Source organism: Chenopodium quinoa, unplaced genomic scaffold, assembly GCF_001683475.1.
Source record: "Chenopodium quinoa cultivar QQ74 unplaced genomic scaffold, ASM168347v1, whole genome shotgun sequence".
Classification (NCBI taxonomy): Eukaryota; Viridiplantae; Streptophyta; class Magnoliopsida; order Caryophyllales; family Amaranthaceae; genus Chenopodium; species Chenopodium quinoa.
Genome location: NW_018744497.1, coordinates 388,319 through 460,407, shown reverse-complemented (window position 1 = coordinate 460,407; position 72,089 = coordinate 388,319). Strand labels below are relative to the sequence as shown.

Genomic DNA, 72,089 nt, shown 5'->3' with positions numbered 1-72,089 from the left:
AGCTTGACAGTCGCCTCGTTCCACATCTGGCGCCTGGTCAGATGTTTCGCTAAGGAGTACCCTTTGGGAGGAGCCGTCTGAGTTTGATATTCTAGCAGTCTTTTTTGTTCTGGCCATCACGTTCTGCATAGACACAGATTCAGTCGGACTTTGTATAAAGGGCAAAGATGGGTCCAGAAAAGGGCAGGCGGCACTCCTAGTCCTAGATTCAGCCGTCCCCGGTGACCGGCTGATCACTAACTTAGGGCGTGTCGTGTGCTTCCATGGTGCCATTTCAAAAAATAAAAAGAAAATTAAGAGTAAGAGAACTGAGTTACCTGAATGGATGACAGTTGATGAAGTCCTGGAAGTTCGGGTCAGTCGGCTTGTCAGAACAGGCGGTAGGCAGAAAAAGTCCGAAAATGTCAGAGCAAGTTCAGGGGTCCGAATGTTCTCGCAAAAATTCTCAAATGTGAAAATGACCGAAGTCAGCACTTCCTTTTATAGGCAAAATGAGAAGGCGAAGGGTCGCTTCCGAATTCAAATTTGGGCGGGAGAATCTCCCGGCCGTCTGCAAGGTGACACCTGTAACGGGCCGTCGCCTGTCACCGTGCGACGCCTGTCACAGGCGACACGTGACCAGTCGCGTGCCACCTGTGAGGGGCAAATGATTAGGGGATTTTTATCCACCAAGCACCGTTTGACAAGTGGACCAACCAGGTTCCGCCACGCGTCCTCCACGGACCACTTAAGACACGCCACGTGTCCACCCATGCCAAATGGGACAACCGGCCATCAAGGCCCATTTCAGTCTAGAAGCCCGATCGGCCCTAGGTTTACCTTAAACCTAGAGAGTTGCACGCTTCCCAAGGCTATAAATACTTGATTAATCCTCATTAATCAAGGGACCGAATACATTACGGAACACACTAATAACCGGCTGATCTCGCTAGCAAAGCAGATTACCTACATTAAATACTCTCACCTAGAGAGACCTTATTACTTTAATTTCTGTATTAATTACTCCTTAATCAGGTACTAACTTGACCGTTGGAGGCGGAGCTCTCAGGAGTCTCCGTTATTTTGCAGGTACAGGCGTCCGGTTCCAGTCTCGGAATTGTAACTCTCCCGCAGGACATCAGAAAACCCCGAAACAATATGTATATGTATGTATATATACATATGTATGTATATATACATATATATATATATATATACATATATATATATATACATATATACATATATATATATATATACATATATATATATATATATGTATGTGTATAATTAAGTTTTCAAATAATTTTGGTGCCAAAATTCAAATATCATTTTGGCTCCAAAATTCAAATAGTATAATAAATTACTAAAATACCCTTTTGTGAAAATAATAATTCATTAATTAATTAGAAAAAACGTTTCAAAAATACAGGGTATTACAGCCTACCCCCCGTAAAAGAAGTTTCGTCCCGAAACTTAGCCAAAAGAGATACGCAAATCGTTTTAAATTATTGGTTCATGCACATCCTAACTCGACTCACGACACCAACTAACTCAAGAAAGACTCATAAACACTAAAAAAATGACTCAAAACGTAAACGCGTGAAACTCTATTGCCTATACCCTCCTTAAAAGGAGTTACGCCCCCGTAACTCGACCACTAACCTTAGTCAAACAGTTCTGGGTAACGTTTCCTTATATCATCCTCAGCTTCCCATGTAGCCTCCTCAAGTTTTCTGGTTCGGCCATAACATTTTCACAATTCTCACATCCTTGTTCCTTGTGCTTCTCACTTTAGAACCAGAAACTTTACTGGTCTTTCCTCATATGTCAAATTCTCATCCATCTCAATGGTATCCGATTGCAACACATGTGTCACATCAGGTATATACTTTCGAATTTGACTCACATGGAACACATTGTGAACCCTTTCCCGCTCATTGGGCAAACCCAACTTATATGCCACTTTTCCCATTTTCTGAATGATCTCATATGTCCCTATGTACTTTGGGCTCAGTTTTTCCTTCTTCTCAAACCTCATCACTCCTTTCATAGGTGAAATTTTAACAACACTTTCTCTCCCACTGCATATTCCTCCATTCTTTTCAAATCAGCATAGCTTTTTTGTCGATCTTGGGCTGCCTTTATCTTCTCTTGGATCAACTTCACTTGTTTCACCATATCTTCAATCATCTCAGGCCTAAGTACCATTGTCTTACTTATATCATTCCAACAAATTGGGCTTCTACACTTCCAACCATACAAAGCTTCAAATGATGTCATTCCAATGCTTTCATGATAGTTGTTGTTGTAAGAAAACTGTATCAAATCCAAGTGGTCTTCCCAAGACCCTTGATACTCCATCACATATGCTCTTAACATATCCTCCAATGTTTGAATGGTCTTTCAGTCTGACCATTCGTCGCAGGGTGAAATGTTGTGCTCAATAACAACTTCGTTCCCATCGCCTTTTGTAAACTTTGCCAAAAGTTAGACAGGAATCTTGAATCTCTATCTAAAATGATATACGTGGGTACCCCATGGTACTTCACCACAAACTTCACATAAGCTCTACCTAACTGATCCATAGTCCAAGTACTTCTCATGGGTATAAATGCTGCTGACTTTGTCAACCTGTCTACTATTACCTAAATAATGTCATTCCCTGCCTTGTTCTTAGGCAATGATCCAAATAAATCCATAGAAATCGAATCCCACTTCCACTTTGGTAATTCCAAGGATTGGACCTTTCCTTGAGGCTTACGATGCTCAATCTTCACTTTCTGACATGTCAAACACTTGGCCACAAATTCAGCTACTTCTCTTTTCATATTGGGCCACCAAAAAGTCTTCTTCATGTCCTTATACAATTTATCCCCTCCATGATGCATTGAATAAAGAGATTTATGGGCTTCTTCCATCAATCTCTTCTTTAAATCTCCACGACTCTGTGGTACACACCACCTTCCCTTAAAACGATTACTCCCTTCATCACCAATGGTGAAGTCCAACACCTGACCTTCATCGATATTTTTCTTTATCGTCTTTTAATTCTCATCTTTTAGCTGACTTTCCCTTATCTCATCATAAATGGATGGTTGAATCACCAGAGCATTCAACATCCTAGTCACTTCTCCATGTTCCATCACTTCCAAATTCAACTTCTAAAATTCCACACACAACTAGTCAGGTACTACCATTACATTCGTTGAATGTGCAGACTTCCTACTCAAAGCATCTGCCACCACATTAGCTTTTCCTTCATGATATTGAATATCCAACGTATAGTCACTTAGAAACTCCAACCATCTTCTCTGCATGATGTTGAATCCTAACATGCTGGAAGTCGTTAAGAAGGAGGTTATGAAATTACTTGATGCAGGTATTATCTATCCAGTTTCTGACTCAAAGTGGGTAAGTCTTGTACAGTTAGTTCCTAAAAAGGGGGGGATGACAGTGAATAAAAATAAGAAAAATGAATTGATTCCCACTAGAACTGTAACAGGGTGGCATATGTGCATTGATTATCATAGATTAAATATTTCCACTAAAAAAGATCACTTCCCTCTCCCTTTTATTAATCAAATGTTAGAAAGGTTAACTAATCATAAATTTTTCTGTTATTTGGATGGGTATTCTGGATTTTTCCAAATTCAAATTCACCCAGAAGATCAAGAGAAAACAACATTTACATGCCCTTATAGTATTTTTGCATATCGTAGAATGCCCTTTGGATTATGTAATGCCTTTGCTACGTTTCAATGTTGTATGATGAGCATTTTTTTTTAAATTCATAATTCTATCATTGAAGTCTTTATGGATGATTAAAGCAACTAGGCTTGAAATCACATAATTAGTGGGAGAGAGTAGGTGAGGACCACCAAAGGGGGGGACCAAATCTCCTTGCTCCCCAAGCCAAACACCAACCCCTTAGTCTCCTCCCTTGACTGGCTGACCATGCCATATGGGTAGTTGGCAGCCTGCCTTGGTTGCAAAGGCTGCAAGCTGACGCTTAGCACCAAGGCTAGGCAGCCCAGCCAGCCAGCACGCATCACATGCGCAGCCACCCAGCACGCATGCATGCGATGATGTGATGCTGCTGCTTGGTGCTGCTACGCAAGCACGCACAGCCCAGCCAGCTTGCACGTTGCTGCAATGCTGCTTCTTGGTGCTGCTCGCTAGCAAGCACACATGCACAGCCCATAGCATAAGCACGCATAGCATGCTGCTCTGCGAGTGCTATGCGTTGCATGCTTGTGATAGCAAGGTCCAGTAAGCACTTGCGTGCTACTGGCCTTGCGATGCTTGCGGCAGTGCTGCTGTGTGCGAGGTGAAAGGAATGGTGTCTTTCCAACAAGTGTATTATTCTGATAGAGGGTTCAGAATTATTACAGAGCTAATTCTTCAGTAAGGTCAAGTGATCGAAATGCCTAGGTAGAGCCCGCTTTCGATCAGTAATATTAAGGTATAACTAATATTACAGCTTAATCTTAACTGAACCCTTCGGGTCGAACCCAATCGAACAACCGATCCAAGACGACGAATTAATCCGAAGGATTCAATGAATCTTCGGATTTTTACGAACACAGACGTCGGATATCGAGCCTAGGGCGTCGAAACCGAGCAACGCAAAATCACAAGCAACAAGTACGAGCATAGCCGTAGCATCACATTGGCCTAGCCATGTGAGTGCTAGGCTAGTCCATCGCATGCTAGGTGTGCTAGGTGCTTGCGCATTTGCTAGCAAGCCATGCGCCCTAGCATCGCCCATCGCAGCCCCTCGCACAGCACAGCACCATCGCAGTGCTAGGCACTAGCGTGTGTGCGTGTGTGTGTGCCTTCGCACAACACAGCACCATCGCAGTGCTGGGCACTTGCGTGTGTGCGTGTGTGTATGCCTAGGCCTATCGCCACGCACCAGCCATCTAGCATATGTGCTGTGCGCATATGGGAGTGCCGAGGCCGCAGCTTACGAGGCAATGCCCAGCATGCGTGGCTCGCTAGCAGCACGCATGCTAGCTGTGCGTGTGTGTGTGCGTTGGCTAAGCAGCAGCACCACGCTAGCAGCGCCCAACGCCCTGCAGCCCAGCAGCATGCTAGGGCCAGTGCATGCCGGCACTGCTTGTTGGCACAACAAGCTAGCTGGCTGCCCAGCCTGCTAGGCGCCAACTGGCAGCCTTGGCAGCCAAGGCAAGCTACCAGCCCAGCTGTCTAAGGTGTGGCGGTTTGAGGGTTTGGGGAACAAAAGCCTCAAGGCTTCCCTTGGGGAGAAAGGCAATGGTCCCCCCAAGGGACATGGTCCTCACCTAACTCTCTCTCTCTCCCTTGACACTTGTTGCATGGTGATTGCTTTTGATTAATTATTTAATTTAGAATTAAATAAATTAATGCATTTGCACATGATCCCTCATTGATCGTGAAAATGGGATTCAAGTCCCCATTCCCTATAAATACCCCTTGAGTGGGGTTTTGAAAATACACACTTGAGTGGAGCTATAAAGGCATCTCCATTGTTGAGAATACCTTAAGTTTGTAAAACTCCAAAGTTTATATTTTGTTCGGGTCCCGACTAACCTTCGGGACTAAGGACGATCGGGTCGGGTTCGAGGGTTGAAGTAAGAGCTCTTTTAGCAAGCGAAGCACGCGTCTAGGGTATAATTCTTTATCCCTTCTTCTTTTAATTATATATTAATTATCTTTTGCATGCTTTAATTGCTTTAGTTATCGGGGCGGGCCTTGGAGGGTTTCTTTCCGCGTAGAGTGGGTCTCTACGAAACCCTACAGCGGTATCGGAGCTGCGCTCCTTTTAATTATTGCAATTATTTATTAATTAAGGTGTTTTAAAGTAGATTTTAATTCTGGTTTTGCTTTTCTAATTGGATTAGAAGCTCGTTTTAAAATAGTTTTAAAACTCGTATTTTTCTCTTTTTGGCTGTCGAACCTAGATTTGGCTCAAAAATAGTGTTTTTTGGGTGGAATCGACGTTCTGAATCAGTTTCAACCCTTTCTAAGAACTGTCCAGAAGCCAAATTCGAACCAGAAACCCATTTTTTTTAGGGTTTTTTCGTTTTTAACGAAAATTTAAAATCTTTTATGCCTTGATTAATGCAAGCATGTCAAGGATAGATTAAATGCATTATTGCATCCCTAATCTACTGCAATTTAAATATTTTTTAAGCATGATTATGGAGTTATAATATGTGCTTAAGTTGATATGTTCTTTTTCACATAAACTTGTTTTTCACAATTATGCAAATAAATTGCATTAATGTGTGAATACTTGTTGTGAATGTGTAATTTTAAGTTCCTAGTATGTTAAAAATCCAATCTTTAAATGTTTAAATGATTGGAACTTTAACCCTAAATTCCATGTTGAACTAATTTTGGATTTTTCATATTTGGTTGATTAAAATCCTTGGAGTTCAAATTCTTGTGAGTAAATGTTGATTGACCTTCATATTGGAAGATGTAATCTTGTTATTTTACACAAGTATAAAAGTTGAAAAATTTTATCATTGGATGATTAATTTGTTTTTCCAACTCCCTATTTGTCAAATCCATTATTAATTTGCATATTGGTTAAATTAATTATGGACATAGCTCTTTCAATTTTAAGCATCAAGAAAGACATAAAATGTTCCATGGTGATTTTGGAAATTTAGGCTTGTGCACAATTAAAATTGAATTTAATTAAGTTGGACTTATTTTATTTTCATTTTTGCCCTAAATTAATTCTAAAAATAAATTTAGATTAATTTTATGTCGCACGTAAATCGGGATTAAAATCCCGAGAAAATGCACGCAAATCGAGGCAAAAACCCCAAGCGCCACCAAGGCTAGCCGGGCTACCCAGCAGCCCACATGTGGCTGCCTGTGGTGCGCACAGGGGGTGAGCATCGAGCATGCGCTGCTGTGTGGCAAGGGATGCTAGGGGCTGATGCGTGAGCAGTGGCCTAGGCCGCTGGAGTGCTTGGGCACGCTACTGGGCAGAATGGCAGCAAGCCCCAGCCAGCCCGCCACATGCTGGCAGGCGCCAGCATGCGCAACATGCAAGGCAGACTGCTAGTGCTAGCAGCGTGGCACGCTACTCTAGGCGTTGCATGCTAGCACCATGCACCATGCACATGCCATGGGCTTCCTAGCAGCCATGGTGCACAGCCCGCTAGGATATGAGTGGGCGGTTTTGGCTTAAATTTGAGCTATGTATTTTGCAAAAATTTTGCCGTTTTAAAATATTTATGTAATTATTTTAACAAGGTTAGACCTCGATTTTTCTGGATCTTGCAAAATTTTTGATTTTGACAAATTTGGGTTAATCAGCTTAATTAATTGGATTAATTAAGTTGGATGCGGAATTTAGTGGGAGCTTAGCTAATTACGTGAACAAATTGCACCTTAGTAATACATAATTTTATTAAACAACTTTGACTAGTTTTAATTAGGCGCGGTAATCGGATAAACCACCTAAGTTAGTTACTAGTTTTGCGTGTTTACTTGATTTATCTCGTAAAATGCATGGGCCATTCACAAATAGTGAATGGGTGAATGAAAGATTGCTTCAAAATAGGTTATTGAGAAAAATGGCAACTAGTGGGACCCGACTAGGATAGAAAATACGGACTGTGTTCTGTTATGTATTTTTGTAAATCTAAATACGGTCTGCGTACCGTTAAGTATTTTTGTACTTTAGATTTATTTTAGTTGTAGTTGCTAGTAATTTTATTTTAGCCAAGATGTCTCAAGACGGCGTTTCGATGAGGACGAGCCAAGATGAAGGCCCTTAAAGATTTGAAGATTTCAAGGGGTCATGCTAGTTGTCAAATGCATCAAATTTATATATATATATATATATATATATATATATATATATATATATATATATATATATATATATATATATATTTGCTGTTATATATATATTTGAATGTTAGATGCATGTCTAGGATTTCAAATGTTGCGATGATTAGTTAAGTTCACTTAAATCAACAAACATAGAAACCCTAGGTCCCTTAAAATATTGAGCTAAAATTTGTCGTTCCAAGAACAACACTTACCGAACTAATGCGCATATGTGATGGGCTACGCCAAAGCAAGGCATCACTAATTCCCTTAGAACGTAAGGTATACTAGGTATACAAGTTGTCTTGGTTAAGCTCAACGATATCAGTAAGGAGTCCTTAGATGTCGTGGCAAAAGAGATAAAATGTCAAGAATGCATTATATGCGACGTTTTATCAAACCGAGAGTAGCTTAGAGCTATTAGCAATTGGATTGCTTACCTTAAGATATTTAATGTTAAGACAAGACAAAGCATGCTTAACCATTTCTTGATCTTTAGAATCTCAGAATCATTTTATTCTCGCCAAAAAGGGACAATATTATTTATACGTGGATAAAATGCTCAATAAGATTGAAAAGTTGCATGAACGCTTTTAAATTTCAAACTTATTGATTATATGAATGGTTTTTCATTTCAAATTCTTTCAATTGTAGAAAAATGTCTGTAAGTAACTTAAACAACAACCCATTCTCTTTACGCTCGATTCTCGACAAGGAGAAGTTGAGCAGGCCAAATTTTCTTGATTGGCAAAGAAATTTGCGTATTGTTCTCACGCAAGAGCAAAAGGAATACGTCCTTGATGAGGAAATGCCCGACGCTCCCAATGAGGAGGTCACCCAGGCTGCCCTTAACCGATGGAAAAGTGCCAATCGGGATGTCAAATGCATCATGTTGGCCACTATGTCTCCGGACCGTCAAAAGACCTTCTTTGAAAAGGAGATGACTTTTGAGATCATTTCTTAGCTTCAGAATATGTTTCAAGAGCAGGCCCGAACTGAAAGGTTCGAAACCCACAGGCAAATCCTTGAGAGCAAGCTTAAGAAAGGAGAGTCGGTAAGCCCGCATGTTCTTAAAATGATTGGATTATTTGAGAACATGGAAAGGCTAGATGATGGGCATTCAACCGAGATGGCAATTGACATCATTCTCCACTCGCTGCATAAAGGATATGATCAGTTCAAAATGAACTATAATATGCACAGCATGGAGAAAACTCTCACCGAGCTTCATGGTATGTTGAAGCAAGCCGAGCAAACCCTCAAGGATGAGGGAAAGCATGATATGCTCATGGTGAGAAAGGGAAAGCCATTTAAGTGCTTGGGAAAGAAGAAGAGCTTTAAAGGGAAAGAAAAATGTTCCGCCTAAGTCAAACACTTCCAAGGGCAGAAAGGACAAAAAGGTAGCCTATTCCAAATTCGACTCCAAATGTTTCTACTGCAAGAAGAAGGGACATTGGAAACGGGACTGCCTCAAATTCAAGGAAGATAAGAAGAACGGCACCGTTGCTTCTTCATCAGGTTTTTTTGTTGTAGACTTAAACTTTGCTAGCAAAACATCATGGGTATTAGATACCGGATGTAGCTCACACCTTTGTTCCAATGCTCAGGGACTAAGGATAAATAGGAGGCTAGATAAGGGAGGGATCGAGCTTCGGGTCGGCAATGGAGTAAGGATGTCTGCCGTCTCCGTTGGAACTCTCAGTTTGTCTTTGCCCTCTGGGCTTATTTTAGAACTTGATAATTGTTATCATGTTCCTAGAGTTACCAAAAACATTATTTCAATTTCGGCGTTGGACGCCAAAGGTTTTGAATTTCGAATTAAGAACAATAGTTGTTCATTTTATTTCGATAATATTTTATATGGTAAGGCATATTCAGAAAATGGTCTTTATGTGCTTTCTCTTGAAATACAAGTTTATAACATTGATGATACCGCCAAAAGGGCTTAGACCATCGAGTCGAATCAAACCTACTTGTAGCATTGTCGTCTTGGCCATATTAACGCCAAATGCATCAAGAAACTTCTACAAGAAGGTGTTCTTGACTCATTCAACTTGGAGTTGTTTGAAAATTGCGAAGTATGTCTATTAGGCAAGATGATAAAACAGTCGTTCTCCAAGTTAAGAAAAAGGGCTAGTGACTTATTAGGTCTAATACACACGGATGTATGTGGACCTATGAGTACACCCGCAAGACAAGGTTACCGATATTTCACCACTTTCACTGACGATTTTAGTAGATATGGCTATGTCTACCTAATGTCGAATAAATCTGAATCTTTTGAGAAATTCAAAGAATTTTAGAAAGAAGTTGAGAATCAACTTGGCAAGAAAATTAAAGCACTTCGATCGGATCGAGGTGGCGAATATTTGAGCCATGAATTCGACGATCACTTGAAAGAAAATGGTATTCTTTCATAATTAACACCTCTCGGAACTCCTCAATGGAACGAAGTGTCCGAACAGAGAAATCAAACCTTGTTAGACATGGTTCGATCAATGATGGGTCTTAGTGAACTTCCTATATCTTTCTGGGGACATGCGCTACTAACCGCGGCACTAACACTAAACTGAGCTCCGTCAAAAGCTATTGAAAAGATTCCATATGAATTATGGACTAAGAAACCTCCTAGGTTGTCTTTTCTCAAGATTTGGGGATGCGAAGCATATGTCAAACGATTAATTTCGAACAAACTTCACCCCACATCAGACAAGTGTTTCTTTGTGGGATACCCAAAAGAAACCAAAGGGTATTACTTCTACAATAAATCCGAGAACAAAGTGTTTTTTGCTCGTAATGGCGTCTTTTTGGAGAAGGAACACCTTCCAAAATGACAAGTGGGAGGAAAATCGAACTCGACGAAGTTCGAGAGGACGAGCAACAATGTCAACCTGATAAAACTAACAATCTAAGTGCTTTAGAAGCAGCTGAGAAGATTGGTCAGAATCAAACAAACAATGTAAATTCTCAACCCATTACCCTTTGTAGGTCGCAACGGCCAAGATCTCAACCAGACAGATACCTTGGTATTGTCTTAACCGATGATCAGGACATCCTAGTTATGGATGAAGATGAGCTAGCGACATACAAACAAGCTATGACGAGCCTCGACTCTGCTAAATGGCAAGAAGCCATGAAATCCGAGATGGACTCCATGTTTGAAAATCAAGTCTGGGACTTGTTGAATTTGCCCGAGGGTTACACACCCATTGGTTGCAAATTGATCTTCAAACTGAAGACAGACAAAGATGGAAATGTATCAATATATAAAGCTAGACTGGTGGCAAAAGAATATAGACAAATCCACGGGATTGACTTTGTTGAAACTTTTTCACCTGTTGCAATGCTAAAGTCTGTCCAGATTATCCTAGCGATTGCTGCATATTACGATTATGAAATATGGCATATGGATGTCAAAACCGCCTTCCTGAATGGGATTTTGGAAGAAACTGTGTATATGACACAGCCATAAGGTTTTGTTGATCCAAGCAACGTTGGAAAGGTATGCAAGCTTAAGAAGTCCATTTATGGACTGAAGCAGGCAAGCAGAACTTGGAATCTGCGATTTGATGAAGCCATCAGCAAGTTTGGTTTTATCAAGAATCCAGATGAGTCTTGTGTCTACAAGAAGGTCAGTGGGAGTGACATCGCATTCCTAGTCCTATATGCCGATGACATACTTCTCATTGGAAATAGCACAAAATTACTAAAGTCCGTAAAGGGCTGGTTGGGAAAGTGTTTTTCAATGAAGGACTTAGGAGAGGCACAGCACATATTGGGCATCAAGATTTATAGGGATAGATCTAAGAGGATGATTGGATTGAGCCAGAGTACTTACATGATAAATTACTGGCACAATTCAACATGGAGAATGCTAAAAGAGGGCACCTACCCATGTCCCATGGCGTAACTCTTAGTAAGAAACAGTGTCCACAGACACCTGTTGAGCAAGAGAGAATGGATCAGATTCCATATGCTTCGCTAATTGGGTCGATCATGTATGTCATGATGTGTACCAGGCCAGATGTATCGTATGCTTTAAGTGCTATGAGCCGATACCAATCAAACCCAAGAGAGGCGCATTGGACTACGGCCAAGAATATCCTGAAGTACCTAAAAAGGAACAAGGATAAATTCCTGGTTTATGGTGGCCACAAAGACCTGGTTGTTGAAGGTTACACCGACGCTAGCTTCCAGACTGACAGAGACGACTTCAAGTCACAGTCAGGGTACATATTTTGCCTAAATGGAGGAGCTTTTAGTTGGAAGAGTGCTAAGCAAAGCACCACTACAGATTCTACAACTGAAGCCGAATACTTGGCAGCTTCAGAAGCCGCTAAGGAGGCTGTTTGGATTTGCAAGTTCATTAGTGAACTTAGTGTTGTACCCTCCATCAAGGGTCCGATAAATCTCTACTGTGACAACAATGGAGCTATCGCTCAGGCTAGAGAGCCAAGAGAGCACCAGAAGGTCAAACATGTCCAAAGGCGATTTCATATGATAAGGGAATGGAAATCCGAAGGTGAAATCAGAATTTGTAAGATCGGAACGGATGATAATGTGGCTGATCCTTTGACTAAACCTCTGCCTTAAGTGAAACACAACAAGCACGTTGAGGAAATGGGAATCAAGCACGTTGGAGATTGGCTTTGAAATTCCCTGTACATGTGTTTTAATTAAACTAGATGTCTTAATGTAAAACACTATGTAGAAACAATTAATTTGGAGTAATTAATTTTTCGTGCAAAATTATTATTCACTCCATTGCTATTTAATTGTGGTTTAGAATTAAATAATGAGTCCATTCGATTTATAGAAATATTCAAAACAGGGTATCAAGACCATGTCTTGGATAAAGAAACACATGTTAAGTGAACATTGAATATTTAAATCGAAAATTATCCCTAATCAAGGTCCTTTAACTGATGAACGATTGATGACCACCAGAGATTAGTGTGTAGTATGATTTACAGCACCGTTTCTTGTGCTGCAAGGACGTAATGGTCATAAATCATTTGCACAGGTGCTAGTTTAGAACTACACTGGATAGAACTATGAGAGTACTTTAAGAGATTCAAAATTGTCATAAGTACATTTCTCATTATAGCTATCGGAACCTGTTTCCTCAACCATGAGTATTATGAAGTTTTCTTGTTTGAGTACTAGTCTCTTTGATGTTGCATAACGTCTGCCGTAACTGAGGATCATAACGGGAACACTCGGGAGATTAGGTCCTCTTAGTAAGAGAAACTTATAGTACAAGACTGGGAATGTCCCCCTGTTAACAATAGGGAACATGTCTTTGTTGTTTACAAGGCCGCTCGAAGAGCGAGACTATGAAAATGTATGGTCGTGCTCAGATGGATTTTAGAAATCAGCTGCTTATTGACAATCGAACTCGGAGATCAAGAAACAGTTCTGAACATAATAAGGATGACGATGAATCTTACCTTATAGTTCACGAAAAGACATTAAGCGACATAGGAAACGGGCTATACACTGTATGCACACTTGTCCCGAAGGACAAGTGGGAGATTGAAAGGAATGGTGTCCTTCCAACAAGTGTATTATTCTAATAGAGGGTTCAGAATTATTATAGACCTAATTCTTCAGTAAGGTCAAGTGATTGGAATGCCTAGGTGGAGGCCGCTTTCGATCAGTAATATTAAGATATAACTAATATTACAGCTTAATCTTAACTGAACCCTTCGGGTCGAATCCAATCGAACAACCGATCCGAGACAATGAATTTATCCAAAGGATTCAATGAGTCGTCGGAGTTTTACGAACATAGACGTCGGATATCGAGCCTAGGGCGTCGAAACCGAGCGTCGCAAAATCACAAGCAACAAGTACGAGCATAGCCGTAGCATCACATTGGCCTAGCCATGTGAGTGCTAGGCTAGGCTACTCCATCGCATGCTAGGTGTGCTAGGTGCTTGCGCATGTGCTAGTAAGCCATGCGCCCTAGCATCGCCCATCGCAGCCCCTCGCACAGCACAGCACCATCGCAGTGCTAGGCACTAGCGTGTGTGCATGCGTGTATGCCTTCGCACAGCACAGCACCATCGCAGTGCTGGGCACTTGCGTGTGTGCGTGTGTGTATGCCTACGCCTATCGCTACGCACCAGCCATCTAGCATATGTGATGTTCGCAAATGGGATTGTCGAGGCCAGCAGCTTGCGAGGCAATGCACAGCATGCGTGGCTCGCTAGCAGCACGCATGCTGGCTGTACGTGTGTGTGTGCGTTGGAAAGGCAGCAGCGCCTAGTGCCTAGCAGCCCAGCAGCATGCTAGGGCCAGTGCGTGCTAGGCCAGTGCGTGCTGGCACTGTTTGCTGGCACAACAAGCTGGCTGGCTGCCCAGCCTTGGTGCTAGGCGCCAGCTAGCAGCCTTGGCAGCCAAGGCAGGCTGCCAGCCCAGTTGTCTAAGGTGTGGCGGTTTGAGGGTGTGTGGACCAAAAGCCTCAAGGCTTCCCTTGGGGAGCAAGGCAATGGTCCCCCCAAGGGACATGGTCCTCACCTAACTCTCTTTCTCTCCCTTGACACTTGTTGCATGGTGATTCCTTTTGATTAATTATTTAATTTAGAATTAAATAAATTAATGCATTTGCACATGATCCCACATTGATCATGAAAATGGGATTCAAGTCCCCATTCCCTATAAATACCCCTTGAGTGGGATTTTGAAAATACACACTTGAGTGGAGCTATAAAGGCGTCTCCATTGTTGAGAATACCTTAAGTTTGTAAAACTCCAAAGTTTATATTTTGTTCGGTCCCGACTAACCTTCGGGACTTAGGACGATCGGGTCGGGTTCGAGGGTACGAACCGTCGGGGGCCTTGCATTTGCGAGGTTGAAGTAAGAGCTCTTTTAGCGAGCAAAGCACGCATCTAGGGTATAATTATTTATCCCTTCTTCTTTTAATTATGTATTAATTATCTTTTACATGCTTTAATTGCTTTAGTTATCGGGGCGGGTCTTAGGGGGTTTCTTTCCGCGTAGAGTGGGTCTCTACGAAACCCTACACGAGGCACTAGCATGCTAGCACGCTTAGTGCGCCAACAATGTTGGCCATGCCACACCAGCTAGCTAGCCAGCACTGCTAGCAAGCTCGGCATGGTATGGTAACAACAACAACAACAACAACAACAACAACAACAACAACAACAACAACAACAACAACAACAGTAGTAGTAGTAGTAGTATTAGTAGTAGTAGTAGCAGCAGCAGCAACAACAACAACAACAACAACAACAACAACAACAATAATAATAATAATAACAATAATAATAATAATAATAATAATAATAATAATAATAATAATAATAATAATAATAATAATAATAATAATAATAATAATAATAATAATAATGCTAAAATTTGCTCTGCTCTGCCTTGCTTTGCTCTACTCATCCAAAATCTGCTCTGCTCGCCTGAAATATGTTCTGCTATGCTCTGTCCTGCTTTGCTCTACCCAGAAGCTCAAAAGAATAGGGCCTTAGAGAATTTTTCGGACTTATATGGGCCACTACGAACATTAGATACGGAGCGCACTCGTATGACCATATTTCGTAGCCCAAGATTGCGTTAGAGTGATCAAACAGGTGATTTGGGCTCGGCGAAGAAGAAGAAACCGAGGAAATGGACCGAAGTTATAAAGACCCAAAGAGGAAAAGCTCGGATTGGACAAAAAAAAAGGGCCCAATCAAGGAGTCCAAGATGCCACCCGGTGAACTCGCCTGACCGAGAAAGTGTGTGCCCTCGCCCTGAGCCGCGCCCGGCCAGGCGAGGAAGAGAGTTAAAGGATTCTGGAGGCTTGCCCGGCCGGGCGATCAGGAACCCTGCCGGGCGCGTGTTTCTGATAGTAATTAGAAAGCTTCTTACTTAGTTTTATCTTAGGATTTTCTTTGTTTAGTATAAGTACGCTTTTTGTTAAGCGAGTTAGGAACGTCTTTCATTAGTTAAAAATTCCAGATTTTAGAATTTAAGCTTACTTAACAATTTGTTCTCTCAACATTCTTTAGTTATGCAATTCATTACTTCCGTTTACTTTGGAAACGATTTTCTTCCCTTTTATTTCTAGTAATTTTATTGCTTTGATTAATTATGTCTTGTTTAATTGTTTTGCTTAGTTTAGATTTCATTATGTGTGAGTAGTTTATTTCTAGGGTTCTTAAGGATCCATAAATAATATGAAGGGATGATTTATTATTATTGTTGATTATTAATGCTTAGACTAATTTCCTATTGATTGATTTAATGCTATGCAATTAGATTAGGCCTGGTTTAATTGTATGAGTTATGCAATATTGATTCGAGATTCGACAGATAAGAATTGATGTTTAGGCTTAGTTTCAATAGGCAAGTTAATTAATAATTTAGATTATAATAATTTATCAGGATTAAGAGAACATTGTTTCCCTATGGATTCGACCCTACGTCCCTATCTATTTTAGTTAGTGGTTTTAGGAATTACTTTTGATTAGGTGATACGACTTTATCCTGTCACTTGCCTTGCTCATTAGCTCTACCGGTTGCCTCCATCTTGTGTAGCACAAAGTTCCCCACTTTCAAGGGTCGTTTGTGTACTCGCTTGTTAAAGGCTCTTGTCATTCTCAGACAGTAGATTTCGTGACATAAGGCGGAATTGCCCAAGCGTTCTGGTAGGAAGTCTAATGACAGCCGCATGGGTTTCTAGTTAGCCTCTTTATCATACGACATGACTCGAAGAGTCGGCTCTTAAAGCTCAATGGGTAAGACGACCTTTGCGCCATATACCATGAAGAATGGGGTTTTGTCGGATGCCCTTATTGTCGTTGTTTTGATGGACCAAAAGTACATGAATTAATTCTTCAGCCCACCGACCACCAGCTCTCTTAATTTTTTTCTTAATGTCGTCTAGATGAGTTTGTTGAAAGATTCAGCCTATTCGTTTGCTTAGGGTCAGCCGACTGATGCTAAGCAATGGAAAATTTCTTGATCTCCCAGCCAATTTTTAAAGGTAGGCGTCTCAAATTAAGGGCCATTGTTAAAGACCATAGACATAGGGACCCCATACCGGGTGATGATGTTCTTCCAAATGAAAGAGATGACATCCTTAGTCTTTATGCCTTTGACCGCCTCTGCTTCAACGCATTTGGTGAAGTAGTCAACAGCCACTAAGATATACCACCTCTAGGCTGACACATGTGTATACGGACCCAAGATATCCATGCCCCATTTGGCGAATAGTACTGAGCTATGAATTGTCGTCAGATCAGTTACCAGATGGTGTATAAGCTTGTCGAAAGTGGGGTGATGCATTTCAAAAGTGGTTGTTGGAAACCCTTCTTGAATAGCTCTCCTTTGTGGATTTCAAAGTTAGCCGCACGTTTTTTCGTGATGACCATTTCTAGATATGTATCCGACAGAGTGTCGTCTAGAAAGTAAGCCCGGATGCCATCCGGGTTGAGCTTAGGCCCAGAACATTGATGGGATCTTCTTGAATACTTCGTTTTTCCATCACTTCCCAAAATACTGATCGAGGTGTATCACAGGAGGCAGATGATACCAATTTTGACAAAGCACTCAGGTGAAATTCATTAAGTATCTCGTCCTTAACTTTGACCGCCTGAACATACTTGATCATAGCCGGATGGGTGGCTTCATAGTCACCATGGTATTGGCTAACAACCAACTATGAGGCGTCAATATTCTTTGCCCCTACCGCCTTACACATGCGGATACCGGCTAGCAAGGCCTCATACTCAGCTTCATTATTTGAAGCTTGAAACTTGAACCGTAGGGCATACTCATACTTGTCCCCTTTAGGAGACTGACATATAATTCTAGCACCACACTCGTTCTAGCGGACGTGTCATCTCAACGATGAAGTCAACAAATGCTTGACCCTTCACCGCCTTCCTTGGTTCAAAGGTGCCTTCATAAATTTGAATTTCGATAGCCCATTTGATCATTCGACCAGATGACTCTAAGGTTGTTATTGGCCGCTTGAGTGGTTGGTTTGTGTAGACTACCACTGGATGTGCCAAAAAGTATGGTCTCAACATCTTGGCGGCTATGATTAGAGGTAGGCCAAATTTTTCAACCGTCGAGTACCGGACCTTTGCATTTCGAAGGATGTGTCTAACGAAATAGATCGGGAGCTGGTTGTCGTCTCTCTAAGCTAGGAGAACAGCACTAAGAGCATGATCTGAGACGGCCAAATACATGTAAAGTGTCTCCTTTGGCAAAAGACTTACAAGCCTTGGCAAGGAGTGCAGATGTTCTTTCAGCTTCTGAATTACCGCGTCAGCAACGTTTCCCCATTCAAACATAGTTTTCTTTCTGATAGCTTAGAAGAAATACAGGCATTTGTCACCTAACCGGCTGAGGAATCTCCTCATTGCTGCCAGGCAACTAGTTAACTTTTGTAATTCTCTGACAGTGCGAGGTGACTTCATGGAAATGACCGCCTGTACCTTCTCTAGGTTTGCCTCTATCTCCCTCTAATCAATTAAAAATCCGAGAAACTTCCCAGACTCAACATCGAAGACACACTTTTTAGGATTAACCATGACCTTATGCCGCCTGAGTGTGGTGAATTTGACCTCTGTTTCCGACTCAGTATCATGGTCCGAATGGACCTCTGCTCCTTTTGGACGTTTGTCCTCCGGAGGCGGTATAGGTGGTTGAGAAACCATCTTAGAGGTACTCTCCCCATAGGTGGTGCCAAATGTTTCGGGGTTTTCTAATAAGTCATGTGGGAGAGTTACGTCACCAAGACTGGATCCTCATTCGCTTGTACCTGCAATAAACGGAAGCTCCGGTTGTTTGGAGTTTCGCTTCCGACGATCAAGTTAGTACGTGTCGAAGTAGAGAAATGCAGAAAGTAAAGTAGATCTTTTCGGATCCCAAGATCAGGTATTTTCTCTGTTGCAAGAGAGTAATTGTTGTAATAATTAGAAAAAGTGTAATAAATGGATGTGCCCCCAAATGGGGGTAAATGTCCCTATTTATAAGGCATGGGGAATTGTGCCCCTCCTTAGGTCATTTAACCTAAGTAGGTGGGTTATGTCGTTTTACGGTGCCTAGGTCATTTAACCTAAGTAGGTGGGCTATGTCGTTTTACGGTGCCTCGGGAATTAGGCCCTTAAAGGCCGCCATTTCCCCTCATGATGGGCGTGCCACATGTCTTACCTTAGTTGGCCCAATTTGGGCGCCTCCTAGGGTGACACATGTCACTACATGGTTGGACCACGTGGCTAGGGTATTTTTTACCCTAATCAGTTCTAATTCCACCCCATCCCCTTAGAATCTCATACCCACATTACCCTTTAAGATTCTCAATCAATTCTTTTAGGGGGTGTTTGGTTCATCAATTTGGAATGGATTGGTACGAAATCTCATACTAGAGAGGTATGGATTCTAAAACCCATACTAGTCCAAACTTGTTTGATTTTATTATTGGAATGAATTCTATCCTTCATTAATAGAATGGATTGTGAATCTTAGGGCAGGGGTGGGTATGGGATTCCATGGGTATGGGGAAGAGATGGAACCCCTTGGGTATGAGATTCCATTACTAAAAACCTCAACCAAACAAAAAGTTAGATGCATGGAATGGATTCTAACTCCATTCCAACCCATTCCAAATGATCCAACCAATCGACCCCTTAATGAGACGTAAAAGCCATTCCAAAGAAAGAACCAAACAAGTTAAGATAAGTATGGGGTTTAGAATCCATACCTCCCTAGTATGAGATTCCAGACCAATCCATTCCAATGTAACAAACCAAACGACCCCTAAAATCTTTAACAATCTTTGGTTTACTAAAAAAAAGTTTTGAAATTACATATTTGATAAGGCACAATAATACAAATCTAATAAGATTTGTTTTTATACTCCTTTGCTTTTTAATAACCGCTCCATCAGCCCATTTTCACTATTTTTGTTACTTAGTTTGATTAATGTTTGTGGTTTATACTTATAAAAAAAACAGTCTTGTTTTAATTTGTTAAAATCGTCTCAATGAATAAATTAAACTCTCTCCGTTTCCGAAAGAAAGTTAATAAGGAAAATAAGATAATGGAAAGAAATTATTAGATATCACAACTCACATATATCAATTATCAAGTATTAACACATTAAATTAACTTTGAAAATAAAAATATTTGCATTAGTATGTAGATATTTTTGTAAATAGGAATAGTTGCATTGGCCTAGGAGTATGCAATATTTTGATAAAGAAGGATAGTTGCATAGAAAGTAATGCAGAGGTGTTCATTCGGTTTTCGGTTTGGATTTAGGCCAAAATCAATCCGATCCGAAATAAATTCGATTTTCTATTTTCAAATCCAATCCAATCCAAATTCCTCATCACCAAATCCAATCCAAATTAAAATCTAGTTATTTGGACCCGATCCGAAAATTTGAATTACAATATGTTACATATATTTGTCTAATGTGATTATAAAAATAAAAATACAATTATTAACATTTTAATTCTTGAAAGCATGGTTAGTTGTACATGATTGATACCAAGTGTTGAAAACATAGTTTTACATGGTTAATATTAATGTAATCATAAACATACTTTAACATGATTAATGTTAACAATCCTTATTTGTAAAATCACGGTTTTATATTTCGGTTATTTCGGCTTTTTGGATCCAAACAAGGTCAATCCGAACCAATCCGAATTATCAAAAAAATTCAAACCAATCCGATCCGGTTTAAAGTTCGGATCCAATCCAAATTAACAATTTGGTTTGGATTGGAATGGATTTCAATTTTAATTCGAATAATGGACACCCATATATATGAGGGAAATAATAATTAAAAATAAAATATTTTAATTTAGGAAATAATTCAAATGTATGTAAACATAAAGGAGAACATCAAAAATGACAAATGTAACCCTCTTTTAGGAACATAGGGAGTAATTTTCAAATATTATATGTAATTTATATCTATATATTGATAATTACATATATCATTGGTCAAAATTTTACATCGTCATATATGCCCAAGGAAAATAAGGCACTTATTTAAAAAAAAAATAAGAGTATATTTTAAGGTTTAGATTAATCACACTTATAGCTTTTAAGAAATGTTGTAAACTTGAATAAAAAAATTAAATATTTTTACTTGTAGCTTTTCAAATTCTCGTTTATAAAACATTTGTTAGTATAAAAATAAAATTAATACTCCCTTTGTGTTTTTTTAGGTGCCTAGTTTGACAAGACAGTAGACACATCATTGTAATCTCTTCTAAATTTCAAAACACTATCTCTTCTGAATTTCAAAACACTTCTGCAAACACCGTAATACTCCGTATTTTTATAATATTTTATATATATAAATTATTTATTTTATTTATTTTTATAAATTAAAATGATTCATTTCATTTTACAAGAAAATAATTATTTAAATATTATGTATGTGTGCATAAAATAATATGAGTCATTAGTTGAGGCAATAAAAGTGTTTTGAATTGGGTCATCTTTATTTTGGGTATTTGATGTTGTTAATTATTTATATAATTTTCAGATTTTTATTCAATCAAAAACCCCAATTTGCAAACCCTAGAATTTAGGAATTTAATGTTTATGGTTAGGGTTTGATCCTACGTTGTTGTTTAATTAATGGTTTAAACATGTTTTTAATGAGTTTAAAGCCCTTAACTTAATGTTTGAATTTATATATGTACACTACTTTTGAATTATTGAGTTAGGGCTTGATTTCCCATAAAAGAGAAAAAGGTTTTAATGATTTAATAAGGATTTCCTAGTCTATTAGTGATGTTTTATATTAAATAAGTATGTTGGAATTTTATTTAAGTCATAAAAACTAAGTCTTTTTAAAAGGATTTGAGGTACCCACTTAAAGAAAAGGTTTTATGGCTTTTATGTCATTAAATTGGGTTAATTAGTAAGGTTTAAAGTGTATTATAGTTGCTGAAAATTTGTGAGAATAGTACATTAATTATAGTTATGTATTCTTATTTGTAGGAAACTTCGAGCTATGTGATTTCTAACGAGTGTGGCCGAGTTTAGGCGTTTTTCAAGGTTCATATGTGCACAAGAATATTTGTGTGTGTAGTATCATGCTAGGATTGTAAAGTATGATTTAAGTGATGAGTTAGTAGCATGTTTGATTGATTATATGCTTGGAATTGATGTTGTTTGAGCATGAATTGTTATGCAAACATGTGAATATGTTATTTGAGGCATGATACGAGTTGAATATGTATGAATCATGGAAGTATGTTTTATTTTCAAGTATCAAGAAAGCATGTATTTAATAAACAAGGCTTATATATGTTTAAAAGAGCTAAAGTTAGAATTATTGAGCATGATTCACGAATTTATTTCTCACCCATTTATTATTGGTGTTGAGTCAAGAAGTGAGTTTATTTATTTACTCACTCATGTAAGTTAAGTTGGAGTCAAGGAAGCTTAGTGGTGCATCTTATGCACCAAGATAGTAATCGTGCAATTTTGTGCACAAAACTAGGCAAGGTACCTTAATTAAATAAATATTATGTGCTCACTAATTAATTCAAGAATGAATTGGAAGTATGTGTAGAATGTTGATATGTTTATTCTTGATTGATTGATTTGAGTCATCACAAGTTAAATTGGTAAATCACGTAAAGTGTAAGAGGATATCCACCAAAACTCTTGGAACGTATATACCTTAAGTATGAACATATGGGGGGGAGTTATGGGATTTTATGTTTAACCATAGTTTCTACAGGGGTACAAGACGCTGTACTTTCTTTTATTATTAATGCGCTGGAATTCCGTCACAAGGTGACATCGTAGGTGCCAATTGGGGTAGCTCCCTGATTGGAAGCTCAATATTTAAATGGGCTATTTTCAAGGAAGGAAACCCATTCGATGCGTAACCCAAAATTATTATTAATAATTAATATTGCTAATTATGAGTCAAAGGTAAGTTGACTTGTGATTGTATGGTGAACATGTTTTAATTATTTTATTTAATGCTAGGATATTCATGTTAGTGTGGTGCATATGTACTCAGCTTTGCTGATTCGTACTTTGTTGTTTGTGTTTAGCTTTCCTTTGGATTGACCCTACCATGACCCATTTATATGGTGAGTAGAGGGTTGAATAATGGGGAAGTAACAGGTACTTGAAGCATGAAGAGCATGATGGGATAGAGTGTGGAGAGTTACTTGTTATGTTTCTTCGTTTAATATTTTTGAATTATTGGTTATTGTTTATGGACTAACAATACTATGTTTATTTTTAATTGGTTTTTAAGAAGGGTCATGTTTGAATTGGTTCCAACTTGTGAATGTTTTATTTTACATTTGTTTTGAGGTTGTGAACTCAAGTTTTATTTTTAAAAGTTTGTTTTTTGTTTGACTTCCGCTGTGTGACTTTGAAAATTTGCCTTAGCTGTTATCACGGTGGCGGTAATATTTTTGTTATTTCCTAAGAAGGGTTTTATTTTGAGTAAAGTGAGTATTTTAAAAGAGGGAAATTTCCAGGGTGTTACAAACACACCCATCACTTCTTCTTTTTTCTTCTTCACCCTTACCTCAACTTGTCAAACAGTCAACCAATCCGCATAAACCACCTTTTTTGTTCACTAATTATACTACTGTTATTTTAGTTTCTGATTACTGGTGCAATGTCGTTTAGTATAGTGATATAACTTCATTTGATTTTCTCATGATATGATTACACAAACCTCATTTATTACTAAACCTAACAGTTTTATTCATCTATTAGTAAACCTAAAAGTTTTATTAAAGCTCTTTAGCATCAAGATTGGGTGGATACAATGCATAAAGGAATTAAAGCTTTGGAGGAGAATGGAACCTGGTACCTTTGTTCTTTGCCTAAAGGAAACATAGTAATAGGTTGCAAGTGAGTTTTTAAAGTTTAGCTCAAAGAAGGTGGTGACCTATATATAAAAAGGTTGAAAGCTAAATTGGTGGCTAAAGGGTATACTGAAGTTTATGACATTGATTTTGATGAGACTTTTTCCCCTATGATGAAAATGGGTACAATAAGTGTCTTTTGGCTGTTGCAGCTAGTAAAGGGTGGTCCTGCATCAATTAGACATAAATAATGCATTTCCTTATGGATACTCACATGAAAAAAATTTACATAAAAATACATGAAAGGATGCCTAATCCTCATAACCTTGTTTGCAAGCTTAAAAAACCTATTTATGGCTTGAAATAAGCTTCTAGACACTAGTTTCTAATACAAAAAATTAAGTTATAGAATAAAGGGTTTTAATCAATGGTTGATTAGTTATTCTTTGTTCATCAAGAAAGAAATACATGATATAATCATTGCAATTTGTATATGTTGATGATATCATCTTAACATGCGGGTCATGTCGACTAAAAGGGGGGGGGGGAGGAGATCTTTAGGTTTTTGTTAAATGGGGTTTGAATAGAACCGATGTCGTATCGAGAAGCAAAAATGTTGCTGCTATATGGCAGGATTTGAAACATCACTTACATATTTTTTTTTCAGCATCAAAGATCATTGTTAACTTCATTATTTCTTAAGAATTGAGGTCACTCATTTGAATCATAGAGTTATCCTGTCTAAGAAGAAGTTTTTAAGGAGCTAATACAAGATTTTGGTCTAGATGTGTCAAAGGTTGCTAAAACACCTTTGCTTCAGAATGTGAAATTAGTGAATGAACAGGGTGATTTTTATTTTGATCCTTCTTTGTACAGGTAGTAGCTTTACTTTCTTACTCATACTTGACCAGATTTGTCTCATGTAGTTCAATTATTGAGTTAACTCATGTAGCAAGAAGAGTACACCATCAACAAGCCTTGCATCATGTTCTTAGACATGTTGCTCATACTCTTGATCAACCCACTTTATAAGCTTATTCGGACTCAATATTTGGCTTCTTATCCTAAAACTAGAAGATCTGTTACGGGTTATGTGATGTTATTAGGAAAATCTCTTGATTCTTGGAAATCTAAGTAGCAAGGAATTATTATTAAGTCTTATGTAGAAGCAAAAATACGAGGTCGTGATAGCAGCATAGGTTACATGGCTTGTCAGATTACTTACTAAATGGGGGTTAAAAATCTTAAGCCAATTAAGCTTTCTTGTAATAACTAATTTAATTTGCTATACATACGTGGATGAATCCAGTCATGAATGATAGAACAAAACATGTAAAACTAGATTGTCATTTACTAGAGAAAAGGTGTTTAAACATTCTTATCTTGTTTCTGTAGAGCAGCTTGCTGATTTGCTCACTAAATCTCTTCCTTCTCATCACCACTCCCATTCAAGGTCCAAGGTAGGAATGGTTGATTCCAATATCCTTCCGATGGAAGAGGGTATTGCGGATGTAGATCATGCTCAACATTTTCCACCTTAATTAATTTTAAGACTTTGCCGGTTGAGCAGAGTTAGTTTCAACTGGCTAACTAACTCATGATTACATCATTTCTTTGTAACAAACTGGATGCCTAACGTTTAATATAACTACTATAATTTCTACATTTTAACTGAGTTTATGCTTTGTAATAATCATAATATTCTCTCCTCTATTTAAACTAATAATATCCTCTCTCTCTTTGTCTCTCTATTTTCTTGTCTCTCAAGGTATTAGGTTTCAAGCGTAAGTGTATCGAAACGTAGTGGTGTTCATTAATGAAAGATAGCCAAATGACACTTCAAACAATTCCTAGGAAATCTAAAATTCCAACACAAATACAAATCACCTTAGAACTAGTTACATCGCATATTCGATCAACGATCACCTTAATAAAAAACTTCATTCAAAGCAATACAATCTGTGAGTTAGCACTAATTCGGTTTGAGATCCACGAATGAATAGTTTTTTGGGTAAAAAAACTTATATGGCCTTCTAGATACTTCCGGAGATTATGAAACCCTAAATCTTCAATCTTTGGCAAACGAACTAACAAAGATATTAAGCCTAATAGAATAAACACCATCTTAGAGATGGGATCCATTTATTGAAAGCAAATAAAAAGTTTTTTGGGGCTTACCACCGGTAAAAAAACACCTTATGTTTGAATACCTTATGTTTCTAAACCTTATACTTTGAAAGTTTAGAGTATTCTATGAGTTTGAATCATATAATTTAAAATCATAAAACCACCGGTAAAAACACCTTATGTTTGAATACCTTATGTTTCTAAGGCTAATAAAACTTGATTCTTAATACCTTATGTTTCTAAACCTTATACTTTGAAAGTTTAGAGTATTCTATGAGTTTGAATCATATAATTTAAAATCATGAAATAAACATAAGGTATGAGTTTTTAAATCATTTTAAACCCATACCTTGTACCTAAATTATGTGAACTAAATACACCCTCTTCTTTGAGAAAATACAAGTTTCTCAACATGAGATCAAAAGGGCATTTTGGTCTTTTTGATAAAAAAAATACCTACTATTCTCAACTTCTCTCCTCAATCATGAACTTTGAGCAGTTTACGACAATGAAAATCAAATATTTCTTCAATAATGGAGGGAACAATTTCAACTAATGGCAAAAACCTTCCATTTGGGGTTAACTTTACCCTTAAATTATGTATTTTTCTTAGGGTTTTTCGTTAAATTTGGCGGCAAAGCCGCCGGATATGGTGGTGTTACGGTTGGGGTTTGTTGTGGTATTGGTGGTGTCGGGAATGGTTGGTTATGGTGATGGGGCTCGTCTTCCATGAATGATTCGAAAGGTTGAAAAACGAATGATGAAAATGAAAGGAGGAGGAAGAAGATGACTCAGCAAGAAAAAATAATAAAATATTAAAAAAAAGTTGCTATTACGAGAAACACATCTTGAGAAACTAGGACAAGCTCCTTTAAAAAAAAAAAAAAAATCATAAAAATCTAAAAAAATCGCGCACAAGTTATGAAACCTCATCCAATTTAAGAATGGGGTTTTGAGGCTGAAACCTGAGAAGAAAGCTTAGAACGAAGGGACCAAGTTGAAGTGAAAGTGTTCATTTTCTCTCTCCTCAAAAATTCATGGAAACTACCATTAATCTGCTCTCTTCATCTTCCTCATTTCCTCCAAGAACCCAATTCAGAAACAATGCTTCTTCTTCTCTTTCAGGTACTACTTCTATCTTATCTGATTATTTACTAGTTAACTTGCTTTACTCTGCATTTTAAATTGTATACTTTTGTTCTGTAATTTAGTCAATATTTGATGTTTATTGGAATGAATTGTTTAATTTGTACTCCGTGGTATCATCATGTTTATGGAAATTAACTTTCACTTGTTGGAAGTTTGGTAATTTTTGTTTTGGTGAAAAGATTTTCGCCTCATTTGATTGAATTCCCCAATAGTTATGTTACTTGGACTCTTCATTTTACCTTGACACTCATGTGAGATCGACACGACTCATTTTGGGCAAAAATGAAGGAGAATTTTCACAAAATAGCATAACTAACCACAATAACATTCGATACATACCAGTGTCAAGATATAACTATGAGTACTCAAGACCGAGTCACAGAGCTGATTACAATAAAGATAATCGAGGGTGTACTACCTCCGTTCTTTTATGTTTTACTTGCAGTTGTAGATATGCATTTTAAGAAAATGTTGAAAAAGGCGAGTGAGTGTAAGATAAATTAGGATGAAGTGAGAGAATGTAAAAATGTAGGTGGGCGCGACCCATGCAAGAAAAACATAAGTAGAGTAAGAAAGAGACCGAGTTAATCTCAATTTACGTTTACTTAACTAAATGGAGCTAGTAGTGGACAAAATCATGTCAAATGATGGGTGTTAATTTTGAGATGAAAAAAAAACCAATTGTGGGTTTACTAGGATTAGGACCTCTCACTTTTGGGTGCAATTGTAGTTTTTGTTGCTATGTTATTTATTCTTGCTAGGTTTACCAACATATGGAATGATGATAAATGGTTGGGTTCTATCATGAAGAACTAGAAATCTTCTTTTGGTTATTTGTGATTGTGAATCAAAACTTAATGAAAAAACTAGCTTTTATGACGAGGAAAGGTTTTATATCTGTAATCTTACATTACCCGTAGAATAAAACTGCTGGAGGCTATATGATCTCTTTTCAATGTTCTGAATTCTGATATCCTGTTTCTATTCCTCAATCAAATTGTGTGTCCATAAATTCGCAGTATCCATGGTCAATGAACAAACATCTTTTGTTCAGTCCACGACCACTACTTTGTTGAGACAATTTTCTGCCTCTGTTCTATCACATGAGCAGCGTGATGAGTGCAAGCAATCCTCATCTGTGCTTAAAGAAGATAAAACATGTCAGGTTAGTGACTATGCTTGGGTTTCATGGAATGGATTTGTCACATGATTGTCGGTCCATATTACTTGCCTATTTATTCAGTTTTTTTTTTTTTTTTTTAAAGTTTGCTAACTGGTTTTTTTTAATGAAATCACTTTGGTTTACATACTTGGTATAAGGTATGGGTTTAGAATGGTTTAAACCCATACCTTATGTTTGTTTTACGATTTTAAGAGTTGCAAACCCATACCTCAAACCCCCAAATATGGGATTTAGAAACCTAGGGGAGGAGGTGGGTTTGGCTCATTCCCATACTTTTAGGTATCAAATAAAAGAAAAAAACTGCATTCCGCAATCATACCAAACATATGGTATTAAGAATCAAGTTCCAAACCCATACCGCTATGGTTTCATTCCTGATTCCAACCTCATACCAGTTTGCGAACCAAACGCCCCCTCATTGGTTTAACAAATTACTTGATTACATTCTTCTGCAGTTACTGTCCACCTTGGAGGGTAAGAAGATTGAACATGCTGCATATATCCAACAACAAATAGGGACTTCTCTTCAACACCAGGAGGAACTTGAACATCAGCTTTGCCATTGGTCTGGCTCATCGTTCTTGTAAGGTCCTTTTAGATACATCTTCTGTTATTATAAAAACAGATTTTACATGTTTTCATTCCTTGATTCTTTGTTCTAAGAATTTCATTCCTTGATTTAAGTCAATCTCTTGTTTCTATTGCAGGTTTACGTCCCCTATAAGTGAGGAACATCCAACCTCAAAAGCTGTTGGTAAGCATAAGGATCTGAAATCATGTGACGTGATTTCACTTGCTGAGGAAGCTCTTTTAGCCTCAAAATTAGCACTGGCATTAGCTGAGAGCTCTGATGCACTTGATGCTGAGACAGATGGATCCTTTTCTTCTAGGTGAATTTTTTTAGCATTTTTCATTAAATTTATTGGACTTATGGAATAGCACAATGAAGAAAAGTGAGTAGTTCAGGGGAAGTCAACTTCTTATAAATTCTTAATTCATTGACTGCATTCAAAAGCAAGCATTTTTTGAGGGATAATATGACTGGCTTTCACTCCCTGCATTGTCTTCCTGATATTGACTTCAAGTATTGAATTTCTCCCTTTCCTTCTGAATATAATATTATATAGTGTCTCAGTCAACTAGGTGTGTGAGACTAATGTGTCAGTATTTCAGGTCAAGTAAGAGTAATACGCCGACAGTAACACCGAAAACAGTTAGGTCATCTCGGCTTTTAGAAAGGAGAAATAAGAAAAGGAAGTCTTCAAGGCCTAGAGTAATTCATGAGATAGGTCGTCCTGAAAAAAAGGCTGATCCCAAAAGGTCAAGTGAAGGATATGATCCTAATGACCCTCTCCGTTTATTTTTATGGGGTCCAGAGACAAAGCAGTTGCTAACCATACAACAAGAGAATGATTTAATTGCAGAAATACAGGTACATTGTAGATTGCCAACAGTTTTGTTGATACTTGTACAACTTTACTAATGATTTTATCAAAAAAAATAAAAAATAAAAAACATAATCTTATAATACTTTTGTGTGTTTCTGTCTCAGAACTTCATTAAACTAGTCAATGTGAAGCAAAAGCTTGAGTCTCAATTTGATCGCGAACCAACATTTGCTGAGTGGGCTGATGCTGTTGGTATGAGTATTGTGGCATTGCATTCAGAGGTACTCTCTGGGAGGAGAAGCCGGGAAAAATTAATTCATGCTAATTTACGTCTGGTGGTACATATAGCTAAACAATATCAGAATCGTGGCCTCAGTCTTAAGGACTTATTGCAGGTAAACCATGGGCGGATCTAGCATGCAACAAGTGTGCACTTCAATACCCTGTACTTATTTTAAAAGTTTTGATGCTGCTGAATATCACTGAAATTTATTTAGACCGCTGGCAAGCGTATAGTGCTTTACTGACCTTACAGATGCTAGGTTGACTACTACCTTTTTTTCATTTTTCTTTCTTTCCTCTTTATTTATTTTTTCTATTTCCCTTACGAGTGTTCTCTCTTGAATAGGTTTGTCTTCTCACTTTCTCAGCATTGTTTGCATTTAAAATCACTTAATGAAGTTTACTTTGTCAAATGACTAATATAGAATTTCATCCTTTTTGATACCATTAGGTCATAGCCTTAATTTATTCATGTAAAAGTATATGATTTTTATTTATATATTTATTGTGCATATTCTGTTTTAGAATCCTAGATATGCCATTGTATAAACCAAAGAACATTACATTCCCTTTTGGCTTGTTAAATTTATTGCTTGTAAAGGTCTATGCCTCATTCTCCATTGTTTTATTTTTGGTTTTTTACTCGTGCAATCGGATTAGGCAGCATGACTGTATGAGATTATCACCTAGCCAAAGACTGAGATTTTTTTTCTGTTGTGATTCTGTTGAAGGAAGGGAGTATGGGGCTAATGAAGAGTGTGGAAAAGTTCAAACCCCAAGCTGGTTGCCGATTTCCTAGTTATGCATATTGGTGGATAAGGCAAGCAATTAGGAAGGCCATATTTCAACATTCAAAGACCATCCGTCTGCCGGTAAGAACTCTTAATTGTCTTCAAAAGAGTTGATGTCCTTTTATTATTTTGTAATCTCTCCATTTATGATCTTGCTGAATCATTAATAAGTTTCAGTTTTTTGAATTTCTTTTTTTTTTTTCTTTCAAACTCCTGTATTTTTGGTGGGTTATTATATTAATTTTTTTTTTTTCCCAAATCAGCAAATCTTGTGTGGCTACATTTATTTATAAATAAGTAACCTTGTACATTCATATGAGTAAGTTCATTAATTCATAAGGGTAACCTTTTTTTGTCCATAAGAGTAACCCCAAATCATTATGTGAGTCATCAATTAATTTTAAAAAATAAACTCTATTTCCTCCTTTTTTTTCTTTTCTTTTTTTCTTTTTGGGATTATTATAAGAATACATTCACATGTTTTAAAGTGTAACCCATTTTTCCATTGGGGTAACCTTCATCCATTATTGCTCAAATGATTGCCGTACATGTGAAGTGACCAACAGGCACACCATCAAGTAATGGTGTGGCTGACAACATATAAGAATTTGTGTCAACAATTTTTTTTAGCATGAGAAGATTTCTCTGGCAAAAAAATGTTGCAAGTTGAGGTCATCCTCATTGGCATCATAGAATATTGGCAAATCTTCTGTAGGAAAATATGTACAGTCTCCATGCCAAGTTCTTAGAAGCAAGAAAGTTATTCATCCAAGAAGGGCATCATCAACCAACGATAGAAGAGCTGGCATTCCGTGTAGGAATTACAGTTGAGAAACTGCAGAATTTGCTAATTTTGATGAGACATCCACTTTCAATGCAGCAACCTGTGTGGAGTGATCAGAATACCACTTTTCAGGTAATGTTACCGAACTCAACTCAGATGCGGTAAATGCTATGAGTGCAATTTGTTTTTTAATATGACAGTTACACAATTTGTTTTCTCTTGGCTCTTTTGTTTTGATTTGTGTTTTTTTTTTTTTTTTTTTTTTTTTTTTTTTTTTCTTGGGTTCATAAAAGCGCAATGGTTAATGCAATATATTCAATGTTGGAGGGGGGCCTGAACCTGAGACCTTTGAATTTTTCATTGGCTTATAAAGTTTTGAGTTGATGGGAGAATTCAATTGAATTTCTCAATCCAACCCATCTTGGTCATTGACATAGTATGTTCGTCTTCTTGGTTTTGGGAAATTTTACATAATTCAAGTGCTTTACATATAGACAGTGTTTCTCAAGAATTCAAGCCTATATATTTTTTTAATTTAATATTAATGATAAACTATGTGATAAGTAAACATGAATATTGAAAAGCTGATGAACAGAGAAACCTTGGAATTTTTTTCAAATATTTTACTTCCTCCGTTTTTTATTTGGTTGCATCACTTTAGTTTTCACGGACTCCTAGGCAGTTTTTGGAGTAGAGAGAAAAAATAAATAGGAGAGAGATAGAGAGAATCTATTAGTTAAAAAGGAAAGTGCTGCAACTAATTTGAAACTTCCATTTAAGGAAAGCAATGCAACTAAAAAAAATGGAGGAAGTATTTGATTTTCCAAATATAAACGAAGCTTTGGGATGCATAGAAACAAACAAGAGGGATGGCTGGAGACTGGACTAATAATTCTGTCCTAAAGCATGGCTAATGATTATGCTTTAGGACAGAATGTACTATGCAGTACTAGATTTCTCGTTTTTAATCTTCCATCGACTAATCACAGGGTATTGTAAGTCTGTTTGCCCAACATGCAGGTGATTCTTTTATGTTTAGGAGTAGTTTTGCATATGCTTTTTGTATCACAAAAATGTGGTTATCCTGCTTGTCCATAAGAGTAGTTTCGTAAGGAGCCATAAATGGTAGCAATGGATGATGATGTAGACAAGTATCAATCTGAGGTCCTGTTTTCCATCTCCCAATGACTTTACCAACTAAGAAAGATGACATGTGCGTTTGTAGGAATCAATAATTGATATTCTGCAAAAGCTTAAATAATTCTCTTACTCCCTCTTTACACTTTTTTTTTATAATAAATCAATCAATACGTAATCAATGTGCCGATCAAAATGTAACATTTAAAAAAACAGAGGTAGTACTAACTAATCATTCTCCCTTTGCTAGAGATGGTGTTCTTTGCAGTCCCCTCGTTCAAATCACATTGTCAGTTCTGCAGGAGCATCCTCTAACAATCACTTACATCATTATACATCTCCATTTATAGTAATGTCAAGGCTGCCCATTGCGGCTGTAGCTCCTTATTATGATCAAACCATTGAATGTATCCAGTCAACCTCACTTGTGAACAGTATAGTTCTCATACAACTTGGAAGAGTATATGACACCTTACTAAACATTTATGGTAGTGGACTGTCCCCATACCCTCATCATGTTTCAACCTTAGGAAGGGTATTTAGAAAAAAAAAAAAAAATTTATGTGATGGCCTTTATTTCCAAATTTTCTATATTCGAATGTGACTTTCATTTTGGATGAGGGAGTATGTATGTATGTAGTCTAGCATCTGAATTGGATTGTCAAAGTGTTTTCATTTTGTTAGTATATATGCTTCTGCTGCATTTGTTGGTCACTTAGATCATTAGCCTTATTATTTCTCTCATCCGCTGGACATATTTTTTTTTAATATTTTTTGCAGGAGATCACTGCAGATACTGAGATTGAAAAGCCTGATGTATGTGCGGAAAAACAATTGATGAGGAAACATATACGCAACCTGCTCTGTACGCTGGCTCCCAGAGAAAGACAAATAATCAAACTGAGGTTTGGCATAGGATCTGCATCTGAAAAACGGAACTCATTATCAGAAATAGGAGCCATGTTTGGTTTGTCTAAGGAAAGGGTACGCCAAATAGAAAGTCGAGCTTTGCACAAGCTTAAGGAATCACTCAACAGCCATGGCTTATTGGAGTATACTGATCTACTCGTGTAAATCAATATGCATTCCATTCCCGTATCAATTGTTTCACTTGTTAGTTTTCATGTAAATTAGATATAATAAGTCATGGTTCAAATCTGCTGTTTATATTATTACCCACTTTTGGTAAATGGGTCTTCCTGTAAATTAAATGGAAGCTCTGTATCTAATTCTTTCTCATGGATTGTATATATTTCGTAGCTAATAATCATTCTTATTTCTGTCTTAACATTACTGGAATTTTACATATTATATGTCTTCATCTTGTTCCCTTTCCCCTTCCTATTGTAGTGTTCTATATACACCTCAATTTATTGTCGCGTAAATTTTTAATGCATGAAGCCATCTTTTAGTTTGTGATGCTTGAGGCTGATCAAAGAATTGGTTGACAGAAAGGGTATTATCCCACCCCTCTAGGATAACAAATGGTAAAATCCATTTATGTTCGAGGCTGCAACTTTCTTAAAGTAGAAAGTTTTATCACAACCAATTTTGATATTCACCCAACTTACACTAGCTGAGTAGCTGCCTTGACATTTGATTCTGTTCTAAGCACAACCTTTTCGTAAAGACTAGAGCTGACAAAAGTTGACACGACACGAACCCGATACGAAATAGCTAGTTAGTGTTGAGGGTTTTCGATGACACGACACCACTAGTTAAACGGGTCGGGTTAGTGTTGAAAATTGTAACACAAAAGTAAAAATCAACCCTCTATTACTAATACTACTTCAGATCAGCTCACTCTTTTTTCTTGCAATCTCTATGGCTAAGAACGTGAGCAGAAAATTGGCTTATGTACTATGAAAATGTTAGTAAAAGTTTTGATGGTTTGAATACATCCCCCAAACTTGTTTCATTGACAAGGTTGGACTAGGAGAAGTAATATAACAATTGTAAGAGAGATATAACAAGAATACAAATGACACATTTTTCATTATAGGGAGAGGGTGTACTAATACAATTGAAAAAGTTAAAGTCCTAAAGTCACAACAAAATGAGTTTGACTCCTACCAAAATTTCCAAGTTCAGTAAAAATTTGACCTAGGCCTCAGCTTGAATGAAGGCTTCCCACGAGTGAAGTATATACTGTACTGTCTGGAGTAAGGCCTGCTTCTATCATTTGATCATACAATTTGAAAGCTTCATCTGATTTTCCGGCCTTCGACAAGCCTGCAATCACTGCTGTATAAGTAACTACATTTGGAACTAACTCCCTACTAGACATTTCATTGAACAATTCCAGTGCATAATCCATCTTTCCATTTATACATTCACCATGTATTATTGACGTGTACGAGTAGACATCAGGCGTTACTCCCCTTTCCTCCATCTCATTTTTGAGTTCATGAGCCTCCTTCATCGTACCTTTCTTACAGTATCCATCAATCAAAGCATTATATGTGACAACATTAGGGCCTTCCCCCTTTCTCTCCATCTCTTTAAAGAGCCTCCTGGCTTCGGCAAATTTACCTTCCTTACAATGTATATCGATCAAAGTAGTATAATTGATAGTATTCAGTGACAACCCTTTCTCTAACATCGAGTACAGGAATGTCTTTGCTTCCTCATTTCGATTCAACTTGTGCAACCCACTTGCCATAATGTTATACATGTATGCATCGGGCATTAATCCTTTTGTCTCCATGGAATCCTTCAGCCGCAATGCTTCATCCATTCTTCCCTTTCTGCAATAACCATCTAACAAAGTATTAAAAATCACACGATTCATCTCAAGTCCTTTAGTTTGCATCTCCTTCACAAGCATCTCTGCAGCGTCCAACTGCCCTGCCTTACATAACCCATGTACCATAGCACCGTAAGTGTGAGTATTCGGGCAAAGGCTTTTCTCTATCATTTCATCGAAAAGATGGCAAGCCTTCTTCATGTCTTGTTTCCTACAACACAAATTGATCATCACCGTATATAAATGCATATCTGCCTTCACACATCGTTCACACATTTTCTGGTACATCTTTTCTGCTTCTTCAATCTTCCCATTATTCACGTATCCATCGATCACAAGTGTATAGGTAGCTACATTAGGCTCCACATTCACCTTCTCCATTAGCCTAATCACTTCATCAACTTCCCGAAAATCTTGTTTCCTTATAAAATAAACTATCAACGAATTATACGGATACGAATTCTGCTCTATTCCTCTCCTACCCATTTCATCTATCAACTGCTTAGCCTTATCAATCTCTCCTCTCTTACATAGACAATCGATCACAAGCGACATCGAATACACAGTTATTTTAACACCAGAATCAACCATCTTAGTAAAAAACCTGATCAATGACTCAAATTCCCCAGATTTCTTAAGAGAAACCAAGAAAACCATACAACTCCTCTCCTCAATTTCAAACCCTCTCTCAGTCATATAATCAAACACCTTAAAGGCATCATCAAACTGCTGATTATCCGCATGAACCCTCATCAAAAGATCAAAACATTTACCCAATTTCTCACTCTTACTAGCACATTCTTCCACAATAGACACCATATCTGAAACTGGGCATCGAAGATTATGATCAACAGACACAGAATTCAACAGATTTTTCGCAACAGCGAATTTTCGAGCATCTAACAATCTAAAAATGAGGGTAATGTAGGCCCGAAGATCAGGTTTCTGGGAAGATGAAGAAGGCGAATTCCGCAGAAAATCAAAGAATCTTAAGCAAGAAGTAACAGGGACAAGTGGGTCTGAAAGAACAATTTGAGTTATCTGTGAATTGACGTTGCCAAAAATAGGTGATTTCTGGAAGTTTGTGAAGTTCGAGGAGATTAAAGATTGGGAAATATGTTTAGCAATTTCTTGATTAGATTTTAGATTATGGACTTGATTTTTGAAGACACTGGATAATTTTTGCCTGGACATTTTTCCAGTTGAGAAACAACAACTACCTGATTGAGCTCGGCGAAAACTGGGAGGATTTCAGCTTAAATTTTAGAACAAATTCAAAGAAGGAAGAAGAAATTTATTAGAATAAAAATTGTAAATTAAAGTTCATGGAGCATTTTGTATAGTGAAAGACTCCTGAGCATATGTACCAACTACCGAGCATAAAAATACTGGAGACAGCGGGAGAACGGAAATTGAAGTTACTATCTCCGGCTCTAGGCTCAGTTTAAATTAAAGTTCTTTAGTTTTAGGGTCGTCTTAAACAGGCCCTATGTTAATTTAAATAAAAATCTCTTACATTTATAATATATATGTATATTTGTTTTTAATCTCAAATAATTTGTGTTTGTAGTACAAAATTCATAAATAAATATTATCTTCAGTGGCGGACTTGGGCTTAGACCTGGTGGGTCAAGTGACTCACCAGGCCCAAAAAAAAATTTTAAGTTATTTTTTGAAAAAAAAAAAAAAAAAACTGACATTTGCTTTCGAAATCCCGAGTTTCTGTCTTCTTCAAACAATCAAACCCTAGCCTTCTTCTCTTCGCGACTTCGCCTCATCTCCATTCTTCAGTTCGCCTCTTCGCTTCGTCCCAGCCAGGCAGCCACCGTTCTCTTCGCCTGGTGGTCGGTCCGTCGGTGGTCGTGGACTCCGTCCTCTTCGTGGCTTCTCGCATAGTCGCATAATCGCATTTCGAAATCGCTACTCGCTAGTTCTCCATTGAAGCGCCTACTGTGCTTTATCTCCTCCATCGAAGTAGTTTCTGATTTTCACTTCAATTTCTTTTTTTGCTCTATTTGTTTATTTATTTTTTTTATTTTTTATTATTGAATATCAAATCAATTGGACTGCTTTGCTTTTGCCTTTCAACCATCCTAATGGTGCTAGCATCTGATAGAAATTCATTCTACCCTGATTGAAAGTTTTTCTTCTCACCTATTATAATAATTTCGGTTGAAATTTGTGTTCATTTCTAATCTATCTTGTTCTGCTTCGCTAATTTCTTTGGCCATTTATTTCATTCTAGGTTTATTCTCATACTTTCTTGTTGGATTTTTTTTTGTTTAATATGACTTTTTGCTTGTATTTTTTTATTTTCTTTGTAACCTAAAAATTTGGCCTAATTTAGTGTCTAAATTGAGCTTTAATATTGTAGCCGATTTCGAATTTTTGCTAACTTTACTCTATCCTGTCAATCACTGAAGTGTTGGAGTTGGCTGTAAACACAGCACAAAACAAGATTGCAATGATGAATGTGCAAATAAGGCTATTATGCTGGAGTTCCCGGCAAGGATAACAAATTCGAGTGCTTAGAAGTGTCAAAATAATTAATGCTTGAGTCCACTAAAGGGAATGAGCATCAAAGGAAAACGTAGTCTCGCCCAAGGCCAGGTTGGCAACCTCTTGGTTTTCTAAGGGAATGAGTAAGTTGATTTCTAATTTCATCAATTGATTCCTTTTTTTTTTTGTGAATTTTTGATCAAATTTGCATTACTTGTCTCTTGAACTTATGTGAAATCTGTTTTGTGTAATTGTGTTTTGTGTAATATGTTTATGTGATTATGTCATTATGTGAAATTGCTTGATTTAGTTGAATATTTATTCAAATAATTTTTCTGGGGAATATTGCTTGATTTAGTTCAATATTTATTCAAATTTCAGAATGAAGAGAAAACGTACTCCAAATGAAATGCAAAACATTACTAGCTTCTTTGCTAAAAAGAATCCTACTCCAACTTCTCTTCCACATCCAACACAAAATGAACAAACTATAACTCCACCTCAAGAAAGTGAACAAATAGCCTTATTTGGAGAATGATTTGTTTTTGAATGTTAGCATGGAAGATATCATGAATCGATATCAAAACATGAAAACTCGTCGAGAACTATTGTAATAAGTTTGCATTACTATTTAGTTGTCTTTTGTAGTATTATATGAACATTTGGTTGTATTTTGTACTGTTTGAATATTTGGATGTATTTTTTAGTACTATTATTTGGTTGTTCGGTAATTTTTTTTTTTTTACATACTTGATTATCGATTGTGACCCTCCAGTCGGAAATTCCTGGGTCCGCCACTGACTATCTTTGTTTCTTTTTACTTGACACGTTTCCTTAGAGTATCAATATTCATGGGGCTCTCCATAATTTCTCTCTCCCCACCTCATTAGTTCCCTATCACTTCCCACTAACTTTATCACATACTGTTCCCATTTTACTATTCCATACCTACATTCATTACCCCTCAATTTACTTTCTCTCTCCTATTTTTTCATACCTCACCACCTTTTCTCCCTCATACTTTCCATACCCCACCAAGTATTTTGGTGTCCAAGTGTGCAAATTGGACCCACTTGAATTTTTGGGAGGCTTCCCACCAAATTAACCTCCCCAAAAATAATAATCAAAAGGGAAAGGAGTAACATTGGTGGGAAGGTCCCCATTTCCATTTTTTTGGCAAATGAAAAGCCTATTTTCCCACCAATGTAGATGCTCTTAGTCGCGTTTGCAAATACACAAATTTAACCAATAATATCTTTAATATTCGATAAGCAAAAGTTATAAAAAATTGATATTTAGAAAATATATATTGTGACAATTCTAACAAGATCTCACATCACTATACTTTTCATTATATATAAATCACAAAACACAGTCAAAGGGAAGTGTGTGAATAGTGCTAAAGTTAGGAATGACGACAGATCGGATTCGGGTTGGATGCGGCTAAATCCGAATCTGATCCGTTTAGTAAATGATCCTAGACTCGGATCCGAATCCGAATCCAAATCCGAAAAATCCGAGTTCGAGTCCGATACGACTCGTAATTTTTGGATCTGAATTCGGTCCGTTTATTTGGACCTCCGAAATGATCTGAATATTTTTTTTAATGTATGATATACCTATAATTGCTTATATTGTCCCCAATAAACATTATTTCTTATATCATATTGGTGCGGAAAAAATTAGAAAAAACATAGGGTATAAAGTCTAAAAATAACATAATTTATTTATTAATTAAGTTCTATAATAAAAATTTGCTACAAACAAGCATATCCTCATACTTGGACTCGGATCGAATCGGACTCGGTCGGACTTTGTGCAGGGTCCAAGTCCGATCCACCTCCTATTCGGATTCAGATCTATTTATCGGATTCAGATTCGGATTCGGACTAATTTTAAACAGATTTGGATTGGATGTTTTTTCTTCGGATTGGGTCGGATTCGAATCGAACTCGGATTAAATTGCCATCCTTAGCTAAAGTCAAAACGTGTTAGCTAATAAAAAAACGGAGTTATTATTATGAAGTATTTGTGTTGGGAAGGAGTTTCGAATCCAATCCCCCAAAGGGGGCAACTCAACAAGGCTCTAATGTTTGTGAATTTACCACCAACTCAGTCATCTTATACTTAAGACATACAGCCTCACTCAAATTTAGTTTCATCCTAAACTTAAATTCCAGATTATAGGGCCCAAGAAATTTGGGGCCCTGTGTTGTTGGGCTGTTTGCACAGCCCAATAGCCGACCTTGTTTACTTTGCTATACATCCGGATACACCAATGGCGGAGCCAGAATTTCTAATCTGAGGGGACAATTTTAGGAGGTTTAATGTTATGACAAAAATCTCAAAAAAAAAAAAAAAAACTGATCACCCAAATTGTTTAATTTTTATTTGAAATCGCATTTGACTGATTCCTATATGGCAAAAGAGGAGTAAAAATGTTTTATCGTATATTAAAAAAAGTATCCAAAAAATGAATAAATGTTTGATGTAAACCCCAATTACAAGTTATGTAATCCAATAATTGATAAATACAAATCAATTGCCTTATCATAAAGTCAAATAATTAGTCTTTAAACAATTTGATGATAAATATGAAGGAGTTTGGAATGACATTTGAAAAAACTAAACGCAACATTTTGTAATCAATCAATTATTACAAATGCACTCCATATATAAATAATATTTAAAATTTAGTGACATATATTTAATTAATGGAGATATGTATTTGTATGAAGTAACTCATTCGAAACGTAATCACTATCAACAAAGTAGTACGAAGTTTTAATGAAATCCAACAACAAGAAATGAAAAAAAAATCCAAAAACAAGAAATAGGAGAGAGGAAAAAAAAACACTTGTTGAACTTTGAGTAATCCAATAGAGAAAAAAAAAGAGCAATCCAACAGAAAAACAAATAGTAAAACGCTAGACATAAGATTCAAACCAAGATTCCAAGGTAAACTTTAATCCTAACTCAACCGCCAGACCATAGTCATATTTCTAACATTAATTGCATGTGTAAAATATTTATAACTATAAACCGTATTGTTTTAAACCCAAAAAAAAATAAAAAAAATAAAAAAAAAAATTGAAAATGGGGGGACAGTTGTCCCCTCTTGTTTTAACGTGGCTCCGCCCCCTAGGGTACATGATGTTCATTTCATAAATGGGCTTGAATATTTTCGCCGATGGATTATTGCAAACGGTTTATTTTGGTAAAGATTTTAATGTTTTCCAACATTTTTTTTGTTTTTCTTTTTTCTTTTTTATTTTTGTTTTGTTTTTTTTGGTTTTGTTTTTTGACGAGCAAGCAAGCACAAAACTTTATTAATCACCCAAGGGGCTTAAATCAGCCATTACAAAGTTCAAAATACCAGTAGTGTAGACACCTGATTGTGTCTCCCCAAAAACCAAACCCAGTGATGAGTACCTTTCACGTCTTTGATTATTGAGTTAGGTGAAGAGTTGAAGAGTCTCGTGAAGTCCCCTTTAGCCTTGACCGTTTCTAACCTTTCTTTAAATGTTTTTAGCCAAAATCATTTATTTCGCGCCTTTAAACTCAAAATCATTCATTTTGTGTCTTTGAAAATCATTCATTTCGTGTCATCTTTATAAAAACGTCCGAGCCTGTTCATTTTGGTCCATAATCTGGGTCCAATAAATGTGTAGTTGGATGGGGCTTGAAAGAGCTTTCCAACGATATATTATAAGCCCAAATCCGAGTTATAACGAGGAAGTTATGATCAAAATATTAAACTGGGCCCAAACCGAGCCTTACCTATGACCCAATGACCATGTGGAGGGTCCATTAACCTTTAACATCATTTCTAAAACCCTTAGGAGTTATTATTAGCTTCTAGAATCCTCTAGAAGGTTCTAATTTATCCTGTTTTTGAAACGATAAAATTTAAGAATTTTACTTCGGATAAAACACTTGTTTTTTAATAGATTTAATTATGATAAAATGAGGATAAGTACGACTGTTCGACTAACCTAGTTTGATTGGAAGTCGGATTCCGTACGGATCTTATCTGCTGAAAAGCATCGCGCAGTGATGGAAATATCGCAAAGCGATGCTAATATCGCGCAGCGATATAAGCATCGCACCGCGATGTAACCATCGTTACGCGATGAAAAGCGTTTTACTCCGAGTCGAATTTTGACTTTTATGATCTTTTCTCTCGTTTATTCCCTATAAATAGGGTCGTTTTCCTTCGTTTTCATGAACCAACAATCATCATCTTAATCTCCCTCTCTAAGCTTTAAGCTTCTTCTCTTTCTCTTTCTTAGCCTAAACACATCACACACCATACGACCTTTGCGAGACTTGAATACTCTAAGCCCTTCTCGTAATTGCCTTCGACCTCGACGTGAAAGGTTGATATTTCTGAGGGTTTGGTCCCTAATCTCTATTTCAATTGTTTGGTTTATATTTCTTGAAGTTACTAACGTGTTTATTGTTTTTATAGAAAGAGATACGAGACATTTAAGTGAGTAATTTGATCTCCCTAATATCTATTCTTTAAGTGTAGAAATCATGCTTAGAGTATTATTTTAATTCCTAGTATCATGTTAGGATGTTGATTTTGATTTCTAGTATCAAGTTAGGGTGTTATTTTAATATTTCTAATATCATGTTTCTAGTATCATGTTTAGGCTATAGGTTTGATTTTTATTATTTAGTGACATGATAGGGTTTGTTATTATCCGTTTAGCATCATGCCTAGGGTCTTGCTAATGATGTTTTGATGATGTTATTATGATGATTTGTTGTGTCAATTATAACTATCATGTTGCCTGATTATGGTGATTTATTGTTATTGCTTGATCACGCCCTTTCTGCAGGTTTAAGGGGAATTTGTACTTGAAATCACGCATAATAAGATAATTAATAATTTGATTTAGGCTTAATATGATTTTAATTCGAGTGATCGCCAATAATAGATTTATTTGTGCATTAATAATCAACCAATATAGATTAAATATGCTTAGGATTAATTTGTTGTATGTATGTTGATCGGAAAGCACACATGAATATCATAAGAATTAAGTAGAGGCCGATTTAGGGCGGGTTCAATCTTTTTTAGGTTGGATTCGTACCATCATCCCCGAATATCCAGTCATGGTTCCGGACCACTATGGAGTTAGCGATCTCCGTGATCGTGAATGGGGTGTAACCTTCACACCCGTGAACGGTTTACAAGTTCCTAAAACTTGTTGGCGACTCTTTTATCTCTAACTTCTTTCCCTTTGGACGCCACCATGCTTAAATGCATGACCACAGTGAGGCTCAAAGTTGAGTGTTGAAATATTCCCTACAAGTAGGTACCTCCTCCATCCAAACTCTAAGACTATCAAAAGAGGAACAAAGTTTAGCTAGTTCATGAGCAACCCAATTACCACTCCTTTTTTCTTTAACAAAGGAGAAAGAACAAGTCTTGCAGCCTTTAGCAAGCTAGAGAATATCATAAACAATCAACCCGAACTCGGTAAAAGGAACATTCCCTTTTGAAATATGGTTGTGCAATTTGAGACAATCCGTTTCCACACATACTCTCCTGAATCCCGACTCCAAAGCAATAAGCAATGTGTGCCTCATAGTAAGAGCTTTGGCAATGTCAACATCGAACTTACCCCTAAGTCGTAGGCAAGTTGAGGCAACAACATCACCCACATCATCACGCATAACACCCCCTAACCCCACGCAAATCAAATTGAATATGGTAGCATCAGAATTAATTTTTATCACCCCTTGTGAAGGAAAACTCCATCTTCAATCCAATTAGGGTCGAGTAGAAAGTGAGCAGGGAGATTCTTGAGCTGTGTGATGTCCCCAACAAGCCTCACAACCTTGTGGATAACCTCAGTTACATCCTTCTTCCACCCCTCGAAAATCCATGCATTTCTACGAAGCCTAACCCCCACATTAAGCTCCAGAACACACTCCACCATGTCTGATCCTTATGGCTCTTTCAAACAACAACACACCAATCACAAAAGGAACCCCCCTCATATCTCTCCATCTCTAGTCGAAGTAGAAAAAGATACCACAATAGTTTTGCGTCCTTACAAAAGAGCAGCATATGCAAAACACTTTTAATTTCATCACCACACATAGGACAAATAAGATAAGTGTTCATACCTCTTTGCACCAAAGACTAACGAGCCATTATTGCTCCTTTAATAGTACGCCACACAAAAAGTTTGGTCTCTGGAGGCACATCAGCATACCATACTACATTCCAATCAAGGTTGCAATTCGGTTTAGAAGTAGTAGGCTTATTATTTTTCTGCTCCGTAGTGACCAGATTGTATGCACTTCTCACCGAGTAGCGCCCGTCCTTGGTAAAATGTCACACCCAAGCATCCATCCTATTATAGAGAGGGATAGGTAGTCTACAGATTTCATTAACCTCGGCCGAAGAGAATGTGTCAACTGGAACCTGAGTATTCCAAGAATTGTTCAACCAAATATCTCAAACAAGAGTTGGCTCCCCATCATCCGAACTTTGTCTCGAAAACACTTTAAATGTAGGGAGGTTGGGAACCCACCGGTCATTCCAAATGTGAATGGTTGAACCACTTCCCACAGATTTTCTAACACCTTTCACAAGAAAATCACGAGCCCCTATGATCGATCTCCAAGTATAACTCGAATTTGAACACACTTTAGCATCAAGTAAATTCGAATGGGGAAAATACTTCCCTTTTAGAACCCTCGCCACTAGAGAGTTTTCAAGATTCGCCACGCTTGTTTAGTAAGAAAAGCCTTATTGAAATTCTTCATGTTTCTAAAGCCAAGCCTCCTTTTTTCTTAGGAGTGTATATCTTTCCCCACACAATTCAACACATCCTTCTCTCCTCACCCTTTTTCCCCCAAAAGAATTGACGATACAACTTTTCAATGTCACTCAGGATGCTAGCCGGAATAAAGAAACATTGCATTGCATAAGTTGGAATTGCTTGTGCGATTGACTTTATCAATACTTCTATACTCGCTTGAGACAAAAATTTCTCTTTCCACCCCTTAAATTTTTCCAGGCACGATCCCGAATATTTTGGAACACTTGTTTCTTCGAGTCACTAGTATAGGTCGGAAACCCAAGATACTTATCATGTCCTTCAATGTAGAGCCTTAAAAGATAACTTCATTTGAAGTAAATTTTTCCGTTCTTAGACACTTTCGACTTGTCCATATTCATTTTTTGTCTTGAGGCCACCTCATAAGTAGAAAGAATATTAAGCACATTGTCTACTTCCTCCTCCATCGCCCTCATAAAAAGAAAACTATCATCCGCAAAAATAAGTGGGAAATTGGATTAACATTCCTACCGATTTTGACACCATGGACAAGCTTCTTATTTTTAGCATCCCAAGTCAGGGTCGATAAGCCTTCTGCACACATAATGAACAGGAAAGGTGAGAGGGGATCACCTTGCCTCAGACCCCTACTCGGCTTAAAACATCTCGATGTTTGCCCATTCACTAGAACATCAAACTCTGCAGAGTTCACACATTTCATTATCAAGCCCACAAAAGTCTCCAACAAACCTAACTTTAGCATTATTTTTTCCAAGAACACCCATTTTACTCTATCGTGTGCCTTGCTCATATTAAGTTTGAGACCTAGAAAGCCTTTTTCCCTTTCTTCTTTTTCCTCGGATAATGAAAGCATTCATAAGCAACTAGAACAATATTTGTGATCAGTCTCCCCGGAGCAAACCCACTCAGGGACTCATGAATAATAAAAGGATGTACTAACTTTGATCTGTTAGCTAGTACTTTGGTGACAATTTTATACATCACATTACACAAACTAATAGGTCTATAATCAATAGGAGACTCACACTCTTTTTATTTCGGAATTAAAACTAAATGAGTTTGATTAATAGAACCTAGATCACCATTATTATTCAATATATTAAGCACTTTATCAATTACATCCAAACCCACAATGTCCCAAAATGTTTGAAAAAAATGGCACATACCGTCGGGCTCGGGAGCTTTCGTCGGATGTATTTGAAATAATGATGTGTGCACCTCCTCAACAGTAGGGAGCGTTCAAGTTGTTGTGTTGCCTATAACTAACAATAGGAACCACTTTTTGAATCACAGGGTTAGGCTCAATTTGACTATTTTCAGTAGTGGCGGATCTTGAAACCTTTTCTTTTGGAGGCCAATAATTTCTAGCATAAGTGTACGTCTAAAACAAGAATATAATAACATAAGCATACAACAATTATTTAAAAATTCAATGTGAGATTAGCTTATAAATACCAAGGAGTATAAGAATATAGCTAAATATAATAAATATTACCAAATTTTTTTTTTAAAAAATGTATGTGTCACAATCAAATTCTTTCTCATACAAATGTCACAATCTAATTTTTTAGCAAACTATTAAAGTAAGACTCGTCTTTCTTTTAATAATTTGAAATCATCAATTATTGACTTAGTACTAAAAGACTTAGAAATCTTCCTTTCAATATAAATAACTAAATTATCGGCCAAAAACTCATCTTCCATCTTGTTACGCAGTCTTGATTTCATGATCTTCATTGCTGAAAATTCCCTTTTAGTTGTAGCTGTTGAGACAAGAAGGGTCAAAACTAGATGTATTAGTCTATCAAACAAAAAGTATACATTTGATTTTCCTATTTGTGCCAAGTGTTCACAAACTTCCTCCAAGGTAGAATGATGATTTAAACTAGGCTCATTTTTTGCTTCACAAAAAAAGTGTTGTAATTGAAACCTCAAATTGTACCTTTCTTGCTCCGTAAAATCCATGGGGTAGTATTTTTCTGCAAGCAAGCAAACCTTATCAAGATCAAAATTTTTAAATCTATCTTTAGGCTCTAACAAAGATGATAAATTTAAGAGCTCTAAAGCGTCATCATTAAATCTGCGATTTAGCTCTTGTAATTGTTTATCAATTGCACCCAAAAATATTTCAACTTGATAAAAATGATTCATTGTAACTTGATCTTGTTGATGACGAGCTCAATTCCTATGAGCTATATAAGGAGAATTCATATCAGATATCAAAATATTATGTTGCTGACAAAACAATACCACCGAATCTAAAAAAATTTCCCATCCATTTTCTCTCATATCCTGAATTAGTTCATGATTTGTAGAGACTAATTTCACAGCATTCACAATATCTTAGGATTTTTGTTGTAAGGATTGACATAGAACATTAGCAATTCCCAAAATTTCTTCCATTAAACGGGCAATGAACACAAAATCAATGGAAATCATTAGATCTAAAGCAACATCAACATCCCCACGTTGAGAAGAATTACAAGACTTATCATTCGTGATGTGTTCAAGTACTAACATTGTTGCATCAATTATTTTCATCAAGCTACGAATAGAGTAAAGATGTGAACCCCAACGTGTATCTCCAGCTCTTTTTAAAGAACTCATCTGATTAGCTCCTCTACCACTGTCTATTTCACCAATAGATAATAGCCTTTTAAATTCATCAGATTTGACGGATTGCAATTGGTCAACACATTTAGGAGATGAAACAATGAAATTGATGATGAAAGTCAAATTTGAAAAAAACTGATGTATTATTCTAACATCTCTAGATGCGGCAACCAATGCTAATTGTAAGCAATGAGCAAAACAATGGACATGATAAGCATATGGACAATCAGAAAGAAATAATGCTTGCAAACCATTCCACTCACCTCTCATGTTACTAGAACCATCATATCCTTGCCCTTGACTATTTTCAACAGATAAATTATGTCGAGCAAGAACTGAACACAATTCTCTTTTAAGTGTTGCTGCCGTGGTATCAAAAACTCGTATAATTAAGGTAAAAAAAAATCGCTCCCTAATTGTTTCATATTTGTAAACAAACCTTAAAACATGATCCAGTTGCTCTGTTTTAGATTCATCTTGAGCCTCATCAACAATAATAAAGAATTTAGAGTTACCAATTTCTTGCCTAATATAGTTGCGAACCTTATTTGAAATAATATGGAGAATCTCTTTTTGAATCGAGGGAGTAGTATATTTGGCATTATAAGGAGCTTGTTGTATAACTTTAGAAACATCTTTATTATATGCAGCCAACACCTTTCTAAATTCAAGATAGTTTCCTTGATTCTCTGAATTATTTGTTTCATTATGGCCTCTTAAAGGACAAGATTGTGAAGTTAACAAGCAGATGACATCAATAGAGGCCTTTAAACGCAATCGATTTTGCTTGATTTGCATTTCATTTTGCTTGTAAAAAAACATTACAAATCTTTCCTTTTAGCTTAGAAGAATCCTGTATAATTGAACCGCATTTTGATGAGTTGTACATGGACCTTCTCTAATATGAGCAAGGAACCCACAACGAACGATTCCCGTCATTGACTTTTTTCCAATTTTTGAATCCAGTCAAAGTAAATGTTTTAAATCGAGAATTTGGTGTTTCAGTAAACATATAACAAGGTAGACAAATTAAAATGTAACATCTTTAGAAGGTGAATATTCCAACCAATCTGGGAACTTAGCAAACCACGTAGATTGAAATCGGTGACAATGCTTTGTAGGCCTTAAAAAGTGATATTCTGTCAATTGAGGTTGATAAGGCCCCATTTTAATATAAGCACGTCGTATTTCATTTCATTTTTCAACTGGATAAGCTCATATTAGAGGACGTAACCCTGGATCACATTCTAAAGATTTGATATCCACATTGTCATTATCAATGATTGATGGACCTTCTTCATGATTATGTGTCCGGGTAGAAGTATCTTCATTAACTGGATTATTTTCGTCGGGTGGTGTGTCATTTTCTGGCTCTTTTCGTTTGAAAAAGGAGGCAATAGATTTTTGTTTGTTCATATTTAATTTGTTTACCTGAAATTAATTATAAGTTAAATTTATTTTATAAACATCCTATATGTTTCTTGAAAAAAGCTGTTACGTTTTAATTAATTCTTTAATTCTAACAAGTAGCAACCAAATAAAAGATATAATATATATGAATGAAAACAAGAAACTAACTTTAATCGTACATTCATTAGTGACTAATTTGTTTATTATCAATGCATTACAATTCACAAATCACAAGTATAAATCAAAAGTGAAAAAATAACTTGTCAATTGATAAATATTAATAGAGAAATAAAGAACGACATACCGAAGGCAAAACTTGCTTTATACTTTTAACTAAGTAGTTTATTGACTTTGATAACGTCTTGTTGCCTAAAATTATCAATTTATTTTTTAGTGCTCAAACTAAAGTATAACATTAAAATTTTAATTGCAAAAAATAAAAAAATAAAAAAATTGAAAACTAAAAACTTAAAAACAAATAATTGAAAAAGTAGTCGAGTATAATACTTGGTAGGGGATTTTTCCCAACCAATCATCATCTGACAAGTGGACCATTCAGGCTCTGCTAAGTGTCTGCCACATGGACCAATTGGTGCCTGCCACGTGTCAAGTGTTGACCAGTCCACCTTGGACCTCTTATGCCATGACACGTGGCCTCCCCCCATGCCTGATGGGAAAACCGGCCACTTAGGCCCAAAGTCATGTGGAAGCCCAATCAGCCCTAGGTTGACCTAAACCGAGGACTGGCACGCATCCCAAGGTATATAAATACCTTCATTAATCCTCATTAAAGTGGGATTCAGCAATCAATTACTCTCACCTAGAGAACCTAAACACATTGATCACCCCTCCCCTAGAGGAACCAGATCTCCCAACCTTTACTTTTCCGCATTTATTACTCCTCAAACAAGTACTAACTTGACCGTCGGAGGCGTAACTCCCTCCACAAGGAGTCTCCGTTGTTTTGCAGGTACAGGCGCAAGGAGACCAGTCCCGGAATTGTAACTCTCCCGCAGGACATCAAAAAACCCCGAAACATTTTGGCGCCGTCTTTGGGGAGAGTACTTTCGAGATGGAATCACAGTCTTTACCAAATCTAGAAGAGAGGCGTTTAGTGGACGACCCTCAGGTCTATTCAGACAAAGATACTGATGATGAGGTCGAGGTAGAAACACACACGGCCTTAGACGGGTCCCTAAGGGCCCGACGCACGCGTCCCATCGACAGGAGGGAGTGGGTAGATTACCAAGCTGGTCCTAGCAATCCAGCCGGCCCACCACCTGAGCAACAACAGGCGGCTGAGGGATCTACTCCCATTACAAGGAACGAACTCATGACCTTCATGAGGGGATTTAAAGGAGAGATCCAAGAGTTGATTAAGAAGAGAACGCCTGTTCCTGCAAAGGAACAATCGGCTAGAAAGTCCTCCCACTCTGGAAGGATGAAGTCTGTTCAAGACGTGCGGCGACCCCTCACCCAAAGCTTGGGACTAGTCGACAACCAGTAGTTGATTGGACGAAGTTCCGCTTTCCTTCACCTGGGAAGAGGAAGCCTATCCTCCATATTCAAGCGGATAGGATGAAGAAAATGTACTTTGATGCTCGATTGATGCTAGAGCAGAAGAAGAGTGACTGACTGTCAAAGTCGGCCTCTACTTCCGATTTTCAAGACAGTCTCCACAATACCTCCATGAGGTATTCACAATCAAATTATGGGAGTTAGACAGGCGGCACCTCCCGTCGGTCTGGATCCTATAAAAATTAGTCGGCTCCGCATGTGCCATACCAGCCATACGTCCCGCAACAATAATATTTCTTGCAGCCTCCTCTATTTGGAGGACAGGCGGCAAGAAACGTCCAACCTTTGGACTGGCAACTACGGTTGCTAAGACTTGGAGAACAACCGTCCGCTTTCTCTAAGGAAATTATAGAGGCCGCCCACCCGGCCAAAGTGAAGAATGTGTTAGTAGGCTCCTATAACAGCACTACTAATCCAGAGGACCATCTGATGGCGTTCACCAATCTTATGTATCTCCAAGGATTGGATGATTCCACATGGTGCCGGCCAACAGTGGTTTGGCAACCTGCCGACTAGTTGTGTGAATAATTTCAAGACCCTCGCCTACTTGTTCACCTCCAACTTCGCCATTTATATTCCTGCTAAGAAGACGACCCTTGATCTAGGGACTATACAGCAGGGGGAAAAGGAGGGACTTCGTTCCTACATCAGGTGGTTTAACCTGATCAGAATTTAGATACAAGGGCTGCCAGATGAGGTAGCCTACACTAACTTCTTCAGAGGACTTAAGGATGGGTCGACCTTCAAGTTTGACCTGGTTCGAAAGATAGTCGCTACTCTTCAAGAAGCATTAATTGAGGCGGAAGCCTACATACAGGCGACTGATATGTGTAATACTGGGAAGCAGACGGATGGAAGAAGGTTTGATAAAAAAGAGAGCCGACCAAAGCAGTCGGCCAATAAAGATGAGAAGAAGAGAAAAAAAGTCTGGGCGGCCGACTCCTCTGATCAGCCGTCTCAGAAAAAGAAAAAAGAGTTTAAGCCATACTCCCCGAAGTATGAGTTCAATAAGGATAGCCAAGCTATCCTCAAAGAAATCCAGGGCCGGATGACCATTGAGAAGCCGGCCCTCATGAAAGGTTCTGCGAGTAATCGGAACCAAAAGAAATTCTATAATTTCCATGAAGACATTGGACATGAAACTAATGAATGTATAAGTCTCATGCGCTTCCTGGACTGCTTGGCTGAAAAAGGTGATCTTGACTCCTATGTCAAGAAGTCCAAGGGGAAGGGTCCCCCTAAACAAAAGCAGTCGGCCAAGAAGAATCACCGGACGGCCGACAGTTCAGATACTGATGACGCAGTAGTCTATACCATAGCAGGCGGCTTCGCAGGAGGCGGCCCCACAATAAGGGGCAACAAAGATAACATCATGAGGTTGGATGTTAATTCTGTCAATCAAGGACGGACCACCAAGAGTACATTCCCAGAAATCGTCATCACCGAAGAAGATCTGGAAGGTGTAAGGGGGTCGCATGACGACCCCATTGTCATTGAATGTAAAGTGGCCAACCAAAGGGTTGGCCGGATCCTCATAAATACCGCCAGTTCCTCTGATCTCATCAACAACAAGTGCTTGGAAAAGCTCAAGTACAAACTTGACTGCATACATCCGGTATCTCACCCTTTAGTAGGGTTTGGAGGAAGTGTTGTACACCTAGTGGGACGGGTGGATTTACCCATCCGCCTGGGTGAGAAAGGGGAGGACCGTCACATGGTGGTCAGGTTCTTAGTTATTGAAGAACCGTCGGCCTACAACATGATCTTGGGGCGACCCACCCTGAACAACTCTAAAGCTGTCATCATCCCATCTTTTATGCTGCTCAAATTTGAGAAGGATGATGGAACAGTCGGCTTCCTATGGGGAGATCAGAAGATGGCCTGAGAATGTTACCTCTTGGACATCAAACCCACTGTAGTGGCTGCTGGCCCAAGTGCAGAGAACAATGACCTCGAACAAATCAAGGAGAATGCGCCTGCTGCAGGCGGCAAGAAAAGAAAGGCTGCCAAATTGGGGGCCGAGAAAAAAGAAAAACGATAGCAATCACTAGTAGAGGAGCGGTCAAACGAGTTCTGCCCTCAGCCGGCTGGTGAGCATACATATGTCGTCTTGGACGACTCGCATCCTGACCGAACAGTCAAAATTGGGACGACTGCTCTTACAATTCTGGGTGATAATCTTCACCAACTCTTGAAGGAATTCAAGGATATCTTTGCATTCGAGGTACATGAGATGCCAGGTATCAGTCCAGACTTGGCAGTGCATATACTAGATGTGGATCCGAAAAAGAAGCCAGCTGGCAAAAGAAACGGAACCATGGTGAAGAAAGAAGTCAGGCACCTGCCACCGAGGTTAAAAAGTTGCTTGATGCCGGGTTCATTCGGCAATGTTATTTCCCTGACAGGGTTGCCAACGTTGTACTAGTAAAGAAGCCGAATGGTACTTGGAAAATGTGTGTGGACTACACTGATTTAAATAAGGCGTGCCCCAAAGATAGTTATCCATTGCCTAAGATCGACAGTCTGGTCGACTCAACAGCCGGCCATGCCTTAATGAGCGTCATGGACGCCTACTCTGGCTTTCATCATATCCCTTTATGGAAGAAGGATCAGGAGAAGACGGCCTTTGTCACTGATCAAGGGTTGTATTGTTATACTGTCATGCCGTTTGGTTTGAAGAACGCCCCGGCCACCTTCCAAAGAATGATAAACACGGTCTTCTTTGATCAAATAGGAAGGAATGTCGAGGCATACATAGATGATATGATTTTGAAGTCCAAGCTTCATACGTATCATCTGGCCGACCTCCGAGAAACCTTCACCACACTCAGGCGGCACCATGTCATGCTCAATCCCAAGAAATGTGTTTTTGGGTTGAGTCTGGGAAGTTTCTCGGATTTCTCATTAATTAGAGAGGTATAGAGGCGAACCCTGAGAAAGTGTAGGCGGTTATCGATATGCAGTCGCCTCGCACAGTCCGAGAGGTTCAGAAGTTAACAGGCTGTCTGGTGGCCCTAGGAAGATTTCTCAGCCGGTCAGGCGACAAGTGCCTTTACTTTTTTCAGGCGATAAAGAAGAAAGCTAGGTTTGAATGAGGGCCGGATGCTGAGGCGGCCTTCCAAAGATTGAAAGTCTATTTGCACTCCTTACCAAGGCTGGTCAGTCCCTTGCCCAAATAAGTGCTCTACATGTACCTTGCAGTATCTACATGTACCATGCTCTAAGTGCCGTCCTCCTTGCTGAAAGAGACGGCTGTCAGCTCCCGGTCTACTTTGTCAGTCATGTGTTGAAGAATGCAGAGTTGAGGTATCCCCTAGTGGAAAAATTCGGTCTCGCTCTCTTCATGGCAGTTAGAAAATTGAAGCCTTACTTCTTGGCACATTCAGTCGCCGTATACACAGATCAGCCAATCAAGTGGCCACTGACAACCATGGAGTCGTCAGGCCGAATGATCAAATGGGCAATAGAGATCCAGAGCCTTGAAATCACATTTGAGCCAAGAAAAGCAGTAAAGGGGCAAGCATTTGCTGATTTTATTGCAGAGATGACTCGACCCACTAATTCTCAAATTCCAGACCAAGTCTGGAAGGTCGATGTGGGCAGGCGTCATCTGTCAGTCGCCAGAAGGCGACAAGTATGAATATGCTCTACGCTTTAACTTCCAAGCCTCGAACAACGAGGCGGAATATGAAGCTTTACTGGTCGGTATCCGCATGTGTAAGGCGGCTGGGGCAAGAAGAATAGACATGTTCTGACTCACAATTGATAGTGAGTCAGTACAATGGCCAATACAAAGCAACCCATCCGGCCATGATTAAATATTTGCAGGCGGTACGACAGGCGGCTGGGTCACTTGAGGAGTTTATTTAACTCAAGTACCCAGGTTCGAGAACAACCAGGCGGATGCTCTCTCAAAGTTGGCATCCTCGACCTCCTGTGATACTCCAAGAACCGATTTCTAGGAATTTATGGAAAAGAGAAGTGTTGAAGAGGAACCTATTGGAGTTCTAGATCGAATTTCAATCTGGATGGACCCAATCAGGGCGTATTTAACAGATGGCACCTTGCCGAATGATTAATCCAGACGGCCCTGCTGAAAAAAACGGGCGGCCAGCTTCGAAATGTGCAAGGGTGAGCTCTTTAAGAAGGGTTATCTTCTGCCCTTCTTAAAGTGTGTGGCCCCAGAAAGAGGACGAGAGGTCTTAGAAGACCTGCATTCAGGGTACTGTGCTTTGCATGTAGGCGGCAGGTCGCTTTCTCAACGAGGAAGGCGGCAAGGTTACTTTTGGCCTACCTTAGAAGCAGACGCCATGGAGATGGTGAAAAAATGTGACATCTGCCAAAGGTTTAGCAAGTTAATTCACCGTCCGGCTACTGATCTCACGGCCATCCATAGCCCACTACCGTTTGCTAAGTGGGGCATGGATATCCTAGGTCCCTATACGCCTGCTACAAGCGGCAGGAAGTACATATTGGTAGCAGTCGACTACTTCACCAAATGGGTAGAAGCAGAGGCTGTTAAAGGAATCAAGACGAAGGATGTGATCTCATTCATCTGGAAAAATGTCATCACTCGGTTTGGGGTGCCCATGTCTATGATTTTTGATAATGGTCCCCAATTTGAGATGCCTGTTCTCAAAAATTGGCTGGGAGACCAAGGTATCTCACACTGCTTTGCATCAGTCGGCCGACCACAAGCAAACAGCCAAGTAGAATCTTTCAATAAGATCATCCCAGACGGTATTAAGAAGAAAATTGAACGAGCAGGCAGCCTATGGGCAGATGAACTACCACATGTTCTCTGGGCCATTAGGACGACTGAAAAAGGGGCGACTGGAGAGACTCCATTCCTCCTAACTTATGGGGCAAAAGCTGTTCTTCCAATTGAACACTACGAGCCGACTCTTTGAATAATGTTGTACGACGAAGAGGCGAATTGGGAATCCATGCGCCTGGCATTGGACTCACTCCCAGAACGAAGGGGCAATGCAGCCCTGCGCCATGAAATCTACCGCCTGAAAATGACAAGGTCATATAAAAAAAGAGTACATATGCGTCCACTCAAAGTGGGGGACTTTGTACTAAGAAAGATGGAAGCAGTCGGTAGGGCTAATGAGTCAGGAAAATTAACTCCCAACTGGGAAGGACCCTACATAATCTATGAAGAGGTCAGGGACGGCACCAACCGCCTGGAAACACCAGACGGCCAACCCTTGCCTCGAACCTAGAATGTAGATAAATTAAAGAAGTATTATTTTTGAATGATGTAAATAGCCAAGAGCTACTAATAAATTTTGCTATTTTGCTTCATCTATATTGTACACAGAAAAGCATGCCGCCTGCTGCACTAGCAGCCGACTACTCTCCATTTTCTCATCAATTGAGGGGCATGCCAACTGGTAAAACAGTCGACTACTCTCAATTTTACTCAAATATGCATTTAAGAGGGGCACGTCGCCTGTAGCTATACAGCCGGCTACACTCCTACACTTAGTTCACCATGAACTACCTAAGGCCTTTGGTCGAATGATCAGACCAGGCGCCAAGCCAACTGATCCAATCTTTAAATTAATACGACCAGTCCCAACATCATAGCAGGCGCCCGACGACATCCCTCCAGATGAAATTCGTCGCAGAGAGCAGCTCCCTTTTGGGTGGAACATTGTTCTATAAACTAATTACACGGCACCCAGACGACTGTCCTCAAGGACAACCACGTAGCCGTTTTTGAGACAAGGATAACTCTAACACTAAACTGAACAAGTGTAAGCAGTTAACATCCGCGTCGGATGACCGTCTGTATTACTTGGGATAAGTACAGCTGGTACCTCCTGAGTAAATAACCAACAAAAATTGGTGAATCAAGGAGATCAGCCAGCTTCCGCCGCCTGGTACCTCTACTACTCAAGCATAAAAGCTGACGAATGGGTAACCTCAAAGATTACTCATAAGTCACTCTCTCATACTTAGTAAGGATTCAAAAGGTATGACGAGTCCGCCTGTCTAAAGGCGAACCAGAGCTCTCGTACCACGACCCTACTAAGATGATTTCTTTTCAAACCAAACATGTTTGAAAATCTGGTTCGTAGGTCGACTGCTTTTTGGCAAACAAGGACTCAAGAACTATTCCTATTTTAACAAACAGGCGGGCTGGTTATAAGCGGCCTGTTCCTTTCCAACTTGAAAAATTTAAACAAACCTAACGTATTTCCTAAAATACGTTGGGGGTCCGACTGGGTAAATGGCCGACTGATCGCCTAACCTGGAACCAAGACAACCAGTCATCCAGGGGCATAGGCAGTTGGTTACTAGTACCTGTTCGCAATCTTTGGCTTACGATAAGTTGCAAAAATTAAAACATTTTTAGCCGAAACAGTCGGTATGACATACAAGTAGATAGTAGGATCCTCTATACTTTGCAAAAATAAAGCATAAAACAAGATTCCGTGATCAAAGACGATCGAAAAATGGTCGCCGAATTCATATAAACAGCCGGCCATAAAGACCAGTAAAATATTCAATAACCCCGCCCCCCTGGCCAGGTAAAGTGATACAAGGACAAACAACACGCAAGCCGGAGAAAAGTTTGACAAAATGAAAGCTTTAAACATTGGGAGGAGCTTGAGTTTCAACTGCCGCCTGATCGAGCTTAGCGTCGGGTGCTTGATTCTTTAAAGCCCCTTCTTTTGACGACTCGTCTTCAGGGGTAGGAGCTTTATGCGCATCCACCTCAATCGGTTGCAAAGCCACCACCTCCTCTTCCTCCTCTGAGATGGAGTCAGCCGCCTCGTCTTCCTCAGCCGCCTGCCTCATGATCTGTTGGTTGTACGTTTCAGTACAAGCGTTGAACTTTTTCTCCCATGCGGCATAGTGAGCTTTTGGGAAGAGGGCCGTCCAGGTCATCTTCATGATCTGAGCCGAGTCGTCCATCAGGGCTTGGGCTAAAGCCATTTTTTCAGACTTGGCCTTAGCCTTGAGCTCATCAGTGAGGGCCTTCTCCTTCTTTTGCAGGCGGTCTTTAACAGTCACCAAATATTTTTCCATGGCCTCAAAATGGGTCATCTTCTTCCTAAGCAGCTTTAGCTCATCTCGGAGACCCTTAACCGTCGCCTCCAACTCGTTGTTCCTCTTCTTAGCCGCCTCCAACTCAGCGCGGATAGTGGAAGTGGCCTGCGCCTGATAATAAAGAATATCAGTTGTCAAAATTTCATTTAGGGCAATTTGAAACATTGCCTTATCAACGTTAGAGGCGGCCATAGCCTTAGCAGCCTTTACCTCTTTATTCTTGGCACTAATTGGCATACGGAGGCCGTGTACTCGCAGCAGGGTCTGACAAAGAGAAAACCAGGCGTCAGACTTGAAAATAACCAAACAGGCGCCAAGTTTGAAAATAACAGGCGGCAGGCAAGGTTAATATTATAAAATTCTTAGTCTACCTCAGATAGGTGACCCATGATGTCGTCGAAGTCAAGGGTGCCGACTCCCCTGACCGCATCCCTTTCCTCTAGAGGGATAGCCTTGATCATAGACTTGGCCATCTCGACCAAGTCTGGTTCTTGAGGGCCGCCTGCATCCAAAGAAGGGAAAGGTCAGAATAATTTAAAAAAAAAACAAAAAATTGAAGAAAAAGTTCAAGTCTAGCAAAGCTATATTATACCTCTCGGCGGCCGACTGTCCCTAAGGACTTGTGATGGTTTACCCACACTTTGTGGGGTGATCGGCTGTTTGTTAGCCGACTGCTTCCTGGCCGATCCAGGCGTACTCCCAGCAGTCGTCTTCCGAACTTTTGAGTCCGGCTGTTAGGAGGAAGAGGGTTTGGAAGTGCCCGCCTGCGAAAAAGATGAATGGTCAATACTACTAATAGCAGACTTTCAAGGCACAATTTGAAAGATCATAAAATCACTATGGGCATCTCCTTGGCAGGAGAATCAGAAGAGGTCCGCTTCTGCTGCATGATGGAGGTCCGCAGCAAGGCGGCCGCCGTCTTTGACGTAGAAATGTGGTCCATAGCTTCAGCTGAAAAGAAAACCGCAAAGAGTTAGAAAAAATTCGAAAGCAAGGCCAAATATGTGTACATATGCTCAAGAGGCCGGCTACCTCTGGGGGACCGACTGCTAAGGCCACAAGCGGCCTAAAAATACTCGTCATAGAGCCATTGAAACTTTAGGACGCAGTTTAGGGGCACTTGCTCTCGTACCCCAATAGTAGAGTTTTCCCTAATCTCTACTTTGAAGAGTCCTTGATCAAGGATCTCTTCCCTAGCCTTGAGGGGGACAAGAGGCATGCTGCGACCGCCTACTAGAAGAGGCGGATCCTTGTTCCACCTATTGTAGTGCTTGTTTAGTAGCTTGTCAGGGCCGGCAATGATGAGGAAGGTGTTTCTCCAATCCTTCCATTTATTTTCTTTGCCCCTCGTTATCAGATAGCCTTTGTGGCTCGTTATTTGATACCAGTCGGTACCGCTTGCTTTGGGGGTTCGGCTGAGGTAATTCATATGGGTGAACGCCTCAAAATTCAGCTCCACCCCATGCATTTCACACCCGGCTACATAGCCAAGGATGTTGAACCAGGAATTCGGGGCTAACTGCCATAGCCCCACCTCGTATCCATCGAGGATTTGTTGAACGGCCAGATGCAAGGGAAATCGCAGACCAGCCTTAATGGCCGCCTCATAAAGCCAAAGCAGACGTCCCCATAGCTGGCTCCAGCTGGCCAGGTGACGACATCTTCAGCATCCGGCACAAAAACTTGGAAATTAGGACCCATCACATGGTCCGATTGAAAAGAGTCTATTCGCTCTTTCATGGACTTGATGCGACCCTTTGGGAGATGACAGTAATAAGGAGTATTCAACTCCCTATGAGAGGCGGATGGTTCCGACCAGTCGTCCCCCTTTTCAGCCGCATGAGTCATCCTCGCCTCATGCAAGCGAGAATGTCTTTCCTCTGAGTTTATAGAGAGGCGGCTTGAAGAGCTAGAGTCAGACTCGCTATCAGAAGAGTTCGACTCCTCCCCTCTCCTTGAGGGGGTCGACCCCTCTTCTTCTTCAGGGGCCGTCTGCTGACTGGCCATGTCAACAAAGAAGTGGGAAGGGGCTACCTTAGCTCCCTCCCCAGAGCTCTCGGCAGAAGGGCCACCTTGGGTCCCTGCGGTGTCTGGCGGCTGGTCCGACAGCTCACTAATCTGAACCCGGAAAGAGGAGCCATCAGAGTTTTTAATCCTCTTTGTCTTTTTTGTTCTTGCCATACTGTCCTGCATACATACAAAGACAGTTGGATTCCGGGACTTGCGCAAAGTTTGAAGTACCGCAGGGCAGTCGACACCCCTAGTCCTAGATTTAACCGTCCCCAGTGACCGGTTGTTTGCTAACCTAGGTTGTGCCGGATGTTTTTGAGGTCTCATTTACAAAAAAGAAAGAAAAAGTGCAAAAGCAAAACAGAAAAAGGATAAAGGAACAGACGGTTACTTGAAACTTAAGTTCTGAAAGAAAGCTTGATCGAACAGGCGTCCAACAAAAACACGCAGTTGGTAAAAGTAGTCGTCTAGAAAGTCAGAGCTCAAGTTCAGGGGTCCGAGAGCTCTCTTGAAAAAGTTCGCAAATGTGAACAAAAGACTTGGTCAACATGCCCTTATATAGGGTAAAATGAGAATGCGAAAGGTCACTTCTGAATTTAAAAAATGAGCGGGAAAAATGCTCGGCCCGTCATAGGGCGACACCTGTAGCAGGTCGTCGCCTGTTACAGGCCGACACCTGTCACAAATGACATGTGAAAAGTCACGTGCTGCCTGTGAGGGGCAAATGATTAGGGGATTTTTCCCAACCAATCATCATCTGACAAGTGGACCATTCAGGCTCTGCCAAGTGTCCGCCACATGGACCAATTGGAGTCTACCACGTTTCAAGTGTTGACTAGTCCACCTTGGACCTCTTATGCCACGACACGTGTCCTCCCCCATGCCAAATGGGAAAGCCAGCCACCTAGGCTCAAAATCTTGTGGAAGCCCAATCAGCCCTAGGTTGACCTAAATCGAGGACTGGCATGCATCCCAAGGTATATAAATACCTTCATTAATCCTCATTAAAGGGAGATTTAGCAATTAATTACTCTAACCTAGAGAACCTAAACACATTGATCACTCCTCCCCTAGAGGAACCAGATCTCCCAACCTTTACTTTTCCGCATTTATTACTCCTCAAACAAGTACTAACTTGACCGTCGGAGGCGGAACTCCCTCCACAAGGAGTCTCCGTTGTTTTTCAGGTACAGGCGCAAGGAGACCGGTCCCGGAATTGTAACTCTCCCGCAGGACATCAAAAAACCCCGAAACACCTGGTATAGTGATATTGTAACTTGTTCTTGGAAGTTGGAATTGAATTGGTACCTTGAAAAAAGTGAATATTTATTAATTGTGCAATTGTATTGATGAGAAATTGAGGATTTAAAACGTAGTAGAAGGGAAGAATTCGTGTTTGTCAGTACTTTTTAGGTTATTAGGGAGTTATTGTTAGATTTAGAGTATATTTAATTAGCTTTTCTTTTTCCATAGAATCCTAGGCGGCTATGCTAGGAAAATAAAGCAATCAGGCTCTTTATTTTTAATTGGGTCTTTACAATTTTTTTTTTCCAAAAGTTATGAGGGGCCAAGCCCCGTGTAGCCCCTATAATGGTCTGCCTGTGGTTTCCAGGGAAGAGCTATTTGAAGTAGTTCACAAAGAATTTAAATATCTACTCCTCTTCATCAAAGACGTTTCCAACTTCATCCTTTATGTTTTTTTATATTATTTCTTTTTGCTTTGCCTTTGTGTGAAAAAACGTAGTGTTTTTATCACCATATTTTAACCATACTGGCCTACTCCTTTATTTCCAGTACATCTCTTCCCTCCGCTCAAGCTCATCCATTATATCATCAATTGCTGTCATTTAGTCTATAAACTCCTCCGATTGAACTTTCCCCACGAGTCTCTCCATTTGCTCTTTGCATGCCTGTAATTCTTTCACAAAATCACCAAATTTCTCCCTACTACACGCACTCAGCCTATTAGAAGCGAAAGCAAATTTGGAGCACAAATCACCACCCTTTTTCCACGCCTCCGACACTATCTCAACAATTTTCGTCATGTAGCCACATTTCTTTAAAACGATACAATTTTTTTTCTTCGGGGGATTCAATGCTTCCTTTATACACAAAAGAATTGGGAGGTGATTAGATTTTCTGTTTGTAAGATGAGAGACAAATGATCCCGAAAAACACTCTTTCCATTCCCAATTTGCACAAAACCTATTGTAGACACCTAAACATATTCAGTCAAACATATTCAATCTACAAATCAGTCCAAACATTTATTTGGGCTCAGTCCAACCCATATTTCAACACAAACCATTTTAATTCATTTCGTTTTATTTATTATTTAAGTCCGATTAGTAAATAATAAAACCCTAAGCCTAAAATAAATCCGGAATAGCTGAAACGTTGCCTAATTATCACGTGCTTAATGCCTAAGAAAAAGATAAAATGAATTTTAGACCGAATTCAGGAATACTGATTTGCCGTGCCATGGCAAAAATGCCGCGTCACGGCAAACTGTACCATGTCCCGGCAATTTGTGCCGTGACATGACAATTTTTATGTTTAATTTCTTCATTCGCGGCGCTTCAATTCTAGGGTTCCGTGCTTCACCACTCATTTTTTCTCTATAAATACAAAGTTGATTTCACCAGTTTTGGGGTACCAAATCATTCTCTCTCTCTCTCTCTCTTATTTTCTAGCCTTCCCTATTCTTTCACAATACATCCCTTAACACTCCCCGGAGTCCGTACTTTACCAGAAGTTCCACACTTAAACCAAGGCTTGAAAGGTATAACTGTTTGAGGGTTTGGCCCTAAATCAACTCAACTTTAATTTAATTTAGTTTCAATTGTTGTTTATTATTTTTCTTGAAGTTACTAACGCGTTCATTGTTTTATAGTTGCAAGCAAACGCAATCAAAGTATGGAATCATGTTCCTTTTGTTCCTATTATATTTACAACGATTTTTGTTGTATTTGTCATATATTAATCGTTATTAACTATGGTTAAATTTCTTCCGATGTTGATTTTGATTATTATTATATTTATGATCACCATATCGCATGTTAAAGGGAATATGTAATTGAATATAACACTTAATAAGATAATTTGGACGACCGGTTTAGGTTCCTTTTTAATGTTGTTGTTTAATCAAAGTGATCACAATATTTTACAATTATATGTTGCATTAACATCTAACCAATTTACCCTAATATAGTTTAGAGCAAATTAAATATTTGTTTGAATGCCTTTGAGATCGTAGGAATACTTTTCGCAATAAGAATCGAATAGAGGCCAATACGGGCGAATGTGACTCCATTACTTACTTCGTACCATCATACCCGATCCTCCTTTCTTGGTTCTGAAGCATATGGAGTTAGTAACCTCATGGATTATGAATGGGGTGTAACCTTCACGGATCAATCGTTGTTGCCCATCGTTGTCCCTTAATTGTGGTTGCCTTTAATGATCCGTGAACGGTTTAAAAGTTCCTTAAAAACTTGTTGGAGGCTCCCTACTTTTCTTTGTCCCTAATTGTGTCCCTAATTGTATGTAAATTCCCACTTCCTATGAGTGCCAAGCATATTCACAACATGCTTAACGTAGGCGCGCTTGGAATGACGCCTACAATTTGGCGACTCCACTAAGGAGGATTCTTGGTTATTTATCGATTTGAGTGATCGGTATTTAATTGAGATGAGTGGATGAGACTAGAAGGATTCTTGAATCATAATCCTGTGATTATTTTGGCATTTTTGCATATGCATCGAAATTTTAACGTCGTATTTAGGTTAATCTCGTAGGAAAAATCGAATAACCTGATTGCGAACGAAAAAACAGAGGCACTGGTCAGATTTCCTGACTGTCGTGCCACGGCAAAATTGATGTGTCACGGCACAGATCACCGTCATACGACAATCTGTACCGTGACACGGTAATTACTTCCGTGTTGCGGCAGTCCTGAAATCCTTCCAGTGGCTCTGTAGTTTTCTCATTATTAGCTTCCTTCGTTTTTTTTGAAAACCGTATATGTTCTACGTACGTTTTAGCCCCCGAGGATTTAAGCTCTACTTACCTTAAAACGTTCATGACAATAAGGGTTCATCCGATTTATTAAATCCACCCAAACCACGGAGTCGAGTTTAATTTAATCACGAACTTGCGAAGCCACCCATTGGGATACACCCTCTAGGGAGGCTCCCTTGCTAACGCGTCCAAACTCTTAACCATGCTATCCTTTTGACACCGAAAATCTTGACCATAGTGGAACATAGAACTTGACTCTAGGTTATGAAATTTTCGTTGCATCATTGTGACTACGTGCCCTATGTGTGTATATTTGATCGTTTTTATCATAACCTTAATGACCATTCTTTGTCTGTGGTGTTTGTTTATTTCATGACTAACGAATGCCAAAAGATCGTACTTACTAAGTAATTAGCTCAAACTCTAAAATTGACAATAACCTTAAAAAATTGCACAAAATAGAACCAGGAACTGATTACTGTGCCATATTAGTACCGCCGCGCCACGGTCATTAGCGCCGTGTCACGACAAGTTATATCGCACCCTGGTGCTTTTTGCCGTGTCGTCCTACGGTGCCCAGGTTTAAGTTCAGTCAGTCCATATTTTAGTATTCCGTGTTATTTTTGGTCCTCGCGTCAGTCGTTTTGATACTGTTTACATGTTTAGCCATGCGATCATACCACGAGTCTTATTACATCACTTAATCACTCACGAGTCAAGTATAGTCCACTCTTTCTTTAGTTTTCGACTCGAGTCGTGCACCATGTCGTTCATGATCGTATACCGGGTTCATGCATGTGTCTCCTTTGTTCCGTGATAATAAAGAATGAGTGGAGTTTTCTCATCTATTTTCTTTTTAAACAAATCTCCTCTCTTTTTCTTTCCTATTTGGAATGTTGAGTCAAAAGCAGCCTAGGAAAGATTTCTCCATGTAGGAAATATATATAGGTTTCTATAAGCGAGCACGAGGGTATTGAGGAATCGTCGAGTTAAGGTACGTAGTCGCTTAAGCGAAGGTTAAGGAGTGAAAAGCGCACCCATGTTCAAGAGCTTGAATAATGAAGTGAAAGGCTTAAATTTAGAACAATCGATCGAATGACTAACGCCAAGGTAACGGCCTGTTTGAGAACCGCAGAGCAACAGGTCCCCTAGTAGCTACGTTCATGAGTCCGCCTCGGTCTAACTCACTCTAGTAACTACACAAACCTTCTTTTTTTTGGCATGTTACTCTTAAAGGTGGAGCTCCTCCAGCTCCCCTTTCTTTTTAAGCCATTAAATGATTTTTTTTTTTATCATAGTACTTGGTCAAGAAGCAAGTGTATTGATACACTTCTAGTCACTATCAACTATCACCTTCAAACTACTTTCAATTCATTCCAATGGCCACCAAAGAAGATATTGAGGGCATTCAGAAGTCCATCGAGGCACTTTATTCCATGATGCAAACGCTTACCACCAAGGTCAATACCATGGAACAAACCAAAGTCACTGTTGCTATAGTTGACAAGATAAAAGAACAAGTGAGAAAAATTTCTAAAGAGTTCACCTACGTGGAACAAACTTCCACTGCTTTGGCTGTGAAGGACAAGCTCCTTGAAAAATTCTCCACTTCTGACATACCTAAGTTCAAACCTACTGACAATCCAATATTTCATTTGAAGGCCTTCTCTACAACCATGGCTCTCAAGGGATTAGATGTAGCACTCTTTCCTACGGTGTTTTATCTCTCCTTAAAGCATGCTTTCCAACAATGATTTTATTCTCTAGATGCCAAGCACACTGCAACTTGGAAAGACGTCACTGAAATTTTTATGAATCGTTACAAGTGTAACATTCAAACTAGAACTTTTGAACGTGAACTCTTCATTCTCAAATAGAAAGAAAATGAAGGCTTCACCGCTTATTTGAATAGGTGGAGGAAAACAAATGCACTCTTGGTGGATCCTCCCAAAGAAAAGGAGATGGTTCATCTCTTTATCCAAAATCTAACTCACAAGTACAGACAACATCTCAAATTCCTGCCATTATACACTTTCAAAGCTGTATACGATATTGGCATCAATATTGAGGATGAGCTAATAAAGATTGCTTGTAGTAATAACAATAATAACACTTGGAAAAGAAAGAAGAAAGATCTTCCTTCTTCTTCTTCTTCTAAGCCCGAAAATACTACCAACAATGTAAGCCAGTTGGATCTCAATGAAGTTTTAGCTCTCGATGCTCCATTACCCAAGAAAAGGAGAAATTATACTCCTTTAGGAATGACGTATGACGTTGCTTTTGATAGCCTTTAAAGTGAAGGTTTGATCACACCTATTGGGCCATTTCCAGAGCCGAAACCTAAAGAAAGGAGTGCCAAATGGAACACTAATGCTCATTGCAAGTTCCACCAAGGAAAAGGTCACTCTACTGAATAGTGCTGGAATCTGAAAGATGTCATTCGAGATTTGGTTGATGCTAACAAACTTCCTATCCCTTTAGGCGGCAAGAAGTAGTGAATATAAGGTGCACAGTGAGTCATTATGCAAGATCTCATGATTTCTTTCTTTATTCATTTCCTTTTCCCCCATTTTTGTCTAGCATAGGTTTCCCATTCTGAATTTCTATATGTTTATATATGTTTCTATATGTTTATTCACCTTTTCCGTAAATAAAAAGGAGCATATTTTCTTTACATCTCGATCATGTCATTTTTGCATTAGTGTAAAAAAAATAAAAAAAATAAAAATAAAAATAAACAATTGCCGAATCAAACACATGGTACACCAATGATTTGAGGCACCCTTTACAACCCATTATTCCCTTTTTTACCATTCAAACACATATTCCATTCTTTCATTAACTACTTTGAGCCTCATCTAATGTTTGGCCTCATTTATTCAACCCACATTCACCTAACCTTGGGATGGGAGGGTATGTGATTTGTGTAACGTTCAAAAGGAAGTTCAAAAGGGAAGAGGAAAAAAATGTCTAAGGGCAAGTGTTCCAATGTCTTTGATATAAACACGTCTTGAATTGTGTCTCTCATCTAGTGCTTGGTATCGTGCATGAGAAACATGAATGCTAAGTGAGTGATAGACCGCATGATCCGAGATTGCCCACATTGATTCAAAAGAATGAAAAAGAGAAAAAGAAAAAAAAAAATCAAAGCAAAAAAAAAAATGTGAAAAATAAACTTGCAAAATTCAATTTTTTTCAAATACACAATTACACATCTTGGGGGCTTCTCTCGGGTCTTGAGCCTTTCACCCTTTCTTTTTCAAACCACTAGCTTAACCACGTTACAACCCTCGAAAGACCTCGTTAAGGTATAAATAAATTTGTGCAAAGTTCGGCTAGAGCTACGTTCGGCCTGATTTCTAACGGATACGTAAGCAACCTGTCATCGAGGTGCGACCATATTCATATTCGGCGTGATCGTGTTAAAGCACCTAATGCTCATCCTTATCCATCTAGAGCTAGACTTGGGGGCTAGAACCCACATCACTTAGTCACCACCTCGACTCTTCTCACATCTATTTCCATCGCCATGACCTTTGCAGCCAGCCTTAGTATCACTTTCACACACTTCATTCAAAACATACATGGCCATATCCTCCTTCCCTTAGGAACCCCTAATCGTGAAATCTATTTCATCAACGCGCATGCTTCATCATCTCTCAAGACAACATCCAACAATCATCATTGTATACTTGCTTAGTTTCTTGACCTAAGCAACGTTCACCAAGATTCATTGTTGCATACATTACGTACATGCTTAGCTTCCAGACCTAAGCAATGTTCATCAAGATTGTTTTTCATACACTATATATGATGCTTAGCTTCCTGACCTAAGCAACATACATCGACAATAAACTACGATTATATTGTGCTTAGCTTCCTGACCTAAGTGCATTCATTGATCGTGTTACATGATGTAATTGTCCTTAGCCTCCTGGCCTAAGAACATTCATCATGCATACATTATTTTCAAGACAAGCGATTCAATTTGACAAGAAGAAAATCCATGCGATTCACCTCACTTTGCTCAACGAGGAAGTTCAAAACTTCTTCCTTTTTCATGTCTTTTCTTTTGGGGAAGTTCAAAAAAATTTTCAAAATGTTCTCGGTGTGGAAGTACAAAACTTCTTCTATTTTTTATCTTTTTTCTTTTGGGTAAGTTCAAAAAAAATTTCAAAATTTTTATCGAGGAAAGTTCAAAAACTCTTACTTCATTTTTCACGTCTTTCTTTTACGAGAGAAAGTCGGTACCCTTTACTCATGACAAAAAAAAAGGGTGATTTTTTTTTTTTTTTTGCATTTTCAGTTGTTTGTGTCCACATAAAAACTCAAATCATACACATACACACCCAATCAAAAGTCATACACATGTCATGTCGTGTCAAGTCAAGCTTGGCCAAGTCAGTTGGTCAAGTCAATCACAGTTTATACGAGTCCTTTGGCAAATTCTATTTTTCAGGTCTCAGGTACAATCAAAGAAATTATTATCATCTAAAACCCACGTTCGGGGAAAATCAAACTATTATCATTTATCAAACACCTAGTGGTCATCTCCTAAGGCGAGGACGATTCACGTTGCAAGTTTCTCAAGGCGTGAAGACTTATAATTTCTCATTATCAGAGCTTTTCCCGAGGCGTAGAGAATTGTCATTCATTGCACACTTCTCGAGGCGTCAAAGTTGGCGATAGTGTCCCAAGGCGTGGAATTATAATTTCTCATTATCAGTCAAGCTTTTCCCAAGGCGTGGAGAATTGTCGGTCGTTGCACACTTCTCGAGGTGTAGAAGTCGACAATTGTGTCCCAAGGCGTGGACATGTAATTTCTCATTATCAGACAATCTTTTCCCGAGGCGTGGAGAATTATCGGTCGTTGCACACTTCTCAAGGCGTAGAGGGCGACGATTGTGTCCCAAGGCATGGAAAAATATTAGAATTCCCAAGGCGTGGAAAAATATCATTTAACAGAATTCCCGAGGCGTGGAAAAATATCATTTAACAGAATTCCCAAGGCGTGTAAAAATATCATCTAACATAATTCCTGAGACGTGGAAAAATATCATCTAATAGAATTCCCGAGGCATGGAAAATTATCATCTGGTGGATTTCTCGAGGATAGAAAACTACCCAACATATTTGCCACTGATACACTGGTGTCTGATACGCATTCTATCTCTTCACTCTTTTATCTGTGGAACTAACGCTTTTTTGCGGGTATCAACGTATAAAGAGTGATTTAGGATCGCAGAATGTCTTAAATCATTCTCCGTCCCAATCGACTACTCTGATTATATTTCTACAAACTCAGTCAGAGTGGGGGCTTCTGTAGACACCTAAAAATATCTCCCCAAAACCAAACATGATGATAAACAACCTTTCACCGCCATTATTGGTCAGGTCAAGTATTTAATCTCGGGAGTGCTTAAAAACCATATTCAGTCAAACATATTTAATCTACAAATCAGTCCAAACATTTATTCAAACTTTTTCCAACCAATATTTCAACCCAAATCATTTTATTTCATTTCGTTTTATTTGTTAATTAATCTTGATTAGTAAATAATAAAACCCTAAGCCTGAAATAAATCCGGAATAGTTGAAACGACGCCTAATTATCACGTGCTTAATGCTTAAGAAAAATGATAAGATGAATTTAGATCGAATTCAGGAAAACTAATTTGCCGCGCCACGACAAAAATGTCGCATCATGGCAAGTTTTGCTGCGTCATGGCAAATTGCGCTGCGTCACGGCAACTATACCGTGTCACGGAAATGGGCGATGTGATACAACAATTTTTATGTTTAATTTCTTCATGGCGCTTCAATTCTAGGGTTCCGTGCTTCACCCCTCATATTTTCTTTATAAATACGAAGCTGATTTCACCAGTTTCAGAGCACCAAATCATTCTCTCTTTCTCTCTTATTCTCTAGCCTTCCATATTCTTTCACAATACATCCCTTAAGCTACTCCCCGGAGTCCGTACTTTACCCGAAGTTCCACACTTAAACCAAGGCGTGAAAGGTGGAATCGTTTGAGAGTTTGGCCCTATCAACTTAACTTTAATTTAATTTATTTTCCATTGTTTATTATTTTTCTTGAAGTTACTAACGCTTTTATTGTTTTATAGTTGCAAGAAAATTCAATCAAAGTAAGGAATCATGTTCCTTTTGTTCCTATTATATTTCTAACGATTTTTGTTGTATTAGTCATATACTAATCGTTATTAATTATGGTTAAATTGCTTCCAATGTTGATTTTGATTATTATTATATTTATAATCACCATATTGCATGTTAAAGGGAATATGTAATTGAATATAACGCTTAATAAGATAATTTGGACGACCGGTTTAGGTTCCTTTTTAATCTTGTTGTTTAATTGAAGTGATCACAATATTTTAGAATTATATGTTGCATTAAAATTCAAACAATTTAGCCTAATATAGTTTGGAGCAAATTAAATCTTTGTTTGTATGCCTTTGAGATCGTAGGAATACTTTTCGCAATAAGAATCGAGTAGAGGCTAATACGGGCGAATGTGACTCCATGACTCACTTCGTACCATCATCCCCGATCCTCCTTTTGTGGGTCCGAACCATATGTAGTTAGTAATCTCATGGATTATGAATGGGTTGAAACCTTCACGGGTTAATTGTTGTTTCCTATCGTTGTCGTTTAATCGTGGTTGCCTTTAATGATCTGCGACCGATTTACAAGTTCCTTAAAAACTTATTGGCGGCTCCTACTTTGCTTTGTCCCTAATCGTATCCCTAATTGTATGTCAATTCCCACTTCCTATGAGTGCCAAGCATATTCACAACATGCTTAACATAGGCGCGCTTTGAATGACACCTATACCTATCCAACCGTTCTTTCACATTTTCCAAACCACCTCTATTGTTTGACCAAGTGATCTGAAATAATGCCCAATATAGCCAAGATCTTCTAGTTTACAATGTGGAGACCGCTTCTCTGTGAATATCAATCTACATCCTCATAAGTAAACGCACGCCCCTTTGACTTCTCACTGGACTGGAGCATGAGGTTAAAATCACCTCTACACAACCATGGCAACACATTCTCATCCGCTAAACTCTTTAGCAGTAGCCCGGTTTTGAACTTCAACGCTTCTTGAGGAAAGCCATATAAACCCAAAAATCTCCATTCCCCATGTTGAGTGGACTTTACTCCTACGTCAATATGATTTTGGTAGTAGAAGTTCACTCTAACATCAACCGAGCTTTTCCACATCAAAGTCAAACCCCCTTTTCTTCTTCATCCTTCCCCTTCACATTAAACCACTAAGGCACAATAAAATTTTGTTTTTTGTTTTATATTTTTGAACTCAAAAGCTTTCAATTTTGTCTCCAAGAGAAACACAATCTGGGGACCTCCAAGAAACACGATCCGTTTCACAGCATTAATTGCAGAAGTGCCTCATAATCCCCTAAGATTCCAAGATATGATGTATTTCATTGTTCATCCAAAGCCCAATGGGTGGGGCTCGCCACACTTTCATTAGAGTTCACCATCATTATTTTATTTATTTTTTTTCTCTAGTCATTTATTCCAACATTTTCTACCTCCACAATGCATTTTCATTTCTCCCTAGAAATAAAAATATTGTTTTTAATACTATGATTGGAGTCCCGCATAGTTCTCTTTCAGTGCTTGTGTTTAAGTGCCCCTTTCTTACCCAGTTCTTCCCCTCCACCTGGCTACACACTCTGTTGGGTTTTGAGGTGTCCGACACCGTGCGGAAACAAAACCCACAAAAGGATCACATGCATAATAACTACAACTAAATAAAATAAAATACAATTATTGAAAGCAACAACACATAAAGGGAAGAGAGAGAAAGTAAGGATAAGACTTTCTCACCCTTGAGCGTGCTGCTCACGAACCCCGAGCATAAACACGGAAAAACTCTAGACCTGCAAGTGCAAGCCCTCCTCCATCTCACACCCTTGCGCTCAAATGGGTCCCTACCTCGTAGCTTAGACGAGGCTAGACCAAAATAAACTAGAGTATTACGAACTTAAAGGCTTTCTCACTTTTGGAAGATACCTTATTGAGTTTAACTCAAGTGAATAATCCTAACTCCTGAGGTTGGTATTTATAGGCAAAGGCTCCTTAAACTTCAATCATCTTTCCATGTGATAGAAATGATAAGTGAGAAAAAGTAAGCAATTAATTTAAGGAAAAATTGCTTTAAATAATACCACCTTTCACCCGTTCGCTAAAAACAAGTCGACCTTTTGATTATCTCTAAATAATACAACCTTTGGGGGGTGTCTGCTTTAAACAGGATTTTTTACATGCAACCTTAATGACCGGTTAACCTTTTGATTATTTTTTTTATAACTTTGTTTAACACTTTAATTAACTCTTAATTAGAACTTTAATTATGGTTAACAATTAATATAATTAAAATAATTTTTTTTTTAAAAATAAAAAACCCCACCAGCTGCCACCTTCTTCCCTTTCTCCGGCGCGCCCCACTCCCTGCCCACCGGTGCCGACCACACCCAGATCCCCCTTCCGACGCCGATGCCGATCATTCCCCTCCGGCGCCGGTGCCGATCCTTCCCCTCCGGCGCCGATGCCGATCCTTCCCCTCCGGCGCCGGTGCCGAACCTTCCCCTCTTTCCCTCTTCCCCAGAACTAGCAAACCCCTACCCAAAATCCATCTCCCTTACCCACGAAAATCCCCTAAAATCCGTCACTCACCCTTAAAAAACCCCAATCGGACCTCCCCAACCGTTGGAAACGGTTTTGATTAGGGTTTTTTAGGGTGGGTGATGGATTTAAGGCTTTCAATTTGGATT

The 72,089-nt window shown here is 38.8% G+C and overlaps 3 protein-coding genes across 4 annotated transcripts; 1 reads left to right on the top strand and 2 right to left on the bottom strand.

Moving 5' to 3' along the window:
- The first annotated feature begins 26,259 nt into the window (after positions 1 to 26,259).
- On the top strand, positions 26,260 to 33,845 carry LOC110697679 (RNA polymerase sigma factor sigF, chloroplastic-like). Of its 2 annotated transcripts, XM_021875062.1 has the most exons (9): positions 26,261 to 26,910; positions 27,954 to 28,099; positions 28,573 to 28,700; positions 28,825 to 29,007; positions 29,291 to 29,549; positions 29,670 to 29,900; positions 30,519 to 30,659; positions 31,294 to 31,494; positions 33,280 to 33,844. In XM_021875062.1, the coding sequence occupies exons 1-9, from the start codon at positions 26,823 to 26,825 to the stop codon at positions 33,571 to 33,573; spliced, it is 1,671 nt and encodes a 556-aa protein (XP_021730754.1). In that variant the 5' UTR covers positions 26,261 to 26,822; the 3' UTR covers positions 33,574 to 33,844. The 2 variants fall into 2 exon arrangements, with proteins under 2 accessions (XP_021730755.1, XP_021730754.1); XM_021875063.1 differs by lacking the exon at positions 27,954 to 28,099 and having other exon boundaries at positions 26,260 to 26,910; positions 33,280 to 33,845.
- Positions 33,846 to 34,347: 502 nt separating this feature from the next.
- Positions 34,348 to 37,333, bottom strand: LOC110697678 (pentatricopeptide repeat-containing protein At2g32630-like). The gene has a single exon (XM_021875061.1). The coding sequence runs from the start codon at positions 36,437 to 36,439 to the stop codon at positions 34,610 to 34,612; it is 1,830 nt and encodes a 609-aa protein (XP_021730753.1). The 5' UTR covers positions 36,440 to 37,333; the 3' UTR covers positions 34,348 to 34,609.
- Positions 37,334 to 46,911: 9,578 nt separating this feature from the next.
- Positions 46,912 to 47,979, bottom strand: LOC110697720 (zinc finger MYM-type protein 1-like). The gene has a single exon (XM_021875098.1). It carries the CDS (start codon positions 47,977 to 47,979, stop codon positions 46,912 to 46,914), a length of 1,068 nt encoding a protein of 355 aa, XP_021730790.1.
- Between the last annotated feature and the right edge of the window lie 24,110 nt (positions 47,980 to 72,089).

Coding starts and splice junctions, on each gene's coding strand:
- LOC110697679 (XM_021875062.1), top strand. CDS start 26,823: ATGGAAACTACCATTAATCTGCTCTCTTCATCTTCCTCATTTCCTCCA. Junction 26,911..27,953: donor TGCTTCTTCTTCTCTTTCAG/GTACTACTTCTA, acceptor ATAAATTCGCAG/TATCCATGGTCAATGAACAA. Junction 28,100..28,572: donor AAGAAGATAAAACATGTCAG/GTTAGTGACTAT, acceptor ATTCTTCTGCAG/TTACTGTCCACCTTGGAGGG.
- LOC110697678 (XM_021875061.1), bottom strand. CDS start 36,439: ATGTCCAGGCAAAAATTATCCAGTGTCTTCAAAAATCAAGTCCATAAT.
- LOC110697720 (XM_021875098.1), bottom strand. CDS start 47,979: ATGCAAATCAAGCAAAATCGATTGCGTTTAAAGGCCTCTATTGATGTC.